This window comes from Bos taurus, chromosome X (assembly GCF_002263795.3).
Source record: "Bos taurus isolate L1 Dominette 01449 registration number 42190680 breed Hereford chromosome X, ARS-UCD2.0, whole genome shotgun sequence".
Taxonomy (NCBI): Eukaryota; Metazoa; Chordata; class Mammalia; order Artiodactyla; family Bovidae; genus Bos; species Bos taurus.
The window spans coordinates 86,640,984-86,710,457 of record NC_037357.1 but is presented as its reverse complement, the minus strand read 5'-3'; the positions used below and the strand labels follow the sequence as shown (position 1 = coordinate 86,710,457).

General features: G+C 45.9%; 5 protein-coding genes and 1 pseudogene across 20 annotated transcripts in view; 1 reads left to right on the top strand and 5 right to left on the bottom strand.

Annotated features, from left to right (window-relative positions):
• The window catches only part of WDR13 (WD repeat domain 13), a 7,051-nt gene extending 3,690 nt beyond the window's left edge, over window positions 1-3,361 (bottom strand). Inside the window, exons 1-6 of one of the 9 annotated variants that reach the window (XM_005228134.3) lie at window positions 3,244-3,361; window positions 2,735-2,814; window positions 1,834-2,040; window positions 973-1,082; window positions 724-854; window positions 1-138 (exon numbers count right to left, since the gene is read on the bottom strand). The exon at window positions 1-138 is cut by the window's left edge and continues 170 nt beyond it. In XM_005228134.3, coding sequence (XP_005228191.1) covers window positions 1-138; window positions 724-854; window positions 973-1,082; window positions 1,834-2,040; window positions 2,735-2,814; window positions 3,244-3,346 — 769 coding nt within the window. In that variant the 5' untranslated portion in view covers window positions 3,347-3,361. Of the gene's footprint in view, window positions 139-723; window positions 855-972; window positions 1,083-1,833; window positions 2,438-2,619; window positions 2,682-2,734; window positions 2,815-3,060; window positions 3,107-3,158 lie in introns of those variants that run through there. The other 8 variants (NM_001075850.3, XM_005228136.4, XM_005228140.3 and 5 more) reach the window with 8 other exon arrangements.
• Window positions 3,362-15,812: 12,451 nt separating this feature from the next.
• RBM3 (RNA binding motif protein 3) lies at window positions 15,813-19,669 on the bottom strand. Of its 4 annotated transcripts, none has more exon segments than NM_001303463.1 (7): window positions 15,813-16,425; window positions 16,899-16,965; window positions 17,600-17,705; window positions 17,809-17,914; window positions 18,555-18,661; window positions 18,897-19,016; window positions 19,578-19,669. In NM_001303463.1, coding segments are annotated over 5 exon segments (483 nt in total). In that variant the 5' UTR covers window positions 19,000-19,016; window positions 19,578-19,669; the 3' UTR covers window positions 15,813-16,425; window positions 16,899-16,904.
• A 12,768-nt stretch (window positions 19,670-32,437) lies between these two features.
• On the bottom strand, window positions 32,438-45,789 carry TBC1D25 (TBC1 domain family member 25). Its single transcript, NM_001205813.1, has 6 exons — window positions 45,543-45,789; window positions 43,581-43,690; window positions 42,330-42,484; window positions 34,612-34,739; window positions 34,280-34,468; window positions 32,438-34,035 (listed from the first exon to the last, which is right to left on the bottom strand). Exons 1-6 carry the CDS (start codon window positions 45,660-45,662, stop codon window positions 32,674-32,676), a joined length of 2,064 nt encoding a protein of 687 aa, NP_001192742.1. The 5' UTR covers window positions 45,663-45,789; the 3' UTR covers window positions 32,438-32,673.
• On the top strand, window positions 35,051-35,392 carry LOC100296277 (ribosomal protein S27-like pseudogene; annotated as a pseudogene).
• A 2,582-nt stretch (window positions 45,790-48,371) lies between the features above and the next one.
• On the bottom strand, window positions 48,372-52,420 carry EBP (EBP cholestenol delta-isomerase). Of its 2 annotated transcripts, none has more exon segments than NM_001034500.1 (5): window positions 48,372-48,851; window positions 49,442-49,572; window positions 49,694-49,730; window positions 51,044-51,355; window positions 52,372-52,420. In NM_001034500.1, coding segments are annotated over 4 exon segments (693 nt in total). In that variant the 5' UTR covers window positions 51,345-51,355; window positions 52,372-52,420; the 3' UTR covers window positions 48,372-48,627.
• Window positions 52,421-53,586: 1,166 nt separating this feature from the next.
• On the bottom strand, window positions 53,587-64,177 carry PORCN (porcupine O-acyltransferase). Of its 4 annotated transcripts, XM_005228158.4 has the most exons (15): window positions 64,043-64,159; window positions 63,225-63,398; window positions 61,860-62,052; window positions 61,467-61,510; window positions 60,886-61,067; window positions 60,675-60,805; window positions 60,542-60,559; window positions 59,304-59,318; window positions 59,081-59,206; window positions 58,820-58,920; window positions 57,697-57,773; window positions 57,541-57,604; window positions 57,330-57,415; window positions 56,050-56,160; window positions 53,587-54,012 (listed from the first exon to the last, which is right to left on the bottom strand). In XM_005228158.4, the coding sequence occupies exons 2-15, from the start codon at window positions 63,358-63,360 to the stop codon at window positions 53,911-53,913; spliced, it is 1,386 nt and encodes a 461-aa protein (XP_005228215.1). In that variant the 5' UTR covers window positions 63,361-63,398; window positions 64,043-64,159; the 3' UTR covers window positions 53,587-53,910. The 4 variants fall into 4 exon arrangements, with proteins under 4 accessions (XP_005228215.1, XP_005228216.1, XP_010820215.1 ...); XM_005228159.5 differs by lacking the exon at window positions 60,542-60,559; XM_010821913.4 differs by lacking the exon at window positions 64,043-64,159 and having other exon boundaries at window positions 61,860-62,572; window positions 63,225-63,309.
• Between the last annotated feature and the right edge of the window lie 5,297 nt (window positions 64,178-69,474).

Sequence of the window (69,474 nt, the reverse complement as noted above, 5' to 3'; positions counted from 1 at the left end):
AGACCCCGCGCGTGTGGCCCCGCAGCACTCGGAGCACAGTGGGCGGGGCAGGTACCAGCTGGCACAGTGAGATGCTGCCATCAAGTGAGCAACAGGCCAGGCGATGCCGGTCATCATTGGCGAAGCGCACCCTGGGGACTGCAAGGCCAAGGAACCATTTGGGAGAGTCAGCATGCTCACCGAGTGCTTTCATTTATGGAAGCTTCTGACCTCTGAGCTGGGGGCCAGGAACCACTGCACCAGGCACAGTGGCCTCAGAAAAGGGCTTTCCTTGGCTGAGAAAGAGAGTTGGAACCTGGAAGGCCCTCTGCCAAAAACTCCCTAAATCTTGGCAGGTACCTTATGGACTGTAAATGACTTCTGTAGTGTGAAATGGCTTCCACATCTCAGTTAGCACTTTCTAATTACCAAGGTCTTGGCAGTTTGCAAAACCCACTCTGCCCTTTGCAAGAGGATTTCTCTGCAGCAGAGACTTTAAGCTCCTTCAAGTGACTCACAACCCCAGAAGCCAAGTGCTCTTTTAAGCTGTTCAGTCCTTTTATGGTAGATAAAGTAACCAAGGCTTTGCAGATCACTTTGCTTTTAGGTTTGCGAAAAATTTGATGTATGGGAACTGCCCCACCAGAGATGGGCCCAAGACTCTGCATTCCAGAAAAGGAGGCACTGGGTTGCTGTCAGTTTGGGCAAATGCATGGTGATGGGACCCGCCATCCACTGGCTCACCTGCCTCATCCACGTGCTGGTCGAAAACATGGTACATGCCCGCAAAGGCATAGTTCTCGCTCAGCGATGTGTCCCCAGCCATGGCTCGACTTGCTTCTGCCGCTGAGGTGGGCACCACGCTGCCTGGGGGCCTAGGCCCCAATAGGAGTGAGGGGTAAGAGAAGGGAGGTACTAGCGGGTGGCCTTTCGTTGTCCCGGGGCCCCTCCCCTCCTCACAAACCTCTTCTTTCAGGTGCCCCTGGTGCATACCTGTCCTCGTAGACAGCACGGTTCATCTGTGCTTGCAGTTGGTAGGAGCCTCGGCTGACGGAGCGGCGGTGCCCACGGGCCCCCAAGGCCCGAGGATCATCTTCAAAGTCCTGGCAACAGAGGGTCAGAGTGGACAGACCTTGCAAACAGCCCTCAAGAACCTATAAGGTCTAGAGTCTTCAAAATATATCCAGAACCATGGGAACTTCCTGGGGGTTCAGTGGTTAAGACCACACTTCCACTGTGAGGGCATGGGTTCAATACCTGGTTGGAGAACTAAGACCCCATATGCCAGAACCAGATTCCTTCTCACCCCTTCCACAGCCACCACTGCTGGCACTACTGTGGTGGCCTCTGTATTAGTTCCCTTGCTCTTGCCCGGCTCAGAAGATATTCAACAAATGTTCTTTGAACAAAGAATGAACACTTTTCCACCAGAAAACCACTTGATTTAGTCTCTTGCCTCATTCAAGTCTCAGCTCAATTGTCACCTCAGAAAGGCCTTCCCTGATCATCTCCATTAGAAACAGCTTTTTTCTGTCCCCCACACCAGTCCCGTTTCATTCCCCAAGTCCGCTTTATTTTCCCATGTTAGCACTCCTCACTACAAGCCATGGTAGTTATTCATTTATCTGGTTTGCTACGTTTATTGACCTATTTATTTCATTTATTGCCTGTTAATCAACCTATTTACCTTATTTGTATTTGTTGATTTATATCATACATTATCTCTTTTTGCCTTCTGCTCATCCTAAGAGCCTAAAACAGTGCCTGGCACATAGCAGGTGCTTGACAAGTCTGTTGAATGAATAAATATGGAGGCAGGTAGTAAACACAGCAGGTGCATGGGGAGGAGCTCACCTCCATGCGGTCAAGGGTAGTGCGGCTGCTGCGGACGATGCTGTTGCTATAGGCACGAGCACTGCCTGGCTCAGAGAGGGGCCCGTAACGCTGGCCCAGCAGCTGCCCACGCAGCCTCAGGTACTGCCGACGCAACGCTGGAGGGTGCCCAGCTTTGGCATTCTCTCGCAGTAGCTGGCTGCGCCGTCGGATATATTGCGTCCGAAACTGTGGAAACGTTGGTGTGCGGTACGCGTTGTACCTGCGATGGCAGGAGGCAAGGCGGGCAGCAGGCACAGGACAGAGGGAGTCAATCAACTCAAGGGATAGGGAAGGAGAATGAGGTGTGTGTAAGGATGGCAAGTGGTCAGAAGTGGTGATGGGGGTCTCTCTCGTGCTGTAATGAGGGTGAGTCCACAAAAGTAATGGGCATGGCAAGAAGGTCCGTGTGGGTACAATGGAGGCAGTCTGCAATTTTGCTGGAAGTGGTATGGGGTGACTGAGTCAATGTAGACAATGGTAGGGGCCAATCTGACATGGTGTGGGAGTTAGTGTGGGGAATGGTGGGGGTCAGTATGGGATGGCGACTGGGTGAGGCTGGGGAAATGATGGTGGTAAAAGAAGTCTGGAGGCAAAAGTGGGAACAGGATGTCACTAGCCTGGGCTCTAGCACCCCCTCCCAAGGTTCTAATACCAGACGCTTTGCGCATGCCCACATGTGACTGCATTCTCCTAGCATGCTCTTTAACGACCCTCTCTGGCCAGTCATTCTCTCAAGCCCCGCACGCTACTACTGCACATGCTCACCTCCGGCAAGCCCACTCAGCCGCAAAAGGCAAGTCCTCTGCCCAGCCTCATTTATTGCCACTGCGCATGCACCACAATAACTTCCGCTCCCACGAACTCCGACCCCACCCCTCACCTCGCGTCTACTGCTAAGACCTGCTGCCACACCGCGGCCATTCCCTGGCCTCCTCTTCCGGCGTGTCCGCCCGCGGGAGCCTGCAGGACAAGGGCCTGGAATGTCAGCGTCTCAAGTGAAGAGATCTAGTTCTGCCCCTTCTGCCAGGCGATCGTTGCCATAGACACAAAGTCCCTCCAGTCCACGATGTCGCGAAATCCCACCCGGCTGTTAGCATGGTCACCACCCCAGTCCTGCCCTTCCCAGGCAGCGCCCGGGTGACTCATAGCGGCGATTCAGATCTGACCCCGCCCTTCCCGATCACCATAGCAACGCCCCTCCCCCACCTAGTAATCCTTGTCGGCACTCCCCAACCATCTTGCCCCCTCCCACCCCACGCATTCCCTTCCCGGGTCCAAGAGCAGGACCCGGGATCAGGGACCACCTCCGGGGCTGCCTCCCGCTCTTGAGGCTCCCGGGGCGGCCCTGAAACCAGTGTCACCCTTCTCTCCTCTCTCTCTCTCTCTCACAGGCTCCAGTAAGATGGCTGCCTGCTGCCAGGAAGAGCCGCCGAGCGCGGAGCAAGTCGATAGGAATCCTCCCCAGGGCGTGGGAGAAACCACGCAGGCGCATTAAGGAAGAGGCACTTTTGGCACAAGGATGGAGGCTCCGCCCTTTTAAGGTCTATTCACCCCCAGTCCCTAATGGCATTTAGGTACACAAGAACAACGTCCAGGGAGGACCGGGACGGGGCAAGTATGCGAATTACCCACTAAAAATCAGAAATATTACTTTTAAAAAAGACTTTATTTTGAAAAGAGCGACATAAGCTGCTTTTCAGCAGTACAAGCTTCACCAAGCAAGATTAGAAGTGCAGAATATAAAATAGTCACACATGCAGAGGCCCCTAGAAAGTTCTCCAATTCTTAGGTGACTGATGGGCCTTCAGACATGCCCAGAGTAAGAAGAGTACTTTCTGTGTGTCTGTGATGGAGTGGCGGGGTGGGCTTAGATACTCCCAGGAAGCTTGGTCTGGGTGTCTCTAGAGATAGGAGACATAATTATGTACTACAGGCTTTGGGGTTTGGATCCCAGGAGGCCACCTGAATCATCCTTATTTCAACTGCAACAGGAAGTTGCATCTGTATTCATCTTAACGTGATCAGGTTGTACAGTGTATGGAGTTGGACTACAATGTTTAGTAGCTTCCTGTTGTTGTTCAGTTGCTCAGTCGTGTCCAACTCTTTGAGACTCTATGGACTGCAGCACTTCAGGCTTCCCTGTCCTTTGCTATCTCCTAAAGCTTGCTCAGGCTCATGTCCATCGAGTCAGTGATGCCATCCAACCATCTTGTCCTCTGTCGTCTGCTTCTCCTCCTGCCTCCAATCTTTCCCAGCATCAGCCTCTTTTCTAATGAGTTGGCTCATCACACCAGGTGGCCAAAGTATTGGAGCTTCAGCTTCAGCATCAGTCCTTCCAATGAATATTCAGGGTTGATTTCCTTTAGGGTTGACTGGTTTGATCTCCTTGCAGTCCAAGGGACTCTCAAGAGTCTTCTGCAACACCACAGTTCAAAAGCATCAATTCTTTGGCGCTTCTTTATGGTCCAACTCTCACATCCACACATGACTACTGGAAAAACCATAGCTTTGACTAGATGGACCTTTGCATACTTTTTGTATGCAAAGTAATGTTTCTGCTATTTAATATGCTGTCTAGGTTTGTCATAGCTTTTCTTCCAAGGAGCAAGCCTATGTAAGGGCTTAACAGATCTTAACTGATACAGTTCTCAAAAATGTTGTTCAGATTATTGTTTGTTATTAAAGTAGTGTTATTTTCACACTATTTATATAATACAATAATCTGAACAGTATTTTTTAAAGCAACCTTAAATGCGGCTGCTGCTGCTGCTAAGTCACTGGCAGCCTACCAGGCTCCTCCGTCCATGGGATTTTCCAGGCAAGAGTACTGGAGTGGGTTGCCAGTGCCTTCTCCAAACGTTAAATGAGACAGAGCCAAAAACGTATTGCCCTTTGTGTTCTAACAACCTCCCTTGTCCATGTAACTAAGCTATGTGTGGTCTTTTCAGGATGTTGAACACCATTTTGTTTCATGATTGCTAAAGAATAAACTATTTTGCTGCACAAACGTGTAACCACTAACATTTATTGGACAACATGCTAGATACTGTTTAAGATGATTTATATGTATTAATCCACTTAATCCTAATAACTGAATGTTTTGGGTCCCTTTACTATCCCTATTTTACAGCCAAGGAAACCCAAAGCCCAAGGGTGACATTTTGTTGCACCAGACCACTATTTGTGGCCAGCATTGGGTTTACAGTTGGCCCTTGAACAAAACAGGTTTGAACTGTGTGGGCCCCCTTATATGTAGATTTTTTTTTCAAGAAATATTACAGTATTACGTCATTTGTGCTTGGTTGAATCAATAGATGCATAACTGTGGATACAGAGGACCAATTATGGGACTTGAGCATCTGTGGATTTTATTATCCATGGCAGGTCCTGGAACCCATCCCCCACAGACACCCCTGATGAACAACTGTAATTGCCAGTTCTTTTTTTTTTTTTTTTTTTGCCATAATGAATGATACAACCAATACCTTTCCTGTTCTCCTTGACCCTCCCTAGACAGCACTCCACACCTTCATCCCACCATTCAGCTTCCATAGAAACACTGTGGGAAGAAATCACAGGAGAGTCAGGGATAGCAAGGAGATCTACTGTCTTCCTGCCAGAATTGTTTTGTTCTTGTTGTTTTTACAATTCATGTTAAAATTTCAAAAATTATTTTAGAACTTCATTCGTGATACTAGATAAAACCACCTAATGACAGGGTTGTTATAAATTAGCTATTTATGTGTAAAACATGTTTATAAGGACACCTGTTGTGAGAACATTTGCTGTCATTCCAGGAAGTAGTACAGTACTTTTCAGAAGGCACTACAACCTGGCCACTGCCACAGTCTCTGACAACTATGTGGTCTTGGGCTTAACCTCTTTGTGACTCAGTCTCCTTATCTGAAAATAAAAACTGCCTCATAGAGTTAGTGAGAGGACTAAATGAGTTAATATTTGTAAAGCTTAGATAAGCATCTGGAATAGAGAATATATCCACTAAATGTTGACTACTGTTAGTTGTTTAACTTTTCCCAATAAACAGATCCATCTGCCAGAGGTAAATCTGATGCAAAAATAATAAGAATTAGAATGACCATGATTACCTCTTGCATTTATCTGCTCTTCATTTTTTCAATTTTTGTTTTTAAACATTTACACACTAATACTAGATAAAAAGGGGCTTCACTGGTGGCTCAGCAGTAAAGAATCTGGCTGCGACACAGGAGGAGTGAGTTCAATCCCTGAGTGGGGACGATCCCCTGGAGGAGGGCATGGCAACCCACTCCAGTATTCTTGCCTGGAAAATTGCATGGACAGAGGAGCCTGGTGGGCTACAATCCATAGGGTTGCAGAGTCAGACACGACTGAAGTGACTGGGCATGCATGCACTAGATTAAAAATTGGTTTTGAGAGGCTTCCCTGGTGGTATAGTGGATAAGAATCTACCTGTCAATGCAGGGGACATGGATTTGATCCCTGGTCTGGGAAGATTCCATGTGCTGCGGAGCAAATAAGCCCATGTGCCACAATTGCTGAGCCCACATGCCCTAGAGCCTGAGCTCCACAAGAGAAGCCACCACAGTCAGAAGCCCACACACTGCAAATAGTAGCCCCCACTTGCCGCAACTAGAGAAAGCCTGTTCAGCAACGAAGACCCAACACAGCCATAAATAAATAAATTTTTAAAATGGGTTTTGAACAACAAGCTGGTGATAGAAGGCACTTTCAGTTTGTTGGGAGCTTGGAGAGAAAGGGGCAGAATTTATGTACATGAATGGCAGGCAGGTCAGTGGGTAAGGAAAGAATGATCTAGGGCTGGGGGTATCAAGTCACCAGGAGCAGCTCCTGGAGGTTGTGAGTGACCTTGGTTACAATCATGGCATTTAAAAAAGCTCAAGTCCAGGGTGGACCACAAGTCCCACCCACTCTAACAGAATCTGGGGCTATTTCAGTGTCAGAGTGACAGTTGAGGGTCCTAGCTGAAAGAATAAACAAAAACAGTTGGACAGAAAAGACAGGTAAGCCAGACCATTTGAAGGTAATACCACATCACAATAGTAACTTAAGTAATGGCAGAAACAAGCAGGGGCCATGTCTTTTTTGGACTCCTTTCTTCATGTGCCTCCTGCCTATTTGGCCCCCAGAGTTTATAACTGCAAAGACGAGCACTGGACCACACTGGTTGTGCCGGCTTCTCATTACACAGGCTGAGATGAAACCTGAAGTTGGGCCTCATCCTCAGGAACTAACAGAAGCATGATTTGAGGGAAAGCCTAGATGGCTGGGGGGTGACAAGAGTGTGCTGAGAATCAAAGCCAGAGAATGAAATAGGAAGACCATGGAGATGACGTGTAACATGTAGACCCCAAGTTCTTATTCTCTTATCTCATCCCTGAGGTTTCTTCCTAAATTGGACAAGTAGGGGTTGGGACACAAGATCATAATTTAAATTTGACCATTTCCTGATGGGAAAATATTTGCCTCTGAAGCCAAAGTTCTCACAATCGCCAAAGTCTTAATGGTGATAACTCCCCAATGCCTGAGTCAGAAACCAGATTCCTATACTTGGGAAAAGTCTCACAGACCACTTGAGCAGCCTCCAGCAAGTTGCAATAGCCAGCTTTCCAACAAATAATTATCAAGCCCCTACTAGGTGCCAGCCACTGGAAAAATAGCAGTAACTCAGATAACTGGGCTCTACTCTCGTGGAGCTGCCATTCTAGCTAGAAAGATAAGTGACAAATAAGATCATTTTTCAAACTGTTTTTTACTATCATTAAAATAGTAGTTTGGTTAGTGCTTCCCTGGTGGCTCAGACAGTAAAGTGTCTGTCTAAAATGCTGGAGACCTGGGTTCAATCCCTGGGTCAGGAAGATCTCCTGGAGAAGGAAATGGCAACCCACTCCAGTATACTTGCCTGGAGAATCCCATGGACAGAGGAGCCTGGTAGGCTACAGTCCATGGGGTCGCAAAGAGTCAGACACAACTGAGCAACTTCACTTTTCACTTTTGGTTAGCATTGCTGAGCGGTGGGGGAAGGAGGAAGGAGTGAGAAATAAATTTAAGCTGGTCACAACACTGTAAATCAACTACACTTCAATAAAATTTTAAAAATAAAATGACCAAAAAAGTTAAGCTGAAACCTGAATGAAAAAGCAGCCAGATACATGAAGCTCTAGACAACAAATGTGTGGATAAAGCCAGTGAGGCCAGACAGTGACTGATTTAGAGGAGAAATCACTTTACGGGGCTAGAACTGGAGTCACTCTGCTCTTAAGATCTCAATTCCCTTTACCCAGTGGTGATTCAGGGCCAGACTGGAGCCTGAGCAAGCCTGGACCCTGGATTTGGTACCTCAATCTCAGGTGATAGAGCTACATGGGCACAGCCATTGATTTGTCCCACTTTTTTTCTGTTAATACACTGACCTACATCTGGTTGCTTTTCAAATATTAAGCTATTCTTGCTTGGTTTTGGTGATAGCCTGCATTTACCAAGCTCTTACAACATCCATCTTACAGAACCGTCACAACAGCCCTAATGAGGTGCAACATTTGGCCCCCCTTTGAAGATGAGGAAAGTGAACCCTTGGATGGGTTTACTGCCCATGGCCACAGATGTAGAAAACATTAGAGCTAGCATTTGGAAGCAGGCAGGAAGTAGAACTGGACTAAGTTTCTTATCCAGGATACCAGAAAGCACTACCCCCCTGGTAACCAGCCAGCAGAGTTGACAACAGCATCCCATCCCTCTCTACTTCTCTGTATGTCCCCCTACCCCCACCCCCATATCGAGTCCCAAATCAGTTTCTACTCCTGTCTCTCTTCTGATCTTCTGCACTGGTAGGTCAGCCATGAAATCTACAACAGCTTCCAACTGCTGTGAGAAGCTGACCTCTTAGGCCTCCTCCCCAACTTCATCCTGTGTTTCTCTCACTCTTATCTGGTTATGCTCCAGTTACACTTGCTTTCTCAATTTAAAATTGTACAAATTGTTCCTGAGATCTAGAACACTCTCTTCTGTGCATGCAAACATTTCTACTCATCCTACGTGAATATTAATGATAGCAAGCACTTTATGCCAGACACTGTTTCAAATATTTTATACAACAACCCTCTGAAGTTGGTACTATTATTATCACATGTCACGGATCAGGAACCTGCCCAAGACAGCATAGCCAGTAGGCGATGGAGTTTGATTTACACCCTGGCCACCTGGCTTCACAATCCTTGCTCTTAACCACTACACTAACACCAATTCCCAAGTTACTTTGTGTGACGCCCTCCAGTGTGGATTCATAACAACTGCTTTCTCTCATCCCATCCCCTTTGTTTGATCTCTCAGCAAGTTCTGTCAGTTCTACCTTCAAAACATATCCAGACTCTAACCTCTCCTCTCCACGTCCACTGCTGCCACCACCATTGCTGGCTTGGACTACTGTGGTGGCCTCCTCACTGCTTCTGCCCTTGCTCTCTTCCCCAAGCCTGTCCTCCCAGTAGTCAGAGGATCCTGTTACAATCCAAGGCAGCCCACGGCCCTGCTCTGCTCAGACCCATGCTCCATCTCTCTCAGAGAAAAAGTCAGGCATCCCTGTGGCCAAGGCGGCCCTATAGGGCCAGGCTCCATCACCTCTCAGAATTCACCTCCTGCCACTTGCCCCCTTGCTCACTCTGTTACAGCTGCATTGACATTCTTGCTGTTCCTCACACCCACCAAGCAAGCTCGCACCTCAGGGCCTTTGTGTGTGCTTGCTTTTTCTTCTGCCTCTAATTCCTCTCTTCCAAATGCCAAGAAAAGGCAAGGCTGAGATATTTGGCTGGTAAGGAAATGTGTCCTCATTCAATTCAGATGTTTGCTACTTACATAGATAACAGAAGCGAGAAGAGCCACAGATGGCCAGCTCATGTCCCTTGTACAGGGTAACACAGAAACAAAAAAGGGGCATGACTGCAACATGAGTGGTAGGACACTGTGGCGCCAAGCAGTTGGTGCATGCTAAGCAGTTCTATAACCTTAAATCAGGGGAGAGAAAGAACAGAAAGCCTCATACCTCTTCAGAACCTTGGAAGAGGAGAAACCGTCTCATGGCAGCCTCCTTGGTAGACAGGGAGGTTAGTGAGAAATGGCCTTGTAGCCTCTTGTGCTCTGTGTTCCGAGGATCACAGGGCATTCTGCCAATACTTAGATGAGCTTGCCTACGTGGCCTATGTGGAGACGTGCTATGCAGTCAGAGTGCCATGCAGAACCATTCCTCTACCATTCTCCAATTTTGTCTCTAGTGTAAGGTCACTTCCTCTGAGTCACCTTCCCTAAAACATCTTGTGTAAGACCCCATCACTCTTCATTCCCTCTGCTTTATTCTCAACACTAGCCACTTTCTAACACTATATCACATACCAATTTATTACTTTATTATCCATAGGCCCTAATATGATTCCTAAGCAAAGAAATTTGTCACAGCTCTTGCTGTGTTCCTACAATTAGTATCTGGCACACATAATAAACACTTGCCAAAATTTACTGACTATACCTAACTACCAGACACTGGTAGGTGTTTCCCATGTCTGGACTCATTCATTGGGGATAATCCCCATCTTACCACTGAGAAGACAGGTTTCTAAGAGGTCCTGGGTTTTGAAAGAAGGCAGGAAGAACCTGTGGTGCTAGGCAAAGGAATGGTCCACCTACCTGGAGAAGCCAGAGGGGTCCTGAGAGCTGGGATTGGGGAAGGGGAGCAGGAAGGGGTTCTAGGACCAGTATCTTGTGTTTTTTGCTTTTGTTTTTTGGCTGTGCTGCATGGCATGCAGGATCTTAGTTCTCCAATGAGGGATCAAATTCGTGCCCCCTGCAGTGGAAGTGCAGAGTCCTAACCACTGGAATGCCAGGGAAATCCCTAGGACCAGTATCTGGAAAATATTAATGTCAGATGTAAAGAAATAGAAGCTAGCATTTCAGGGTTTCTTGAGGCCCTTGGAATAGAGATGACTGTAACTATTCAGAAGGGTTTGGGGAACAGAGCAGGCCAACAGAAAATAGCTGACTAAAAGTCATCCACTTCCCACATCAATGTGAAGGTCTTACAAACCACACCAGTTTTCTTTTGAACTTTTTATTATGGAAAATCTCAAACTCACAGTGCATTGATTTAATGTACTTCCACGTACCTATCACCCAGTTTCCACAATTTTAAACACACTGCATTTTCTAAACTGAAGGTTCCATAAGCATTTGAGTGGTTTGAAGCCAACAGTCTTTGTTAAAATACAACTAGGAAACATCAGGGTATTTTGCACATTTAATTCATTAAAACTTTCTTCCACTTAAATAAGACAAATGGCTGGACTGTATTCCCTCCTCTCCAAAATGTACTTTTTAAATGCAAAGTGTACTTTTTAAATGCAAAGTTTAAAATAGAGACTGCAAGTTCTGTGCTTGAACAACTATTAAGTAGAAAGAATAAAGAAAACTTCCTGAGTTTTACTTTAAGGAAGCTTAAAATTGAATTTAGAACAGCATATTAGAAATCTTTATGCAGAACATGCTACAGACTGTTTTCAATTTATAAGCCTTAACTTTGTGCTTTCATTATATATTATTAAAATCCACATCCCATAGACTCTAGTGTAGTTCTCCATAACCAAAAGCTAGTATTTCTGCAGTATATTGTATGCATATTCACACTGAATGGGAAAAACAAAGATTATGAAAACCTTCAGGTCTTGTCACAAATCTTGAGAAAAAAAGCTTCTGGTTTTTCAGATCTCTGTGCATTTTGATTATAAGGGATCATGGCTCATTAGCCTGGAGAAGTGCAGGAGGTAGAAGAGGAATGCAGATATGCAGGAACTGTGCATGTTTTGTCTCTAAAAGCAGGAGGGAGGAACACTGCCCAGTTATCTACTCAATATGCTTTCTAACATACCTTAAGTATTTACAGCAACTTATTTTAAAAACCTTTTAAAAATTATTTGACTGCGCCAGGTCTTACTTGCAGCATGTGGAATCTTTAGTTGCAGCATGTGAGATATACCCATTTGAATGCAGAGTTCTAAAGAATAGCAAGGAGAGATAAGAAAGACTTCTTCAGTGATCAGTGCAAAGAAATAGAGGAAAACAATAGAATGGGAAAGACTAGAGATCTCTTCAAGAAAATTAGAGATACCAAGGGAACATTTCATGCAAAGATGGGCTCAATAAAGGGCAGAAATGGTATGGACCTAACAGAAGCAGAAGATATTAAGAACAGGTGGCAAGAATACACAGAACTACAAAAAAGATCTTCATTGGTGTAATCTAGAATACAATCTAGTTACATTGGTGTAACTCATCTAGAGCCAGACATCCTGGAATGTGAAGTCAAGTGGGCCTTAGGATGCATCACTATGAACAAAGCTAGTGGAGGTGATGGAATTCCAGTTGAGCTATTTCAAATCCTAAAAGATGATGCTGTGAAAGTGCTGCACTCAGTATGCCAGCAAATTTGGAAAATTCAACAGTGGCCACAGGACTGGAAAATGTCAGTTTTCATTCCAATCCCAAAGAAAGGCAATGCCAAAGAATGTTCAAACTACTGCACACTTGCCCTCATCTCACACGCTGCTGCTGCTGCTAAGTCACTTTAGTCGTGTCCGACTCTGTGCGACCCCATAGACGGCAGCCCACCAGGCTCCGCCATCCCTGGGATTCTCCAGGCAAGAATACTGGAGTGGGTTGCCATTTCCTTCTCCAGTGCATGAAAGTAAAAAGTGAAAGTGAAGTCGCTCAGTCGTGTCCGACTCTTAGCGATCCCATGGACTGCAGCCCACCAGGCTCCTCCATCCATGGGATTTTTCCAGGCTGGAGTGGGGTGCCATTGCCTTCTCCGTCTCACACGCTAGTAATGCTCAAAATTTTCCAAGCCAGGCTTCAACAATATGTGAACCATGAACTTCCAGATGTTCAAGCTGGTTTTAGAAAAGGCAGAGGAAACAGATCAAATTGCCAACATCTGCTGGATCATGGAAAAAGCAAGAGAGTTCCAGAAAAATATCTATTTCTGCTTTATTGACTATGCCAAAGCCTTTGACTGTGTGGATCACAACAAACTGTGAAAATTCTGAAAGAGATGGGAATATCAGACCACCTGACCTGCCTCTTGAGAAATCTGTATGCAGATCAGGAAGCAACAGTTAGAACTGGACATGGAACAACAGACTGGTTCCAAATCAGGAAAGGACTATGTCAAGGCTGTATATTGTCACCCTGCTTATTTACCTTATATGCAGAGCACATCATGAGAAACTCTGGGCTGGATGAAGCACAAGCAAGCACAAGATTGCCAGGAAAAATACCAATAACCTCAGATACGCAGATGACACCATCCTATGGCAGAAATCGAAGAACTAAAGAGCCTCTTGATGAAAGTGAAAGAGGAGAGGGAAAAAGTTGGCGTAAAGCACAACATTCAGAAAACTAAAATCATGGCATCTGGTCTCATTACTTCATGGCTAATAGATGGGGAGACAGTGGCAGGCTTTTATTTTGGGGGGCTCCAAAATCACTGCAGATAGTGACTGCAGCCATGAAATTAAAAGACGCTTACTCCTTGGAAGGAAAGTTATGACCAACCTAGACAGCATATTAAAAAGGAGAGACATTACTTTGCCAACGAAGGTCCATCTAGTCAAAGCTATGGTTTTTCCAGTGGTCATGCATGGATGTGAGACTTGGACTATAAAGAAACTGAGCACCAAAGAATTGATGCTTTTGAACTGTGGTGTTGAAGACTCTTGAGAGTCCCTTGGACTGCAAGGAGATCCAACCAGTCCATCCTAAAGGAGATCAGTCCTGGGTGTTCATTGGAAGGACTGATGCTGAAGCTGACTCCAATACTTTAGCTACATGATGCAAAGAGCTGACTCATTTGAAAAGATCCTCATGCTGGAAAGATTGAGGGCAGAAGGGGACGACAGTGGATGAGATGGTTGGATGGCATTACCGAGTCAATGGACATGAGTTTGAGTAGACTCTGGGAGTTGGTGATGGACAGGGAAGCCTGGTGTTCTGAAGTCCATGGGGTTGCAAAGAGTTGGACAGGAATGAACTGAACTGACTAGGGATGGAACACAGGCCCCAGGAGTCTTAGCCTCTGGACCACCAGGGAAGTCCCTGAAAAAGGTGTTTTGAGTTTCTTACACCCCAAAAACCAGAATGTAGGGAAGGTGTAGGGTTATTAGCACAGACCTACCCTTCTCTAAGTATGTCACCTCCAGTACCACTCAGTGAGGTCGATAGTATTATTCCCACTTTGCAGACATAGAACCTGAGGCACATAAAACTAAGCTAGGAAACAGGGTCAGTGACTTCCATGTGGGGTTAGAGAGGAAAAGGTTTGGGATTTCTTCTGGACTTCAAAATGGGCAGGGGGTGGGATGTCTATGAAAATGTTTCTGTCAAATTTGTGGGGAGGGTAGGCAAGATCCAGGGCTTGAAAATAAATACTTGTAGACCAAGGGTCTGGTCTTCACAGGTTTGGGGACACAGGTTCTCAAAGCACCTTTAAATATGAGTTCAAGTCTCAGTGGGTTCTTGGGAAACATGCACACTAGTGAGATTCTGGTCAGAATGAAGAGGACTAATAAGCATTTAATAAGGGTTTTGAGTCTCCCATCTATAAACTGTATTGATGAGTGATGCAGTGTCAAAGAAAACTGTCTCCTAGGCCCCTTTCCTTAGAGCAAGTAAACCAGAGCTGGGCAAGACTGGATTACTTCAAGTGTGTGCTCAGTTGTGTCTGGTTCTTTGCAACCCTATGGACTATAGCCCGCCAGACTCCTCCGTCCATGATTCTCCAGGCAATACTGGAGTGGGTAGCCATTTCCTCAAGGGGATCTTCCCAACCCAGGGCCACCTGGGAAGTCCAACACTCCTACACAGCACCTCAGGAAAGGTTATTTATAGTTTTTATGTCACTTAGGGGATCATTTTGTTGTAGAAACTTTGTGGTTACCAGACCCTATCTCAGGCCACATTGGGAAGACACTGTACTTCCTGAGACATAAGGTGCAGAAGTGTTCCCCACCCTAGGCAATAACAGTGGGCCTCCTGCCAGATTCCACTGCCTTAACTCCCTGGAGCCCAGCACAGAATGCCTAGTACTCAACTGGTAAGGAGTGGCTGTAAGGCCCCTTTATCTGGTCCAGACAGGTCTCAGAAGTTCCCAAGTCTCCATCCACCCAACAAAGCAAATCCATGGCTGAGAGAAATGGTCCTAGGCACTGTCCCAGCTAGCTGGGAGGCAGAAGAGACAGGTCATCAGTACTGCAACTTTCACAGTACAGTGACCCATGTGGTATCAGCTTGGATTGCTGTTTATCAACACCACTGAAATACGTGGAAAGCAGCACAGCCTGGGTTTGAACCCTGGAATCCGAATCCAGAGGCTGTGCTCCTAGAATCCTGTTTTCAAATCAGGCTTGTCCTATCTCACACCAAGATGAGTTTATTATACCTGTGTCCACCCCTATTATTTCAGGAGCAGTTGGCACCACTATTTATGACAGGATTTAGTCTCCCATTCCCCCCCGCCCCAGATGCTTACATTCTCAGTACAATCTCCTAAGGAAGGCACCTAAGATGCTCGGAGGAGACATGAAGATCAAAACTCCAGCAGCCTTCCCAAAGCTGACACTGAGATCATCACAATGGGACCAAGAGACCACGTCAGGAAACCCAATTCCAGCCACAAGGGAATTTCGCTGAGATTCCCCACCCTTCCCACAGGCCTGATGTATGTATACCCAAAGCAATCCCAAACCCAACCAAACTTTGAACTCAAGGTCTCTACCCTTCTGGCAGTCCCTGCCCACCTAACTGTATCCTTTTCTCAAAATCTCCCTCTTGGCCTTCCCCTATTTTTAACTTGTAGTAAGCCTCTATACCTTAATTTGAGCAAGAAAAAAGCACTTCAATATCAATTTGTTTTCAGTTTTCATCTTTTTAATCAACTCAGTGAAGGACATCCTAAACACTACATGAAACAACAGAATTTTTTTCTTCCAGTTTAAAAAAAATGACATACACAAGTATTTCTTAGAAAGTTCTATATAATCAAGGCAGAAATCTTGAGTAAAAAACACCTATAAGTTATCATGCTCTTTATTCTTACAGTTGGAAACTGCTTCCTAATCAGGATTCAACATTGTGTACAGGTTTTTAAAATGTTTCTAGATACATATTAGTAAAAGAATCTGGCCAAACATTTCTTGGCAGAAAACCCTAAGAGCTGGAACTAAAAAAAAAAAAAAAAAAAAAACCTGGTAAAAAAGGAAGAAATACTCAGACTCTACAAATATCTTCAGACTTTGTCTTTAAATGGGAGAAGAATTTTAAAACAAACAAAACAAACATGGAGCTTTCTGAAAGATCTTTAATAAGGTACCTTGGGAACTCAACTCAAAAAAAAAAAAAGAAAAGAAAACCAGGTTGGTTTAACTATTACAGATGTTTCAGTGCAGCTCCAAAAGTCTTTATAAATACAGTCATTTGGAGAGGTGGTCCTGGTCCTGGATCAGATTATTCCTTGTGTTTCTGAGAACAGTAAGAAGGGGGAGAATTGTGATGTTGGGAATACACTGCTACTGCTAAGTCACTTCAGTCGTGTCCGACTCTGTGCGACCCCATGGACTGCAGCCTACCAGGCTCCTCCGTCCATGGGATTTTCCAGGCAAGAGTACTGGAGTGGGTTGCCATTGCCTTCTCCGGGGAATAAGCTAACATGCTTAATTCCCAGGGTTGACGAGGATGCTGAAAGGCTGGAAACCCCTCCATCTCTTACATGCTCAACAGGAGATGATTATAGACAAGACAGGTGGCCCCCCAACCCCTACTTCCATCAAAGCAGACTAGCCTTAACAGGCACCTGAAAGCAAGAGAGGCCTAGGAATGGTTGTCAGGTGGGCCTGTTGAGGTATGCACATATAGGAGGAAAGGTGAGAGCGACAGGATAACAGAGGTCTCTTAAATGGCAACACAGAAGTCTCACTTACATTAGGTGCACATACCTCATCTCAGTTGTCATAATTGTCCCTGTAATTTCCCCCTGAGTAGCGGTCATAACCACCCTGGCTTCTGGGGAAAAAACATATGTAGTAGTATCACAGCAACGTATTATATATTCTGCAGTATTACTAAACACCATGATAAGTTAAACATGAATATCAAGTAAAACTCAGTCATATGGTATATAATATAGCATATTAAATATTACCACCATACATAATCAAGACAGTACAATAAACAAATATCGCCATCTATTGCACATTGCAATTACATGACCTAACAAATTATTTACCAACGTTATACTTAACCCAAAATATTGCTTCATACTTGCTTTATAACTTCATTACAATTTGCAAACACTATTAGCACCACAGCAAGGTATGTATGAATACTCAGGCAACTGAGCTTTTTAAATTTTTGAGAAAGAAACTGAGTTTTTAAAAAATTTTTTAAAAGTTTATTCATTCATTTCCCTGCACTGGGTCTTAGTTGCTACACACGGCATTTTCAATCTTTGAGGTGGCACGTGGCATCTTTTTTAGTTGTGGCATGTAGGGTCTACTGCCCTGACCAGGGATTGATCCCAGGCCCCCTGCATTGGGAGTACAGAGTCTTAGCCACTGGACCACCAGATAAATCCCTAAGATGAGTTCTTAGTGAGAGGGAAGAAGCACCAGCGTACCCTAACCTGTTGGTTACCCACCTGCCACCATAGTCTCTGGACCTTCCATATCCATATCCGTATCCAAATCCATATGCTCCAGGTCGATTGTCATACCTGCCACTTCCATAGCCCTGGTCCCCACCACCTACAATAGGGAAGAAATATTTTGAATGGCAATTGTCTAGACCTAGACTGCTAACAGGCAACTCTCCTCCATACCCCATGATCAAACTTACCAATAAACTTACCTCTAGGGTAGCCACGACCACGTTCATAGCCCCCAAAGGCACCCCCTCGTGATCCCCGGGCTGACTTGCCAGCGTGGTCTACACGGATCTGACGACCATCCAGAGACTAGGTGTGGGGAGACACAAGGGTGGATGGGTTGGTGGTCAAACAGGGCAGGGGTGAAATAGGAGTGGGCTGGGCAAGTGGGCAAAAGAGCCCAGAAATTCCTGCTGGGCACCAGGTTCTGGGTGCCATATTCCAGAACAAGCTCCTTTGACCCAAATGGTTTTATCTGGAGCTACAGAATCCCACAAAATTACCTGAATCCACCATGTTTCCCCTGCTACTACTTACATCTTGACCGAACTCAGGTTGAATTCTCCTCCCCACTCCTCTAAGCTGCCCGACTATTAGGGCTAGACAGACACCTCTCTTGGTCTGAGGCTTCAGAGTCCATCCCAGAAGACTCACGAGGTCCTCTCCGGGCCAGGCCCGCAGGTCTGCAGACTCTACTACCTAAGCCCAGAGCAGGTCAACCATCCACAGGTGGCTTCTCGGCCTCATGCAGGACCAGTCGTCGCCTCCCAGGCAGCCCGGCTCTGTCTGCCGCTGCCCTCCACCCCCTAGAACAGAAGGCAGTCACGCTCCTGTGAGTGGGCACTGCGGGGCTTGGTGGCCGCGCTGCCCCAAGCAGACACAGAGGGAAAAACAGAATGGTCCAAGTGACAGATGGACGCAGGGCCCCTATGCAGGTAGGAGACCTCACCTCTCCATTCATGGCTCTCATGGCATTTGAGGCATGCTCCGGATTGGTGAAGGTGATGAAGCCAAAACCCCGGGATCGCTGAGTCTCCCGGTCCTTGACGACCACCACTGGGAAAGACAGGGGAAAGAGCTAAGAGGACAAGTAGTAAACGGTGTTAAGAATGGACCCTCCTTCCACTAAAACTCAATGGAAACTTATTGGGTTCTCAGTCTTAGGCCTAGGAACAAAGGCAGGAAAAGGGTAAGGCCTGGGGTTCTAACCTTTCTCTCCTGTTTCCTGAAATGCATGGGACCCAGACTTTCTTCCACAATCCCCCCATCACGCACCTGGCCCATTTCTCACCCTCAGAAATAGGTCCAAAGCTGCTGAAGTGGTCTTCCAGAGCCCGCTCATCAGTGTTGAAGTTGAGCCCTCCCACGAAGAGCTTCCCTTCTTCAGAAGACATGGCAGTAAATTCAAGTCCTGTATTGAGGATATGGAGAATAGGAGAAACTGTGGAGATGGGAGAAAGAAGAGGCTGGAGAAGTGAGAAAGGATGAAGGAAGAGAGAACAGAGAGGAGACAAAACAAGCAAAACAACAACAACAACAACAAAAACCGGGGTAACCAAGCACAGACAAAGACGAAAAAGACAGAAACCTCTGGAGTCGGTGCCCACACAATATCCACTACCCAACGCCCGTCATTTTGTACACCTGCGCATGCCCAGAACAACCTTGAACAAGATGGCGGCGGTCACATGCAAAAAGAGCCCCCTCCCCCCATCCGCCTCCGCCGTCGCACGATCACGGCTGCCACCCACGCCGCCAGCCCTTCCCGGCGTTTCCTGCACTCAAATATAGCGCGCCAGCCTCACACCAACCAAAAAGTGTCACCTCCAAGCACGGAACCCACCCGATCCAGTGAAGCCCAAGCCTATGTGTCAGAGGCCGTTACTTCTCATTCGCGCACCTCGCTCTCAACCGGCGCATCAAACGTCAGTGAGACGAGTAACAGCCGCTCCGCAAAATATATGCTACTTACCTGCAAACTAACAATAACTCAGAAGAGAGCCACCACGAACGAGCCGAGACTGGGGAGGTTGCCGCGCGGCAACACGCTAATAAAGGGCACGGAGTGGACACGTCACGGAACTTCCGCCACGCGTGCCGCCGTGCGCGCTCATTGGCTAAGGTCAGTGAGGCGGAGCGGGAGGAAGGGATAACTGCTTGAAGGGAGCGGGGAGCTGAGCACGATTCCGGAAAAGGACTGGAGGTTTGTGATGTTGATGCAACCTAACATCAGCATCTCGGAGAAGGCAATGGCACCCCATTCCTGTACTCTTGCCTGGAAAATCCCATGGACGGAGAAGCCTGGTGGGCTGCTGTCTATGGGGTCGCACAGAGTCGGACACGACTGAACGACTTCACTTTCACTTTTCCCTTTCATGCATTGGAGAAGGAAATGGCAACCCACTCCAGTGTTCTTGCCTGGAGAATCCCAGGGACGGGGAAGCCTGGTGGGCTGCCTTCTATGGGGTCGCACAGAGTCGGACAAGACTGAAGCGACTTAGCAGCAGCAGCAACATCAGCATCTGCCCAGCCATCTTCATCCCTTACACGCTCACACCCGTTTCCGTCTCTGACATCACCCTTACCACCCTTGATTTCATTTCCCTCATTGATTCGGACGTCTTTCTCTAGGTTCCTTGAGGACATAATTACTGTCCTCTGATACCCTTTCACCTTCTAGTCCTCCGAGCTCATACCCCCTCAAGGGCCCAATGTTTTATCTCCCCACTGACCCTGACGTCATCACCATTCACAGTCCTTAACATCAGACATTCCTTCGTTTCTTAGCCCCTGACCCGGATCCCTTCATTTCCTCCTCTGTGCCCAACATCTAGCCACCTGTTATGCAACTCTTCTCCCTGGCATCGTTTCTTCTCATTTGTAACCTCAGCCCTTATCCTTACCTGACAGCTACCTGAAGCCAGTTTCTCGAATTCCCCACCAACAAACCACCTGAGGTGCCTTCTATAAAAGAGAATGCTTCAGTCTTCAAAAGGAGTAAATCCCAATCCAACAGAATGATTTCTGCTGTCACTCAGAGTTGCTGAACCCTTGATCCACGCAGAGGACACAATAAGTAAAGGACAGATTGTCTGAGTCCACTGCCCACAATTGTTCTTGTCCGCCTTCTGAGTGCCTGAGCTACCTTTACAATGAATGGATTTGACAGACTTTTTGTTTCTGAGCTCCCCATCAAGGAAGAATGGGTTAGTTGCCCTCAGAGACTTGAAATATGTCATCCATAGAATGGACTCGTCCAGCCTGTTAAGGATCAGCACCCCAAATACAGACTAGATCTGTTAACTTTTGGGATACAGTATGGTGAAAAAGTGAAAGTGTTACTAGTCTCTCAGTTGTGTCTGACTCTTTGCAATCTGATGGACTAGCCTGCCAGGATCCTCTGTCCATGGGATTCTCCAGTCAAGAATACTGGAGTGGGTTGTCATTACCTTCTCCAGGGGATCTTCTCAACCTATGCGTTGAACCCAGGTCTCTTGCACTGTAGGCAGATTCTTTACTGTCTGAGGCACCAGGGAAGCCCCCTTACAGAGGACAGTTAGAATAGATTTACCCTAATTCCTAAGAGCCCTGGGATTTTTCAGAGTGCTCAATGAGCATTGTCTTCTTTCTTAAAGTTACCAGTTGCATTAGCCCCTAAAAGAGAGCCAGCTTGTCCTTAGAAACTTTCAAGTCAGTCATTGAATTCTCTAGCTATGAAAGTACTAGGTGGCATCTTCTTTCGATATAAAGCTGTTGCATCTACAGTGGAAATCTGTTGTTTGGTGTAGCCACCTTTATTATTTTAACTAGATCTGGATAAGTTGCTGCCACTTCTACATTAGCACTTGTTACTTCAACTTGCGCTTTTATGTTTGTTAACACTCATGATCCAACCTCTGCTAGATTCAGACTTTTCTTCTGCAGCTTCCTTCACCTCTCTCAGGCTTAACAGGACTGAAGAGAGTCACGGCCTTGCTCTGGTTTAAGCTTTGGCTTAAGGGAATGTCGTGGGTGGTTTGATCCTCTATCCAAACCACTAAAACCTTCTCCATATCAGCAGTCAGGCTGTTTCTCTTTCTTATCATTTATGTGTTCACTGGAGCATCACTTTTAATTTCTTTCAAGAACTGTCCCTTTGCATTCACAACTTCAGTAACTGGTTACAAGAGATCTGGATTTCAGCCTGCCTCAACTCCTGATGTGCCTTCCTCACTAAGTGTAATCATTTCTAGATTTTTATTTGAAGTGAGAGACTCTTCCTGTCACTTGAACATTTTGAGGCAATTGTAAGTTTATCAAGTGGCATAATTTCAATATTATTATGTCTCAGGGAAAGAGAGGCCTGAGGAGAGGGAGAGGGACAGAAAATAGGGCAGTTTGAACATACATTTGTCATTTAAGCTTGACATCCTAGAGTCACGGATTATTGGTAACATCAAAGATCACTGATCATAGATCATCATAACAAATACAATAATAATGAAAAAGTTTGAAATATTGCAAAAATTACTGTAATGTAACACAGAGATAGGCAGTGAGCAAATGCTATTGCAAAAATGGTGCCAACAGACTTGCTGAATGCTGAGTTGCCCACAAACCTTCAATTTGTTAAAAAGAAAAAACAAAACCCATGATACAGAAGGAGACTCATAGACAGAGAAAACAAACTTAATAGCTACCAAAGTAGGAGGGGTTATTTGGGAGTATGGGATTAACAGATGCACATTACCACACATAAAATAGATAAACAACAACGACCTACTATATAGCACAAGGAACTATATTCAATATTTTGTAATAAACTATAATGGAAATGAATAAAGAAAAAACTCACAATATCTGTAAAGCACAATTAAAATGAGGGATGCCTGTACTAAGAGTTAGGGGAAGTCAGAAGTGGTTTGCAACACTTCCCTGGTAAGTTGGCTGGTAAAGAATCCACCTGCAAAGCAGGAGATGCTGGTTCAATTCCTTGGTTGAGAAGATCCCCTGGAGAAGGGATAAGCTACCCACTTCACTATTTTGGGGCTTCCCTGGTGGTTCAGACAGTAAAGAATCTGCCTGCAATGCATGAGACCTGGATTCCATCCCTGGGTTGGGAAGACACCCTGGAGGAGGGCATGTCAACCCACTCCAGTATTCTTCCCTGGAGAGTCCCGATGGACCCAAGAACCTGGTGGGCCCCAGTCCATGGGGTTGCAAAGAGTCAGACACGACTGAATGACTAGGCACAACAAACTATAGTGGAAAAGAATTGAAAAAAGAAAAAGACTCATGATATCTGTAAAGCACAATAAAGCAAAGCACAATTAAAATTAGAGGTGCCTGTATTAAGAGTTGGGGAGAGCAGAGGTGGTTCACAACACTTCCTCAGACAATAGTTTCAGAGATGAGCATCCATACACAGGGCAGGAGGAGAAAAACTCATGACCAGTATGGGCAGAAACCAGGTACATAGTTACAGCTTTCACTGATTGGTTGAGCAAGGAGCAGGAGGGGATGTGAAGCTTGTTGCAAAAGAATGGGAAGAGCTGAAATGTCTTATGGCTCAGCCCATCTAAAGTCTATCATGCCTACCTCAGATCCATTAAGAAACCACAGCCAAAGGACTCAGGGGTTTTCTGCAGTAGATCCTGCCTACTATAATTCCTGTTTCTTGGGGAGATTTCACCAAGACAAACTTCCGTAGGAAATCACAGATGAGGCAATGACTGGCATCCGGGTTCTACTGTCTCATAGTAGATAATGCTGATGAAGATGACCTATTGCCAAGGCAGAAACTGACCCCCAAAATTATAGATATATTTTTGAGATCAGCCCCACTGCCCTGCCATTCCATTTTCCAGGGTATCTTCCTGATCCAGGGATCAAGCCCGGGTCTCCCACATTGTAAGCAGACTCTTTCCTGTCTGAGCCACTAGGGAAGCCCCTGCATCCACAAAATGGACTTGTCTGACTTTTGCCATATCCAGACTTCCTACGCCTAGGATAGACATGAAGAGATTTCACATTGTCCACATATGTACTAGTTTTAGCCCTCTGAGAATCTGAGCCTCCATGCAAAAGAGAGGTACTTATTTACCTCTCAAAGTGTCTGAGCTCTGATCACATTCTACAGTTTGTGACACATCATCATAGTTGTTCTATGCAGTCTCTTGTTTTACTTATTCTTTTATTCCTGCACCCGACTATCATTCTTTCATTCCCATGGTTAACTATGTTATTGAGTTTTATGTGTATCTCTTGGTATGATTTCATATAAAATTGGTATTTTGTGTATATTTTTGATTAAAGTAAATGGTAGTGTTATTTTTTAAAACTTTCTTTTTCAACCAGCATTATGTTTTTAAGATCCATCTGTGATAATTCCCTGGCAGTCCATTGGTTAAGACTCTACGCTTTCATTCATGGGGCCCAGGTTTGATCCCTGGTCGGGGAACTAAGATCACACAAGTTGCACCACACAGTCAAAAACAAACAGAAACGAATGGAAGTTTTGTTGGGAATACACTGTAGTAATAGATTTGGGGCAAAATAATATATTAGCTGTGGAGGTTTTAAGATATGGTCATAAACTCTATGATAGTGCCCCCATCAGAAGTTGGAGCCTAGTTCCCTTGCCCTTGAGGGTGGGCTGGACTTAGTGAGTCACTTGTACTGCACAGAATGAGCATGTCACTTCCAAGACTAGGTCATAAAAGGCACTTAGGCTTCCTGCTCTCACACAGACTGCTTTCTCTGTGGGATGGTATCTGGTAGATCAGGCAGCAGCCCTATGGAGGAACTGAGGCCTCCTGCTAACAGCTATGTGAGCGGGCCTTCTTGGAAGTGGAGTCAAGCCTTCAGATAACTGCAGCCGCCTTCCACATCCTGACTGCAGCCTCATGAGAAATTCAAGGCCATAACACGGCTAAGCCACTCCCAGAATTCTTGCCCACTGAAACTTAGATAATGTCTATTGTTTTAAGTTTGGGAGTAATTTGACATCAATACATAGTTGACACATCATAAAATCTTCCCAGCAAAGAGCATGAAATGTCTTTATTGTGCCCAGCTTTGCATGAAATGTTCCCTTGTTCTTGAAGAGATTTCTAGTCTTTCCCATTCTATTCTCCAGGCAAGAATACTGGAGTGGGTAGCCATTCCCTTCTCCAGGGGATCTTTCTGACCCAGGAATCAAACCCAGGTCTCCTGCATTGCAGGCGGATTCTTTACTATCTGAGCCACCAGGGAAGCTGCCTGGATAAGCCCTAGTTATGACTTTTTAAAAAAACATACACTGTTGAACTCAGGTAGCTAATATTTTACTACAATTTTTACATCTATATTCATAAATGAAATAGGTCTGTAACTTTATTGTGTTGTATCTTCTTTATCTGGTTTTAGAATGAAGACTATACTAGCCTCAAAAAATGAGCTGAACAGCTTTTGCTTTTTTCCTATTTTCTGGAACAATTTGTATATTTGGGAATTAACAGTTCCTTGAAAGTTTGATAAACTGTATCTGTAAAACCATCTGGGTCTGTGCTTGAAGCATTTGTTACAGTGAGATAGAGTGTCTGTATCATTTCAATCTGTCTTAAAACTTGTTACAACTTTTCAATTTCTTTTTGCATCAATTTGAGCACATTTTAATTTTTCCAGAAACTTAAGCCTTTCATCTAGGTTTTACATACCATACTTAGCCTTTTTGTGTCCAGTTTCCCTTTTTTCTGTATTTTGCATTCTTTTAAAGCAGTCTTGGCAGAAGCCTATCAATATTTTCAAAGAACCAGTTTTTAATTCTGCTATTCTTTATCATTACTTTCAGAGAAGGCAATGGCAGCCCACTCCAGTACTCTTGCCTGGAAAATCCCATGGACGGAGGAGCCTGGTGGGCTGCAGTCCATGGGGTCGCTGAGGGTTGGACACGATTGAGCGACTTCACTTTCACTTTTCCCTTTCATGCATTGGAGAAGGAAATGGCAACCCACTCCAGTGTTCTTGCCTGGAGAATCCCAGGGACAGGGGAGCCTGGTGGGCTGCCATCTATGGGGTCGCACAGAGTCGGACACGACTGAAGTGACTTAGCAGCAGCAGCAGCATCACTACTTTAAAAACTATCTTTGGCATTTATTTCCTTCCTTACAATATTTCCTTCATGAGTCATGGAGTCATGGGTTTGTTCCTCTGCTCTTTCTCCATCTTTTTTATTTGAATGCTTAGATGATTTATTTTTCAACCTTTATTCTCTCCTGATGAATGTACTTAAAGCTGTATGTTTTCTTTTAATAACTGATTTTGCTGTGTCCCAGAAATTTTGCATGTAGTGTTTTTATTATTAAGTTCTAAATATTTCTAAAGTTCCCTTATGATTTCTTCTTTCACCCAGGGGTTATTTAGTAGTTTCCAAAAATGGGAGTCTTTTTTTTTTTTTTTGGCCAGGCCATGTGGGATCTCAGTTCCCCTACCAGGGACTGAACCTGGTCCATGGTAGTGAAAGCCCAGAATCTTAACAACTACCAGAGAACTCCTAGAGCCTTTTTTGTGTGTGTGCAAAAAATAGCTTTTCATTATTGCTAATTTTAGGGCTTCCTAGATAGCACTAGTGGTAAAGAAGCCGCTTGCCAATGCAGGGGACACAGGAGACTGAGGTTGGATCCCTGGGTCAGGAGGATCTTCTGGAGGAGGGCATGGCAACCCATTCCAGTATTCTTGCTTGGAGAATCCTATGGAAAGAGGAGCCTGGCAGGCTATGGTCCATAGGATTGCACAGAGTCAGACATGACTGAAGCACCTTAGTACACTGCTAATTTTATTGCATTGTGTTCAGAGAACGTGTTTAATATTGATACTTTTGAATTCATTGAGGATTTCATTGTGCCCTCACAGGGTCCATTTTTGTAATTAATTGTAAGCATAAAAGGAGTCTTCTCCATTTGTTAAGTGAAGGATTATATAGGAATGTGTGTCATATACTTGAAATTATATGCCAAGCTTAAAAATGTATTGTTCAAGGAGAAGGCAATGGCAACCGACTCCAGTACTCTTGCCTGGAAAATCCCATGGATGGAGGAGCCTGGTAGGCTGCAGTCCATGAGGGTCACGAAGAGTCGGACACGACTGAGTGACTTCACTTTCACTTTTCACTTTCATGCATTGGAGAAGGCAACGGCAACCCACTCCAGCTACTCTTGCCTGGAAAATCCCATGGATGGAGGAGCCTGGTGGGCTGCTGTCTGTGGGGTCGCACAGAGTCAGACACGACTGAAGCGACTTAGCAGCAGCAGCAACATAAAATGAGTATTTCAGAAGATAGAACTTCTGTCATAGAGATGGTCAGAAGACCATAACTATATTTATTCTTTCAGGTTCTAGGAGGTATGGGGGTCTTCAGGGAGTGCAGGCTGTCACATTGTTGGCGGGGGCCTGGGGCAGCCAGCACAGAGAGAGGCAGGAAGCCTGGCCCCTGGTCCTGGGGGCCTATGTGCTTCAGGTTTGGAGTCTGGGCTCCACCCAGTGGCAGCCTGGAAACAGTAGCTTCCTCCAGTCACTGGCTCTGTGAGCCATAGCAGCCGGCATGGATGTGGCCGTCTGTGGACATCTCACTGGTAAAGATATGTTCTTTGCTTGGCCACACAGTGCTTTCATCTGAGAACTGAGTGTGTTTAAGTAGGCCTGAGGAAGCTAGGGTCAGCCAGGCTTTTTCAGAGTGCGCCAGGCACACAGACTGCATCCACAGCTTGGTGGACACTTCTCTGCTGTCCAGATGACTTAAAGATAGTGTTTGGAAAAAGTCCTTGGCTGGCTTTAATTGCTACTAGGCACTGTAATGACGATGACATAGGTAAGGGAAAGAGGGCTAAAGCTGGCCCAAGTGTTCCAGGCTAATGAATAGGAGAAGTTGCCTGTCGAAGTGTGGCTTGTGGTTATTTTGCATTTGCATTGGATCTTGTAACCAGGATGAATAGTCTATCCCGAAATCCGTTAGTGATTTGCCAGCCCTCCAACCCTAAAACAATTCTCTTCCACTTTTTGCATTAAGAAACACAGCATATCCTTGGGCAGCAGACTAGAGTGTATAACCTGATCTCCTCAACTTCATCTTGCTTTCTGAGTCCTATATTAAGCATTGAATTTTTTTTAAGGATAATTTACTTAGAAAGGCAAGGAGGAAACAAACTTTGAAGGGAGAGATGAGACATTTATTGTTGCAAAGCCGAGAGACAGGTTCTTAAAGTCTGCATGAAAGTATTCTGGGAGCAGTATTTAATATGCTAAAGGATATGAGTTCTTTAATGAAGAAGTTTGATTTTTCATCTGCTAGTTACAAGCTGTAAAATGAAGCTTTGTCTCCCTGGCAGGCAAATTTTGGTTTGGTTTAGTGGAAGTTCAAGCCAGTGGCCATTTTCCCTAAGGCGGGGTGATGAGTTTAGGAATACCCAGCTCTGGGAGGAGCCAGTGGACTAATCCTGAACCCTTGAACTATTATCTGCTTCAGCAGTTTTGGAAAGTAGCCTGTTAGGATGGTAGCCGATGAATGTGGCCTGTTATTCTATTGGGGAGTTGGTTGGGACTCTGGAGATGGTATCGACACTGGCGTGCTCTGACTGTGTGGCCAGAGATGGCACAGCATTCAGTCTGCGCACCCAGTTCTGTGGTATCCTCTAAACAAGAGAGAGAACGCAGCCCTGGTTTCTAGAAGAAGATTGTCGTTCCACGTAGCGCAATGTGTCACCAGGAGTTTTTTCATTCCAAGCCTTTGGGCTTCATAACATTGGAATTGTTTTTTCATAATTCCCAACATTCCATAAATATTTGTCAAGGACAAAGAAAAGGAATGTGTTTCTTTATTCTTCTCACATAAATAACTTTGTACACATGACTTCCTGCTTTCATATGAAGAAGAAACTAGCTCCCTTGTGTGGCAGCTCCAAAATTAAAAGATTGTTGCACATATAAGGGGTTGAATATATTTTATAAAACTAATGCATTTGTATTTCTGTGCTGTTCTAAAGATTACCTTTTTACTTATATTAATTAAAGATATAGAAAGTATATATTTAAATCATGTAAATGTGACTCATTAGGGAGTTTCCTCAATCTTAATAGTCATCAGCTTCTCACACTCATATAGTATGCTGCTCAAATTTTTTTGTGTGCAATATGAACATTTGAACATTTCAGTCAGGTACTGAGCCAGAAAAGGTAATTGAAGTTTTTAGAAAACTTAACGTTGCTTAGAAAATATTTTGTTTTCTTGAAGTAGTAATAATTTGTAGCTGGAAAGATAAGATCAAGACTTATTTCAGGCCACTTGGTCACTGGTTCCTAAATTTAGGAAGCACTTGATTAACAAGTTGGTGAAAGCATTTAGTGGATACAGGAATAGTTTAAATACTTGAGATTAAAGGCTTTCCTCCGATCCCTTTCTAAGAAGTTTTAGCTTAGAAATCTTAGAAAGTTTTCTAAGGAAGTATACCTGTGGTACGTTTCGATCAGAAAGGTAGTTTCTCTTTGCTCTATTTGTTTTATAATTTGTACTAGTTATTTGTTTCTGTTGTCATTTTTTTAATGTTAAAATTATAAATCATGTCTAATCATACTGAATTATAAAACTTCTACTGTATCTTTAAGGAAAAATGAGAATTATCCTGTTTGTCCTGCAAAAAAAAAAGTATTGTTCAGGTCTCCTTACGAGAATGTGTTTATGGTAGACATATATATTCTTTGCCAATAAGTATATATCCTTCTTTGTCTTTCATGATCTGAAATTTTGTTAGCTTTAGGATGTCTATCCCAGCTTTCTTTGAGCTTTTATTACTCTACTTTTTCTTCATACTTTCATTCTCATCAACATCCCTAAACTTTGTGTGTGTATACTGTTGAAACTTTTAAAAAATCCATTGAGGGTCCCTGTGTTCTAAATATTTTTTGTATTGTTAAAAGATAGTTCATTTCATCTTCTCCATTTATAGTTATTTTTCTATTTCTTTTTTTCTATCATACCCATACCTAATATTTTGAGTCCTTTTTATATTTCTTGTTCCTGTTTTCTATTTTTTTCTTACTTTAGTTATTTAAAAGTCTTCATCTGTATGTCCCAGTACTTCTGCTTCAGATATTGTGTATCACCCCATGTGGTAGCCAGTCTTCTGACATAGCCCCCAATGATCTCTGCCTCCTGTTACTTACATCCTGTGTGGTTCTCCTCCATGTTGTACTAGGGTTGGCCTATGTGACCAAGAAAATACAAGTTGTATGCCATTTCAGAGCTTAAGTTATAATAGACATTGCAGTTCTGTCACGGTCACAATCTCTTGCCTGTCTTCTGGGACCACATGTCCTGAGAAGCCTGATTGGAGAGGCTCATGTGGGGAAACCTCCCACTAACAGCTCTGTGTAGGCCATATTAGAAGTGGGTCCTTCAGCCAAGTCATCCCTTCAGCTAACTGCAATCCTGGCTGAACGTGACCGAAACCTCAGAAGAGACCCTGAGCCAAAACTACATGGCTAAGCTGTTCCCAGATTCCTGACCCTCGGAAACTGAGAAAATAAATATTTGTTGTTTTAAGCTAAGTTTGGCAGTGATTTGTTATACAGCAATAGGTAACTAAGGTGCATGTATGCTCAGTCACATTCGACTCTTTGTGACCCTATGGACTGTAGTCTACTAGGCTCTCCCATAGAATTTTCCAGGCAAGAATACTGGACTGGGTTGCCATTTCCTTCTCCAGGTGATCTTCCTGACCCAGGAATCAAACCCTCGTCTCCTGCATTGGCAGGCAGGTTCTTTACCACTGTGCCACCTGGGAAGCCCATAGATAACTAATATGTCCAGTTTATTTTTCACTGGATGTAGTTATACTGCTCTGGTGTATACATTACCCTGACGTGGCAGCTGTTCTGGCTGGTAACTGTACTGAGGGAATGCTGAAAGCCAGACTTGACTCTGGTTAATCACTTGGAGTCCAAGGGATAAAAGGATGTGCAGGGAGATGGGCCAGATGGTGGACAGTCCCAGCACCATGCAAGCAGAGCTCTCACTTGCATCTATGATCACATTACCTGACAATTCTGCTGGTAGAGTTTCATCTTTAAACCCTAAGAGGGGGGGTCATTTCCCAAGTGGTACCACCAGCCTTTGTGTCTGGAGGGGGACAGTGGAGGAGTAATCACTGCTCTGGCTGCTCATTTCCTCTTCTCAGCAGGGTTCTTGACACCCTGATACTAGCCCTCCCCCCAGACACCTGGACCAGTGGTTTGGATGATTTCTGCAGTGAGGGGGCAGACAAGGCAACGTGGGGGAGAGGTAACAGCCAGAACTTAAATCTCCAACCTCTCCTGTATTTGCTGCCTCCAGCCATCCACCACTCAAAACTCAGGCCAGTTAACAACCACCTTCCAACTCCCCATGGGTCTTCACCACTGTGATGCAGTTTCTAGAACTCATATTTCCCTCTGTAGTTTCTCCAGAGAAGTTTCTGGGCAAGGGGATCAGTGGCTTGTGCTGTCTGCCACCTTGGCAGGAAATCAGGAGTCCCAAATAACTTTGGAAACTATTAAGAGATTTCTGTCCTTTAGGGTATCTGAGCCTCATGTTCACAGAAAGGACTTCTCTGGTCTTCAGAGGTCCCAAGCTGCCATATACAGAATTGACTTGGTTGACCTTTCAAATAGCTAAGCTCACTGATCATGGAATACACCCAGAGGGTGTCAGCCAGTTACTGACAAAGGCGGCCAGATTCCCCCATATCTTGGATGGCCCCTCGGGCCAGGGTGCCTGAGCCCCTTATTTTCACTTGTTAGACCTACAGTCTTGGAGATCCTAGGCACAGAATGGTCTTGACCCTGCACCTCCAGTGACTGAGCTCTCATCTGAGAAGGGTGGTTAGCTTACTCTCCAATACTGGGGGGGTGGGGGGGTGATAGGAGCCTTTTAAGTTATCCCTAGCTTTATATGTCATTGTTGGGAGACAGATAAGAGAATGGCTGCCCTGATGCCCACCTGCCTGCATTGCCTAGCACAGCAACTTCTGGCCAGAATCCAGCACAGTGAGGCTACAACTTGAAGGACCCGTTATTTCACTCACCACCTGCCATGTCCTCAGTGCAGGGACGGCACTCAGCCTCTGAGAAGGTAGGTGGAAAAAAAGGCCCTTTTTTGGATCATTATCCTCCACATATGTAGGTGACTTCTTTTAGGGCCTCAGCTTTATTAGAGCTTGATATTTTTGTCCACAGTAATGGGATAGAGAAGACAAATATATGGTTTCCATTGCTGAAATGGTTAAGGTATCCATGAGCTGGAAACCCAGTTTAGTGCTTAGAGCCCTAGGCATGGCAAGGCTGTCCCCAAAGCATGTGGCAAGAATAGGAACCTTAGACCCCTGCCAGGACCACTAGCATTCATGCATAAGACTTACAGGGAAGGGTCTGGATCTTAGAAATGGTGACATGTGCAATGCTAGAGGTAGCTCATCCAATGATTCTAAGTAGCCCATACTTCCCAGTCTTTGTAAGGAATCTTGCCCTTTCTGAGTCAGGAACTCTCCCACCCATCCCTCATTCAGGGGACTGTCCTAAAAACATGTATTTACAGACATCATCCAGACGCTCACAGGCAGACAGATGTACCACAAAATAGCTTCAGGCCTCCTCAAGTGGTGTTTGACCTGGGCTCACCTTCTAGAATTGATTTATCAGTATCCATTCTCCTGTCACCAGGGAAGTGGGAGCCACCCTTCACTTGAAATGGGCAGTGTTTCAGCTCCAGCAGGTAAAGAGGCCCTGGGGATTCCATTTATAACAAAAACCAGGGAGAAGGCAGAGAAATACACAGACCACAGTGACTTTCACGTGTGCAAAGTACAGTTGTTAAAAACAAAACAAGAAAACAGAGAAAGGAGGCCAGGGCCTCCATGGGGCACTGTCAAAGCAAAGCCCCATACTCTCGGACCTGGGGAGACAGGGCACTATGCTCCCACAGGTCTAGGGCTGGCAGGCAGGGATGTGGGGTCTCACGTGTAGGCCCTCTTGGCAAAGAATGGAGATCTGATGGGGCTGATGGAGGGCTGAAGGGAGTCTGATCAAGATGGGGCTGTGGCCTCAGCTCCCTCCTCTGAGTCCCACATCTCTGACTGCAGGTAATCAGCGAAGAGAGCCTTGGCCCGGCGTAGGACGCGCCCCAGGTGGTGTTTTCGCACGAGGCGGTCAAAGTGCATGGCCAGCTCGTTGTAATCCAGCCCATTGCGCATGATGTGGTCACGGTGCTCCAGCAGGATGGCGAGGCACAGGAAGAGCATGAATGGGTTCCCTCGGCCAAACTCCTGGGGTGGGGGCAGGCCCAGTGGGGGTGGGGGTGGCAAGGACTTCCCAGAGTCTTGTGGGGAGCCCACCTCTGGCATCAAGGGGGATCCAGCAGCCACGTCACCAGCAGGAGAGGCATCCTGGGTGGATGGTGGAGATGAGGAGGATGGTGAATCAGGGTGGGAAGAGGGAGAAAGCAGTGGGTCTGAGGAGTTCAGCAAGGGCTCAGAGAGAGACTTGGAACCGATGAGGGCGGCTGGGTAGGGCAGCTGGATCAGGGAGTCCCTCCTGGGGCCCGTTCTATCCCTGAGTTGCTGGAGGTCATCCAGACTGGCTTGCCTTAGAAGACGCCCCCCGCCACCAGGGCCCTGGCTGCTGGTGGTCAAGTGGTCAACAGCATCTTCAAAGGCACCACCTCCTCCACCGGCAGGCCTAAGCATGTGTCTCTGCCGCATGGGCCGTCCCCGGTGGCTCCCGAAGCCCATGTCCACCACTAGGCTGGGGGGGCCCACGAGCTCTACCTCGTGCTCAGGAGGGTCAGGGGGTAGTGAGCTCCAGGTGACCTCCAGCATGCGCAGAGCGTCGTCAAAGGCAAACTCGCGCTTGAGCTCAAGCAGCAGCCAGCGGTAACAGAAAAAGAGGTCGTCAGCACCGGCTTCCTGCAGGTACTGGTAGAAGTCAGGGTCCGCGTGTCGCAGCAGCAGCTTGAGGTGAGCGAACTTGGTGGCCATGGCACGACCATCAGGGTGGAAATTCGCAGCCAGGCGCTTCATGATGCCACAAAAACAGACGAAGGCGTGGCCCTCGTGGTCCATGACAGCAAGGATGGGCGAGGCCAGGTCACTCATGCCCTGGCAGTAGGACACCTGCGGGTGGGTAACGGCATAGGTGGTGAGCAGGTCGTGCAGAGCCCGCAAGTGTGGGCCGTCCTCGGGCCCTGCATAGTAGGGGTGGGCCCGGTCAGTGCGCAGCACATCCTTGAGGACTGTGCTGCGGATGAACTCCAGGTCCTCGGGGCTTGCTCGCTGGGCCCACTCACTCTTGAGCTGCTCATACTCCCGGCTCTTGCGTTTCATGTAGTCCATCCGCTCTCGGCCTGTCAGCCCGTCTGGGTACACGTTCAGCAGGTACCGCCACACCACCTGGCCAGGGATGAAAGGGATGAGGCAGCGGGTCTACAGATGAGCTGCCATGCCCTTGTGTGTACCTATCACCACCCAGCCACCCTGGGCCCCTGTTCTCCTTTGGAAAAGCCTGCCTTCCTACTGCTGCATGCACTGGAGCACTTCCATAGCATCCCCTGAGAGTGCGGCCCAGAGCATGCATCTCTTGAGCTATTCATGTGTGCGGGAGTGCTGGACCTAATGAGTGATGGAGAAGGCTCACTTTTCGCAGGGAGGGCTCGACACCACCATGATAGATCCGCAGACGCAATTCCTCGGGGCGGGAGAGCTGGCCCTCGTGGTTCAGGTAGGTATGAAACTCCGCATCGCTCAGGGGCGGCTTGAAGGGCTTGACATCTTCCCCATATGACCAGCTCAGCACCTGCTGGACCTTAGACAAGGTGCGGCCCACCTGTGAAAGAAGGAGGGGTGGGGGAGGCCACTGTTCAGCTGGGTAGGCCAGGGGCAGGTGCCAACTGGCAGGCTCGGAATTGGGGGTGCCAGGGAGGCACTGCCCTCCAATAACAGCTGGGCCCTGGGGCTCCCTGAAAGCACCTGAGAGATGATGGACTGTGTGAAGGGCAGGGCAGCTGTTGTCAGTGATGACCGCTTCTCAGCCAGTAGCACATCGGAGCCAATGACATCCTTGGGGCTGATTATGTCCCAGTCTTCCAGCAGCGGGCCTGGGCACACAGAATGACATGGTATGAGAACCCCAGAGCTCAGGACCAGGTTCCTCTCCCTCTGAAGCCAGGCCACCCAAGAGGCAATAAGCCACTCCACTCTCCCTTCCTCTGTCATCCTAATCACACAAAAAATAAAACCATGAATAATCTGGTGGAAACAGTCTCACAGAATGGCTGGTAGACTCTAATAGTAACATTTTAATAACATAAAGCAATGTTTATTGAGAGCTTTGTGTCAGGCACCGTGCCAGGGCTTAACATCAATATAAACAATAAGAACGCTAGACAGCCCTTTCCAGCGGTGACGACTTCCTCATGAGAACATGCCTCTTGCAAAGGATCTTCTTCATTCCTCTCCAGAAGAGGAGAAGAGGAAATGCAAAAAGAAGTGCCTGGTGCAGAGCCCCAATTCCTATTTCATGGATGTAAAATGCCCAGGATGCTATAAAATCACCACTGTCTTTAGCCATGCACAAACAGTAGTCTTGTGTGTTGGCTGCTCTACTGTCCTCTGCCAGCCTACAGGAGGAAAAGAAAGGCTTACAGAAGGATGCTCTTTCAGACGGAAGCAGCACTAAAAGTACCCTGTATCAAGATGAATGGGAAACCATCCCAATAAACATGTTTTGGATACAAAAAAAACAAAAAAACAAAACAGAATGCTAGACAACACTTCCATAGGGCTGAGTGACAGGAAGTGTTGTGAGCTCTTTGCAAATGTTAACTCATTTACTATTCATACAGGTAAAAAAATCTGCATGCCAGTGCAAGAGATGCAAGAAAAGCGGGTTGGACCCCTGGGTGGGGAAGATTCCCTGCAGAAGGAAATGGCAACCCACTCCAGTATTCTTCCTGGAGAATTCCATGGACAGAGGAGCCGGGTAGACTACAGTCCATGGGATTGCAGAGATGGACACATCTGAAGCAACTGTGTATGAAGTACATACACACATGCACTCTCTAAATTGAGCACTATTATTATCACCAATCTTTCTAAGAGGAAACAGGCACAGCCAGAATTAGTATTAATAGTTGCCTAAGGTCCCATAGCGAGTGGGTCAAAGAACTGAAATTTGAAAGTCAGGCCCAAAGCTCAAGAATCCAAACCCTGAATCTTACCTTCCCACTAGTCCTCCTTCCACAATTGGTATAGAATACCATTATTCTCATCTTACAGACCATGACAGAAAGGTTGGAAAAATTAGTAAGTGGACAAGGACATGGTAGGGCTGGGATCTTTATCTTATTCACCTTACTCCAGGGCCCAGGTAAATTTTAGCAAAAGTATCTGTGGAGCAGGTACGTCATGCACGTTACACAGAAGAGATAATGATATGCTTAATTTTATCCAATTCTGGTCCTTGGTCTCTCCCTTCTCTCTCTTCTTTACTCCCCCTTGCATCCTTTCTGCCCACCTCAAATGTCATGTGGCTTGAAGCAGCAATGGCCAATTGAGTAAGTTTGAGAGACTCAAGAGATGTCCACCCTGGCACCACAGAACTGCTAAGCTGACAACAGCAAAGACCAGTGGCTTTCCAACTCTATTACATGAAACAAATCAACTGGGATTTGTTCAAGCCACTGTCATTTGCAGGCAAATGCCATCCCTAAGCAACATTCCCATGAAGTCCACTATACTTTCTCACACAGAGCTGAGGGGGAAGCAAACCCTGGGCCACAAGTCACTGCCTCTCCCTGGATGTCCCACTGGGCACTGCAAACCTAATGGGTCCACAAGGGGAGCCCGAGATCCATTTGAGACATGACCTGCTCCCCAAGTCTGAACAGTGTCTCTATCTCTTCAATTGCTTAAGCCCCAAACCTGACAGACCTCTCTCAACTCCCATGGCTTCTGCATGCAGAACATACTTCAATTCCACTTCTTCTCTCAGCTCATACCATGCCTCTCATCCAACTAGTCCCTGCTTCCCCTTTGCCCCTCCTTCTATACTCTCTCCCAACAGATGCCAGAATGGTCTTTCTAAAACATGAAAACACTTAAAATGAAGATCACACTACTCACCAGGTAAAATGAAGAAGGTCACACCAATGGTCTGAAAGACCAAGAGAAAAACCCTTTTCAAGGCACAGAGCTAAAGCTTAATGATGAGAGGAAAGCAGAGAGACCTGGAGGGTGAGTCCAGGAAACCTGAGAGGCAAAAAGTAGGAAATGTAGGAGGAGAAAAGAGATCAAGCAGAGACAGAATTACCAAGATATGAAGGAAAGTGTCCCTGAGATGAAGAAGTGGGTTGGCAAGTCTCAGATAGGATCAATCAATGAATAGCATAGACCATGGGCCTCTCTCAACTCTTACTAATCAGCTAGCAAAATGCCCACATTCTAAGAATGAAGACAAATTCTTGCCAGCTTCCAAAGATAAAGAACAGGCTGCTTACAACTGGAAGAAGGTCAGACTGCCAAAGGGCTTCTGTTCCACAACTCCGAAAGCAAGATAGTGACTTTCAGTATCCACGGAGCACTGACATGCCAGGCCTGAGATCCAAGGGCCCCCATCCAGCCACATCAGTACATATCCACCACAACCAAAGAAAGAACTTTCTGATTATTAGCATATATGTAACCCATGCACTAAAGAGGAATTAAAGAGCCTCTAGATAAAGGTAAAAGAGGAGAGTGAAAAAGCTGGCTTAAAATTCAACATTCAGAAAACTAAGATCATGGCATCTGGTCCCATCACCTCATGACAAATAGATGGGGAAACAATGGAAACAGTGACAGACTTTATTTTCTTGGGGTCCAAAATCACTACAGATGGTGACTGCAGCCACAAAATTAAAAGATGCTTGCTCCTTGGAAGAAAAGTCATGATAAACCTAGACAGTATATTAAAAAGCAGAGACATCACTTTGTTGACAAAGGTCTGCTGTATAATCAAAGGTATGGTTTTCCCAGTAGTCATATACAGATGTGAGAGTTGGACCATAAAGAAGTCTGAGTGCCAAAGAATTGCTGCTTTTGAACTCTGGTGCTGGAGAAGACTCGCGAGTCCCTCGGACAACAAGGAGATCAAACCAGTCAATCCTAGGGAAATCAACCCTGAATATTCAGTGGAAGGACTGACACTGAAGCTGAAGCTCTAATACTTTGGCTACCTGATGCAAAGAGCTGACTCACTTAAGAGCCTGACTGAGAGCAGGAGGAGAAGGGGGCGACAGAGGATGAGATGGCTGGATTGCATCATTGACTCAATGGACTGAGTTTGAGCAAACTCTGGGAGATAGTGAAGGTCAGGGAAGCCTGGCATGCTGCAGTCCATGGGGTCGCAAAGAGTCGGACACAACTGAGCAACTGAACAACAACAACCATGCACCTTACTGGAGGGGAACAAAGAAGTTCTCTAAGAAACGACTACTGAGTGACTACGAGAGCTCAAGGTGGGTGGAGGAAGGCCAAAGGGAAGGTACATGGTGACAAGCCACAAGTTTTTAATATTAGTATATAGTTAGACATAAAATGACAAAGAGACTGTCATTGGGAGTGTAATATTGTTACATCAGAATTCCTGAAACGTAAGTGACTAACTCTAAAGAAAAGATCATGACAGCCTGGAATTGAAAAAGAAAAACACAATACTGCCTAAGCAAAGCCCAAAAGTTAAGGGTTAGGGACCAGAAGAATGAGAATGAAAAGTGTTCCAAAGCTTCCATTTCAGGGGCTAGGGTGAGTGGGGGTGGGGGAGACTGGAGGGGAAAAGTGGTCAGAAGATTTCACTGTCAGTTGTGTAAAAAAGCATAAATCCAGCTATGGAGTTTTTGTGAGAGACACAGTAAAACTAGGTGACAAAGAAAGGTTAAAAATTGAAGAAATCTGAAGGCATACCTGGCAAACAGAGAGAGCAAGAGCAGCTATGTGAATGTAAGAAAAAGCACTGCTCAAGACCGAAATATGACAAGAAAGAGAGACATTCTATGTTGATTTTTTAAAAAGAAAGAACCCATTAACAAAATGGGCAAAGGATTTCCACAAGCACAAACTCATCTAGTGGCAAAACTGGATCTGAACTGATACGAGACTATATCTAGTCTTTATGTAACCCACTAAGTATGAATATACACACATTTCCCTGAAGAAACACTCAAGTTTCATGTAGGGTGCTGTCTCAGGCCCTGCTTGCACTATTACACAATATGTGCTACATGTACTACACCTCCTTATGATAAAATTGTCAAATCTCCCAAATGCTAAATTATATATTCTGCCAACCAGAAATGTAATAGGTTTTTTTCTGAAACTGGGTAAAATTATTTTAACATTTGTATGAAAGAATTCACATTTAAGAATAGTTAACAAAAAGAACCCCCCCCCTGAAAAAAATTGTGGGAGGAATGCAATGTTTGTCTTGGTAGAATTCAATATAGAAAGCCCAGAAATAAATCCAAGTACATATATTCTGGTCTGGGAAGATTTCACATGTCACAGGGCAACTAAGCCTGTGGCCACAACTACTGAGTCTGGGCACCACAACGGAAGATCCTCTATGATGCAACCAAGACCTGATGCAGCCAAATAAATAAAAATAAATTAAAAAAAAAGCTAGGTCCACTAATCACAATGTTGACTGAGTAGAGATTTATATGTAAAAGAGAAAATAATAAGTGTGTTAGAAGAAAATATAGGAGAATATTTGTATAAAATAGAAGAATATTTGTATAAGTATGTGGACGGGGAAGATGTTCTAAAGAGGAGAAATTCAGAAATCATACAGAAAAAGACAGATATATGTACAAGACTGCATACAAACATTAGTTTTTGATAGGACCAAAAGAGCACCACAAACAAGGCCACAAAACAAAAAGATAAGCTTGGAAAAAAATATCTGCAATACATATGACAGAAAGGGAATTCATATCACGAATGCACAGATTGATTCTGTCTAGGCTTGGCAATCTTCCAACTGAAGAGGTGACAGAAACTGAGTTCTTCCCAGAAAGAGGGACTGGGCCATCTAAGTGATCACAACATGCCTGTTGCTTTTGCATTCATGAACACAATCCCAAGAATTCATTACGAATATTTATAACAGTTCCATCAATCGCACACTCACCTATTAATGTGTAGTATGATTTATGTTAAACACATACCATTTGTGTACATATACAAATACAAATATACTTACATCTCTCCATATGTGGACTAATTTGTGTGTATATGTGTGTGTGAATAAAGGACCTGTAAGATTACACATCAAACTGATCAAAGTAGTTCCTGCAGGGCAAAAAGACAGGTCTGTATTGCATGCTAAGTTGCTTCAGTCATGTCTTTGTGACCTGATGGACCAGAGCCCGCCAGGCTCCTCTGTCCATGGAATTCTCCAGGGAAGAATACTGGACTGGGTTGCCATGCTCTCCTCCAGGGGATCTTCCCAACCCAGGGATCGAACTCATGTCTCTTATGTCTCCTGCACTGGCAGGGGTTCTTTTCCACTAGTGCCACCTGTGAAGCCTAAGGTAGGGGATCAAGATTAGGCACGGTGATTCAAGAGACAGACTTCATCATTATTTCTAATATGGATAATGTATTTACTGGATAATTAAAGATTAGTTTCATTAGGGAATTCCCTGGCAGTTCAGTGGTTAGGACTCCGAGATTTCACTGCTGAGGCCTGGGTTCAATCCCTGGGAACTAAGATCCAGCAAACTTGTGTGGTATGGGGGAAAAAAAAAACAACTCCAATCAAACTCCCATCAATATCTTAATGAAATGATAAGCTAATTCCATTAAATGAAAAGAACAGTAAGTGCACAAGAATATTCAGGAATAATTTTAAAAAGGAAAACATATATCATAAAACTATGTGATTAAAACAACATGGAACTGGCTTAGGATTTAACAAAGAGATCAATGTAAGAGAATCAGGAATTCGGAAACAAACTCGTGTATTTGCAGGAGTTTTGGAAATAAGACAATGGTAGAAATAGAATGGAAATACTGGAAAGTTGATTCTCTTTATAAAGGTAACTTTTAAATGTCCTTTTGCCAAACTACTGGGTGTCTGTCTGTGTATTTTGCATTCCTCTCAGTTTGTGTGTAGCTGGGGTTTTCTTCACATGTTTATTAGCAGAGCAGATTTTATTTCTTTACTGAAATAGTGCTACTGTGTCTATTTTATAGGTAAGGAAATGGAGGCTGGGGGAATTAGCTAAGTGACTGACAGAGTAAGTAGCACACAGGGCTGCTTGTGCAGAGGTTCCTGTGTCTCTGGCTACCAGCCTTTTCCCATTTGTTTCTCTCCCTGTCTCAGTCACTGTCTTTCTCTCTGATTCTTGTTTCTCTCTCTGATTCTTTTTCTCTAATGTCTTTTTTTAAATAAGCACCACATTTTATAGTCGAATGTTTAAGAGCAAAGACTCTTGAAGCCAGTTCAGCCACCACCTGTGTTCAAATCACACTCCTCCACTGACTGTCTCTGTGACACAGACAGGTCCTGTCCCCTCTCTGAGACTCAGTTTCCTCATCTGTAACATGGAGATAACGGTCATCCCTACTCTGTAGGATTGTTTTGACAATCCAGTGAATAAATATTATGTGTGTAGAATGGCCTCAAGTGCTCAACACATGTTAGCTATTTATGTTATTATGACATCAATAAAATGCCTATTCAGGCATCTCAAATAGGCACTGTGAATTTCCTGAGACTGGAAACCATGTCTTCCACTCCACAACTTTTTACTTGAAAAAAATTTCAAATCTATGACAAAGTTAAAATGATGAATACATTGACCATCCATACATCTTTCATCTACTCCCCTAACTGTTCATATTTTTTGCCACATTTGCTTCATCTCATTCTCTCCATATATATACATACATTTATTATTTTGCCAAGTTATTTGCAGATATTATAACACCTTACCCCTTAATACTTGTGTTTTCCCCAAGAACAAGGATATTTTCCTTCAATAACCATGATACCGTAACCATACTCTGGAAATTTAACACTGACACTATTATTATCTAATGTATGCTTCATAATCAAATTTTCAGGACCATGTCTTAATTTATCTGTGGGCTCCCTGGGAACAGTACAGGCAAAACTAGGGGAACAGTACAGGCAAAACTAAGAACTAGGAGAAGACTGAAAGTGGCTGAGAGATCAAAGGAACAAATCAATGAAAGTGAGTACAGGATGAATGAATGAATAAATACAATTACCATGACTATAATCAGCATTATTATATTTACAATATTATTATAACTGTAACATATAATACTATAGCTCTATTATTATACTGCATTCTGTAATTATCACTAGATTATATGCTATAATAAATATGACAATTATTGTCATTAGAGCTAATACTTTTTGAGCATTCACAATGCAGCCATGCACCTTTTCAGGCACTTTTACATGAATTTCCCTGTTTAATCCTCATGATGGCCCTAAGATACCATTATCTCTACTTTATAGCTAAAGAAATGGAGGGCCAGTGGCCAAGCCAGGATTTGGACCTAGGATTCCTTGCTCCTTAGCCCACTGTGAAGGAGTGTGTTGTGAGGAGTAGAGTCATCCTATGGGGAAAAGGGGGTATCACAGGGCAGTGCCCCCAGAGCACCGGGGTACTCACTGTCCTCAGTGGGCCGGATATCTACACGCAGGTGCAGGTAAGGTTTGGAGGCAGTGGCAAAGGCTGTGCTGAGGTCCCAGTCAGACAAGAGTGAGAGGTAAGCTTCCTGCCCCATCCGATCTCGGCCCAGGTAGCTGATACCAAAGTTCTTCTTCCTGGACAGAGGAAACACCGCAGCTTTCAGGGCCCCTGTGCCTGGGAAGCCTCAGGGACCATTTCCAAAAGAAGCCTGGGAAGTTTGTTTCACAAACACAGAAACAGATGCACATCTGCTTGTATCTGGAGAACACACTGCAAACTGGTACTGGGGTCTCCTCTAGGGAGGGTAACTGAGTAGTTGAGGGATTGAAGTGGGAAGAAGCAGCCTTGTGCATAAAAAATAAAGCAAGCTGTATGGTTGTTATTTTTCACAACAGAAAATGTTTATGTAAAAAAGTCAAATTACAATTAAGAACTTGTTCTTTAGATACACCAGTGCAACTCTATGCAAAGCATATTGTGTGATAACTACTGTCACCATGAACGTGTTTAGTCACTCAGTTGTGTTCAGCTCTTTGTGACTCCATGGACTGTAGCCTGCCAGGCTCCTCTGTCCATAGAATTTTCCAGGCAAGAATACTGGAGTGGGTTGCCATTTCCTTCTCCAGGGGAATCTTTCCAACCCAGGAATCAAACCCTCATCTCCTGTGTCCCCTGCATTGCAGGTGGATTCTTTACCCGCTGAGCCATTGCCAGAACTGACAGTCACCATGGAAACCCCCCCAAATACACATCATTTCTGTATCCTTTGAGTCCATTACCATGTGCATATATTCCTCCAAAATAACAATGACACCAAAATAACCATCACATTTGCCCCCAGGAGACACTATTTTTCATCTATCAGGTTGGCAAATTTTCTAATGTTTTTTAGTAACCAGTGTTTGTGAGGAAAACAGAAACTTTATGGGCTGCTGCTGAGACGGTAAATTGGTAACACCTGCCCAGAGAACATTTTGGAAACATCTGTTGAAACTTAAAAAAGTATACACCCTTTAATTCAGCAATATCACTGCTAGGAATTCATCCTATGACTAGATTTTCCCAAAAAATTCCAAGATATGTATGTGGCTATTTGTTTATTATGGGACTATTTATATTAATAATAACAAAACAAACAACCCTCCCTACCAAACGACAACAATAAAAGTGCCAAACAACTGCTGTCAAGGTGGGTGGCCCACTGGTTTTGCCCCACACCCCATTACTCACCCATTCAAGTCAAAGGCTCGGATGAGGATGTGTTGCAACACATCGAGCGAAGTGATTTGGGGGTCCACAGCAAAAGAGCGAAACTCAAGTGGCAAGAAGCTCTCACATTTCTGTGGAGAGAAGACATGGGGTAGGCCATCAGGGGTCACATCACCACAATGACATGGATGATATGGCAGAAGGTAAGGGTAGAGATGTGGCAGGGGCCAGATCAAGGCGGGAGTTCTGGGCCATGGTGAGAACCAGGGTTTGTGCTCTGAGTGAGAGGGGAGGCTTGGGAGAGTTCTGAGTAGAGGAGGGATGTGGTCTGATTCAGGATTTAACAGGACCCTTCTGGCTGCTCTATGAACAGTCCGTGGGGGACAAAGGAGAAAGCAGTGGTCCAGTGAGGAGGAGGCTACTGCAATAGTCCAGGCACCCAATCCTTCTTCTACATTCCCTCAAGGCTGGTTGCCAAGATCACCATGTTCAATCTTTGGTTAATCAGTTGCTCAGTTGTGTCCGACTCTTTGTGACCCCATGGACTGCAGCACACCAGGCTTTCCTGTCCTTCACTATCTCCTGGAGTTTGCTCAAACTCACGTCCATTGAGTGTGTGATGCCATCCAACCACCTCATCCTCGGACGCCCCCTTCTTCTCCTGCCCTCAATCTCCCCCAGCATCAGGGTCTTTTCCAGTGAGCCTTGAGAACCCCATGAACAGTATGAAAAGGCGAAAAGACATGTCCAGCTTGGCCTTTATTAAACCAGTCCTCCACGCTGCAACCAATCTAGCATGTCTATCTACAACACTCTCTTGCTTAAATCTCTTCAAAAGGAACCCCAGGATTCCCAACAGGAGCTTTTTTGAACTTTACACTCTGGTACTACCAAACTCCCAGAAGTTACTCCGAACACATTTTGGCTCCAGGCCTGTGCTTGTGGAGATCCCCCAGTCTGGAAGGTCCTTCCACTCTTTAACTGGCTCACTCACAGCTTAAGCATCTTCTCTTCTTTGAACACCCAAACCTCTACCTTTGAGCTTCCTCTATTACACTGCAGTGATGTTTACTTCTCTCAGGAATCTAACCTCTTCTCGTCACCACCAGTGCCACCACCCTAGTCTGAGCCACCATCACTGCTTGCTGGAACTACTGCAAAAGCTTTCTTACTCAAGAATAGAATACATGCCAAAGGCCCTTCACAATCTGCCCCTCTCTTACCTGTCCTATCCACCCCCTACCACTCTTCCCCTCACTCTCTGGGCTCCAGCAATATGGAAACCTAAGGGAACATGTCAAACTCATCCCCACCTCCCAGCTTTTCTCTCAGTCTAAAACGCTCTCCTTGTTGTTCTCTCGGTCTAAAACACTCTTCCCCCCTGATATGCACATTGGTTACTCCTTTTTATTTGGGTCTCTGTTCCTTCAATACCTTTCTGGGTATTTCCCAGCACGACCTTGGCTAAAGTAACTCCCTAGTTCGGAATCTTTTTCGTTATCTCCCCATGACATTCACCACTGTCTGAAGCATATCCTTTATTTAGCTGTTTGTCTCCCCGACGAGTGTGTCTGCTCATCCAGGATGGGGATTTGCACAAAAGTGCACTCTCAACACAATGTTAAACTGATGTCAGCGCCTCCTTTTCAGACAGCAACAACCTCCCTCATTTCTCAGGGCTCCACTCCATTAAGGCCCCTCCTCTAACCCTATAGCCCCTCCTCTCTACCCACAGTCTCCTCCTATCCATTCCAGAGGGCCCTACCCTTCTATTTGTAATCCCCACGCCCCACCCTCTGCCCCCGCATTCCCAGGTCCAGCCTTCCCCCAGCCCCCAACCCAAGCCACCAATATTCTGCCCTCTAGCCTCTCCCCTCACGTAACACCCCAATTCTCAAGTCCCGCCCTCCATCCTAGGACAGCCACCACCTTCCCCTCTCCCGGGAGCTCTGGGCGGGCTGAATGACGGGCCACCAGCCTCACCTTGACTCGGACCCGCACCACCTCTCGCTCCTCCTCCTCAGCTGCCGCCGCCTGGGCTCCCCCACCAGGCGAGGGCGCTCCGGAGCCAGCCAAGTCCGAGGACCCAGAGGCCGTCGCCATCCTGCTGCCACCCACCTCAGGGTGACAGCTAACCGTTGCCCCCTACCCTTGTGCGCACGCCAGAATGCGGGCGCCCGCGGCCCCACCTTGTGCCCTGGCGCAGGCGCAGAGGGCGCCACGCGACCCTACCCACCCCCCGTTTGGCACAGGGAGGAGGTCACCTCTGCGCTTGCGCAGAGTGTGCAGTTGCCAAGAGCCCCGCCCCCAAAAGCCGGGCAGTTTGCCTCAATTTAGCCAGTATGCAGGCGCCTACTGAGGCCCCGCCTCCCTCGTCCTTGATTTGCTCACTTTGCTTCCGGATTCGTCTAGGTGAGTGTTAACGCGGCGACCTATTGGGGCGAGAAAAGTGGGCGGGGAAAGGACGCTGCTGCGCGATAACGTCAAGGCCCCACGTCCTGCTTCAAGTCGCCTCGCATCTCTGCTTAGAGATGACGTCATCTATTTAAAATCATTTCAAATGAATCTGCTGAATGGAAGAATAATCCTTTTTCCACAATCTTTTAAAAAATAGCTTACACGTTATGAAAATTCACGGACCTGTACATTTAGATGTTTGCAGTTTCTGCCTGCATGTTATACTTCAATAAATAATTTACCCATAAAATCCATTTGTATGCTCTGTGGACAAGTTTGCCTCTGTTTTTATTGAATCTTTACAACACGTTGAAGTCAGTCTTGTTATTAAACAGTGTGTGCCTACCAAATATCAGCTGAATACTGGACATATTTTAGACTCCTTTGAGAAAGTTTATGTGCCACAAAATGCAAAAAGCCATTCTCACTTTACTGTACAACGTCTCTATGGTTTGGACAAAATACATACTGCCCTTAAAAATGTAATTTCTAACCAAGGAGTCCTGTAAGGTACCTGGACTTCAGCTATTGTTGCAGTATTGTACAGATGTTACCCTTAATGTTACCTTTTTAGAGAAGTCTCCTTTTCTAACACACTTCTTGTGGCACTGCCAGATTTTCTGATGGAAACAAGGAGTTTGAAAGTCACTTTTCATTAAAATTATCATAGAGTGGAATGAGCAAAACATTAGCCTAGAACTTGGAATTTATCCTGAGGGCCCTGGAGCACAGGCTTATGATGTGTTCAGATGCCCCTGTCTTGGTTGTGGAGAAACCTCTGGAAGGAAATATACTGGAAGCAAGGAGAGCAAAAAGGAGGTCCTTGCCACAGTGTGGGGGAGAATTTTCTCTTTCATTTGTTCATTCTTCCATTTGTTCATTCTTCCATTCAACAAAGTGTATACCATATAGTTTAAATATACTAATTCATCTAATCTGCATAAAAATCCTGAGGTAGGTACTATCATTATCAGCATTTTACATATGAAAGCACTGAAAGAATGTCATGGGAAAACATGCTCAAGGGCAAAGGGATAGTAAATGGCACAGAGAGAAGAGAGTGCAATGGACAGAAGGTGGGGCTGTGCCTGCTATGCTTGAGGGAGAGCAAGGGCACCATCATGCCTTAAGAAAATAATGAAGTAAGTGATGGATCTGAGGTGAGAAATTAATGCAGGGTTTTGGGTTAACAGTGAGGCATTTCTCAAAAAGTGACACTGTAGGCTCAAGCAGTAAACTGAAGTCCTGCTCTGCACAGGTCACCTGGAGCCCATCTATAGGTATCTGCAGTTTAATTATTCATGGTCATCTCCACAAAATTTCTCAAGTACCCATTTGTTTTATGACTGAAGGTCTATGAGGTTAAAGACAGAGACTGCTGGATGAGCAATAGGGGTCTGTAGGGTTAGGGGTATCTGTGGGTACATGATAAGTGGTCTGTGGGGTGAGTGAAGGGATGTCTGTGGGATGAGTGATAGGATATGGTGTAAGTGATGGAAGATCTGTGGGGCAATTGGGGATCTATAGGGTGAGTAATGGGGAATGTAAGGTAAATAGATTCTTCAAAGTAATTATGGGGAGTTTACAGGGTGAGTGATTGAGGGATCTATGGTGAGTGATGAGACTTATTGGATAAATGATAGGGCATTTGGTAGGAGAGTGATAAGGTCTGTGCAATACATGATGGGGGATCTATGAGTGAGTCATAGAGTTGTAAGTGATGGAAGGTCTCTTGGGGCAAGTGATGGGGTCTGTGGGGTGAGTGATGGAGGTCTGTGAGGTGAATGATTCTCTCCATCAATGGAGCAAATGAAAGGCTGTTTGTGGGGAGAGTGATGGGTATCTTAGGATTTAATGATGGAGTATGTGGGGTGAGTGATGGGAGTGTAGTGGAGTGACTTTTGTGGGGGTCTCTGGTGTGAGTCATGGGAATCTTTAAGGTAGTGATGGGGTTCTTTGGAGTAATAGGGGATACATGGGGTTAGTAATGGGGTATTTGTGGGATACCTGATCAGGAGATAAGAGGCTGAGTAAACTGAAGAACTTGGATTTGGAAAATTCTCAGCCTGACCATATTTCAAAACAAGAAAGGGTATATTTTGGAGAGAATGCCAAGGGTGTGGATGGACAATCATGCCTTAAAAGACTTTACAGATGTGATTCATGGATCTAATTAACCATCAGGGGAATCTGTGGGGTCAGTGATGGAAATTTGTGAGGTCATAGGTTTGAGGTCTATGGGATAATGATGCTGGTCTATGGCTGAGAGAATGGTGGTCTGTGGAACGAGTGCTGGAAGGATCTATAGGGTCAGTCATGGGGCATCTCTGGGGTTAATAATTAAAAATCTCTCAGTATAGGGTCAAGATCTTTATTTCCTGATTTAAAAAATTGTCCCCATCACAGACTTCCTAGGTTCTCTTGTACCTTTGTCCTATTGGCTCCTGACAGTGGCTCCGCATGGCTCCTTTCTTCCCACTGCCCACCCATCAACCTGAGCTTGACAGGATCAATTCAATTTGTCCTTCCGACCTGTGGGAGCAAGGATTGGGATCTTCTGGTAGGTGGAGAGTTCCTCAATAGCCGGTGTTTAAGCCTAGTTCATCACTCTTTAGTTCTGCTTGCTCTTGGCTTTGGGTGCTTTGGCATCCAGTATGCTCTGGGCATGAGCAAGTTGCTTTATAGAATCCAGTATGAGGAGTCCGGGTACCACCAGCCACAGGGAGTTCAAGAAAACAAAGTAAAACCAGAAGTAGAGTGGGTGGCCCAGCTCCCCGTGCTGGAATCCATCACGGTACTCTGTCAGGAAATAGAGCACATCTCCATATACCTGACCTGTGGGAGGTAGAAGGAGAAGGAAACTCTGTAAGGAGGAGGAACAATTCCAAGCCATTTTCCAAGTTATTAGAGCTCAGGATTCCCAAATTCAGAGACATAAAAGTTCTGAAATCACATGACTGAAGATTTGAGAAATCAGAAATGTGAGAATTCCAGAAATCAGAAGCTGAGACTTTCTGAACTCAAGAGAGTTCATGTCTCCAGAATTTAAGCTCAAAATCTTTTCATTCAAGACAGCTCAGGATTCCAAGACTAAAGAGAACTCACATTTCCAGAAAGCTAACAACATAAGAACATAAGAGGACTGAATCTCAGATGAAGGAAGCTCAGAATCTTGATCCAGCCACCTCATGTAACTGTAACCCTCATGAGAGACTTTGTGATGGAGTGGGAGAAGAAATGAACTCTCCTGGATTGAGAACACAGGCCTGGAGGGGCATGGCTGTTCCAAAACCTCAGGGAGTTTGTCATTCAGTCTGACTCAGCCCTGGATGGGCACAATTGAGAAGTCCCACCCGCAGGAATGCCCCCATGTCTGTAGATCCCCCATCAAGCCCTCAAGCACCCACTGTGGGCCTTCTCCTCACCCATAGAGACCACAAGCTGTAGGACAAAGCGGAGGGGTTGGTGGCGGAGAAAAGCAATCACCACCCACAGGCTGAGTGGTCCCCACAGGTAAGCCGTGACGGTCTCCATGCATATCATGAAGTTATCATTCCTGCAAGAGAAAGGATGGAAGGGGCACTGGCATCACTGTGCTCTACCTACAAGGCACCCCTTAATGCTCCCTGACTTACCTCCCCCCAAAACAATGCAGGTCTCCCTTGACAAACACTTACAGGATGTATCGGCTGTCTCCCTTGGCATACTCTTTCCCTGAGGAAGACAAGAAACTTATATGAAGAATATCAGCAGGAAAAGGAAGTCAGACTTGTGAGAGCCGAGGGCTCATGTAAGAAAGCAGGCTTTATAACCTCCCCATGCCTCAGTTTCCTCATCTGTGAAATGGGGCAGCTGTTTTTATATGTATACAAGATAATGTGTGCAAACCTGACACAGAACATTAAGTGTTGCTATGATTGTCTTGTATTCAATAAATGTTTGTGGAATAAAATCAGGCAGGTGTAAATGAGGGAGTGAGGAAAGTATCCAATGAGAGAAAGAGAGAGAGCTCGAAGGTGAACAGATGAGTAAATGAAAGAGTAAGCAGAGATCACTAAGGAAAAGATAGATCACCCAATATAAAAATATACAGGAGACTGAAATAGGTTTTTCACAAAAGAGGATTCTAGATGGTGAATAAAAACATTAAAACCATAATGAGATATCACTCACATCCACTCGAAGGACTAAAATTTAATAAACACCTGATCATATCAAGTGTTGATGAGGATGTGGAAAAACTAACTCTAATATACTGCTTGTGGGAATATAAAATGGTGCAGCCATTCTTGAAAAGTTTGGCATTTTTTCATAATATTAAACACACATCTACCACAGGACCCAGACATTCTACTCCTCCACATTTACCCAAGAGAAATGAAAGCAGACCTCCACAGAGACTTGAAGAAGAATGTTCTAGCAGATTTATTCATGAGGCCAAAAAGGAATACTGTTTGTAACAGTAAAAGATTTGGGGAAATACCTATTAATACTGGAAAAGTCAAATAATTCTGTAACATTTATGCTTTCAAAACTCCTTATAAACTTATGATGAATGTCCTCATCAAAAAAAAAGCAAAGTTCAGAAGCAAAGTTCATTTAAAAAAAAGCATGCTACCATTTATACAAAAGGAAAAATTAAAATGATGATGATGATGATGATAAACTGTTATATAGCATGTATTGTCTGCCAAACATTGTTCAAGTGTCTTACATGTATTTGGGTATGACTATTATCCCTCTTCTACAGTTGAGCAAACTGAGGCTTATGTGTGTAATTTATGTGTAAACCCTGAAAAGAAACATAAGCAATTATTTGGGGAAACTTGGTGGATAGAAGGTAAATTTTTACTGCATACCTCTAAATGGCTTCATTTTGGACCCATGTGAATATATATGCAAAAAGTTTAAATTTTTAAAATTTATTTTAAACAAATGGAATAAGAGTTGGTGGGTGGGTAAACATCTAAACCAATCCTTGTCCAGGAAATTCCCTTGCACAGCATATTGAAGAACCCAGGACTCACAGAGTTGAGATAAGATGGCTTGGTCTCCGAGAAGGTCCGCGTGGTAGAGGCTGAACCAGCCCTCAATCACCAAGTGAATGAACCCACATACTGCAAACCAGCACAGGGACAGTCTCCGCCAAGTCCCCAGTGGGACGACCGCAGCACGCCCTGACAACAGCCATGTGGCCACAACTAAGACTCCAGAGACGGAGAATAGGCCAGCCAGGATATGCCAGGTGGGGTAGTCATTAGGCACAAAGTTGTCTAGTCTCAGATGCCGAGGCCAGTAGGGGTGCATGGGGCTGGTGTTGGTGGTCATGTCTTTGTAGGCTGATGGTGGTGTGTGGATATGTAGAAAAGAGAATAAAAAAAAAAAACTGAACAAATACAAAGGCATAGAATGAGATCATAAAATCAAATCCAAATAGTTTATTATGACAAGAAACGTAAGTGGACTCAATTAACCGATTAAGACTGACTCAATTAAAATAATCTAATTATATACTATTTTAAAAACATGAATATAAGGCCACAGAAAAATCAAAAGCTTGTTCCTGCCCTCTGGGAGCCATATGATATGGTAGACACAGGAACCAGAACAGGTCCCAGCTTTCATTGGTCTCACTGGGAAGATAGAATCAGGCCTAGTCTCTGCTCTCATTGGTCACAGTCTGGTGGCCAGACACGACAATCAGACCAGGTCCCAGCCCTCATTGGTCATGCTCTGGCAGGGAGACACAGTAACCAGGTCTGATACCCGCCCTCAGGGGTTACAGTCCGCTGGGGGAGACACAGGAGCCAGACCCGGTGCCATGCCTCACTGGTCTGCTAGGGGAGGACACGACAAGATTTGCAGGGGTCACTGTCTTGCATCCTGCAACAGAAAGCTATTACCCTCCCCATAGTCCTGGAAACCGCAGGACAGACAAAAAAGATGACTAATCAGAACTACACCTTCAGGTTCAGTGTATGGGATTATCCGACCCCTCCCGAAATTGCTCACACTGCAGCCAACCCTCAGGAAAGAGGAAAGTGGAGGGCAGGGGTCCTGCGCCGGGAGCTAAATAGGAAAATGAGGGGCAAATACAGAGACCACCAATCAGAACCAGAACTTTCTGGTTCAGCTGCCTGATGAGAAGCAGATCTTTTGCAGTCCCGACAACCGCGCAGTAGCCGACCGCCCGGCGCAGGCGCGTAGGGGTGGTGAGGGTGGCAAAGCGGCGGGGGAAGTGGGGGCGGGGGAAGTGGGGGCGGGGGAAAGGTCTCGCGCAGGCGCGCCAAGGTCTGGCCATTTAGCAATTGAGAGCTAAGGGATGGAGAGGCATTTCAGGCGGAGGGCAACTCACTCAACAGCGCGTTTGCAGCGGCCTCTCCCACAGGCTCCCGGGTCTCACTAAGATCGCTCGCTGGCTCCGAAATATCACTACTTCAAAATCCAACCTCTCACAGGTTCCGCCTTATGGAACTGGCCAATGGAGGAGCTGGAAAGGAGGCCCGTGCCGCTCTCAACCAATAGTTATTGTCTGTGTGCCGCCGACCCCGCCCTCGCGCGTGGTACCATTTTTGGTTGGTGGGCATTTTCAGCCAGAAGCCAATCTGTGGCAAGTCTTGGCTTGTTTCCCTTGTTTCCATCCCATCGGAAATCGGGTGTTTATCTGCTGTTGAATCAGCATTGCGTTGCACTTATTTGTAAAAGCAGAGCAACCAAAACTTTTCCCAGATCAACCTTCAATCCTAACCCCCCAAAATGGGCAAGGAAACGTAAAACAAATAAGTCCTGGTGGCTCAGCAGTAAAGCATCCACCTGCAATGCAGGAGACGTGGGTTCGATCCCTGGGTCGGGAAGATCCCCTGGAAAAGGGAATGGCAATCCACTCCAGTATTCTTGCCTGGGAAATCCCACGGACAGAGGAACCCGCGGGCTATAGTCCATGGGGTTGCAGAGAGTTGGATACAGCTAACAGGCAGATCAAATCTTACTGCTGCCTCCACCTCTCCCTCAGGCCATCTCCATCCGGACTTCAAGTCAGAACAACCAATCAAAACCCAAGCCCCTCAGCCTTGCTGGCCAATTGACATGGAGGCCCTCAAACCCTCTGTGCCAACTCTTAAGAGTGAATCAAAACTCCATAACTCTAACCCAGTGGGCACCCAGACTACTCAGTCAGTCTCCAGACCCAACCCAGGCCTTCTATCCAATTAGAATCCACACCCCTCAGTCCTAAGGACAAATAGGCATCAACTCTTCATAAGTCTTGCTTTTCCTCCACTGTCCCAGTCAGGGCAACCAGTTAGAATGGGAATTCCTCAGTTTTTCAGCCAATTGAAACAATTAGTATCAGGCCTCCCCCATATCCAGGTATCCAATCTGTCCTGGTCCCACTCACATCTAGCAGTACTATCCTCAGGCTCATCATTCAATCATGAAAGATAATAAATGAACTACAAACCAATCACAACCTCCCTCTTCATGGTTTCTAGCTTCCAAACCTTTATCCATGCTGTATCCCCTTCCTAATTCATTTCTATTCCCCACTGAGCAGTGAAGAAAGAGGCTTTTGTATATTTTCTACTTTTATTTGATAATAACAAACTGTATAAAAAGGGACAAGGAAGGCGGGGAGGCCCTGGATCTCCCCCTCTCTGCTTCCCCAAGCATCCCCCACCCCTAGGTCCCAGGAGAGACCACTCCCTTCCCGCCTTGTGGTGGGGTGGGGATTGACAGGCATGGAAACGGTGTGTGTGTGTGTGTTTGTGTATGGGTGTTGAGAGGGGTCAAGGATGGAGAGAGGGTCAAGAATTAGAGGGCCTTCCCTCATCACCCATCAGAGCTGGCACCCTGAGGAGGGGTCTTGAGGGAGCTTGTGATGGTCCACAGATGTGTCTCAGCCTATGAGACGGTAGAAGATCCAGCATCCAAAAGTGACCCAGTGACTGGCCCAGCTGAGCTCTGACCATTTGTGGACAGTGTATGCCATGCCGTAGCCCTGTGGGAAAGAGGTGATGGTTGGTCCCACTCAGCAAGAATAAAGATCTCAGGAAAACCCATCCTTTGCTCAAGGATGTTTCTGTGACTCCACTGCAACCCTGAGTGAGGCCCCAGAGAAGAGATTGAGTACATATGAAAGGTAAGCAGACTTAGTCTTTTTTCTTTTGTGTTTTCTCCTATTTTAAAAATTTAAATACGAGACAAGGCGATCCCACTCTCTGACCTGTACTCTCCCTTATATATAGAGTTCCTAGAAATTGAGTTTTTTAAAAGACAGACATTAGCAGAGGAGGTGAGTAGGCCATTTTCAGAAAAGGAAAAAAAATGAAATCGCTCTTAAACATATCAAAAGATACTCAGCCTCATGCATCATCCTTCCACTCAAACTGACAAACATATCTGTGAAGTGTGAGAGGCACTCTGTTATTGTTGTGACAAGCACGATCACACACTGCTGGTGGGAGGGTGAAAAGGTAACTTCTCCATTGCTATCAAGACTAGATCCTACAGTTCTGTCTGCTCCTCTGTGAATCCACATGGATGTGACGTTATTACTTGCTGTAGCATTACTTACAATAGAAAATGAGTGGAAAATCACCTGGGTGTTCACTGATAAGGGACAAACTATATTATATCACAATGGAAAAAATGAATGAGGATACTCTGTGTCTTTTTAAAAAAAATTATTTATTTGGCTGTGCCAGGTGTTGTGGTATGTGGGATCTAGTTCCCTGAATGGGGATCAAACCCAGGCCCATTGCATTGGGAGCTCAGGGTCTTAGCCACTGGACCAAGGAAGTCCCTTCTCTGTGTCTTAATGTGGGAAGTTTTCAGGAATTATGTGAAAAGAGCAACATGCAGCACAGTGTCATTCATGTGTTACCTTTAGGGTAAAAACCAGGGGGAGGGAATTAAAAATATTTTTTTATATCTGCTTATTATGCTTATATTTTAGAAGAATAGTTCAATACAATGAACAAAAATGGGTACCCATAAGAGGATGGAGGTAAGACGGTAGGAATAAGACTTTCCCCTGAATATCTTGTACACTGTTTGGTGTCTGAACCATGCGATATGCATTAACTATTTTTTTTTTAGCTGTGCCTTGAGGATTGCAGGACCTTAGTACCCTGACCAGGGATTGAACCTGGGCCTCAGCAGTGAAAGCGCCATGTGCTAACCACTGGACTGCCAGGGAATTTCCTGCATTAACTATTTTTTAAAGTTTTAATAAAAAACCAACAATTTTATTTAAAAAGAAGCAAAACCCAGATTTTACACATTCAACCTGAATGAAAAATCAAAAATTGTTTTTTAATGACAAAATATAAAACATAAAGTTTTATTTTCAATTAAAAATTGAACTAAGGGAATTCCTGGTAGTCCAGTGGTTAGGACTAGGTCCTTTCACTGTGGTGGCCCAGGGTTCAATTCCTGGTCAGGGAACTAAGATCCCGCAAGATGCCTGGTGTGGCAAAAAAAAAAAAAAAAAGAAGCAAAACCTGGATCCTGTTAGTGCCATATAAATAAACATTACTTTCAAATTGTTTTTCATTTAAAGAGGAGTAAAATCTGGAATGTGCACACTCTACCTGAATAAAAACAGTATATACATTTTAACATACACTTTTAAAGTAGAATCCAGGATTTGCACAATCAATATAAGTAAAACTATTTTTAACAAATTAAATAAATAAAACTTGCGAGTTCTACCTAAGTAACAATATGATGAAATAATTAACTTTTAAAAAAGGAAAACTCAGATTTTATATTCTATCTATAGAAAATAAATTTTATAAGTAAAATAAACATATTTTGCACACTTTATCCAAGTAAAAGACCCAACAGTATCAATCAACCAGAGGGACAATGGGAGAGAAGGACAAAGGAGCAGTGGTTACCCAAGCTGGAGACATTGGACACAAGGTCCTCATGCCTTGTCTTCCACACCTTTGTTCTTATGGTTCTGATGAGCAGGTAGCACATCCCTGGGTGACCCCCAGCCCAGGGTCCCCCCCTCCCCAGGCCACCTTACCTGTTCCTCTGTGGTGTCGTCCACATCAACATCAAACAGGGAGCCCAGGTAGGCTAGGTGGAAGATGGCCAGGGCCCCAAAGAACAGGTTTAAGGCTCGTACCCCCAGGCCCTGTGGAAGACAGATGGATAAGCCTGGCAGCTGGACCTAATCACTGTCCTCCAATCCCACCTGGGCAGCTGCTCCCTGGGAAACACTCTGCTGCTGCTGCTGCTGCTACGTTGCTTCAGTCATGTCTGACTCTTTGCAACCCCATGGACTGCAGCCTACCAGGCTCCTCCGTCCATGGGATTTCCCAGGCAAGAGTACTAGAGTGGGTTGCCATTGCCTTCTCCGAGGGAAACACTCTAGGCACAGGAATAAGGATGTCCAGGGCACCCCCTGCCAGAGTAGGAAAGAGATGGTTCTGAACCTCCTGGAGCTCAAGGGGTATCCAAGGATGAGGATACTGTTAGCTTGAGAATGTCCAAATTGGGGGAGATTCGAGCATTCAGGCAGAGGAGGAAGAATGATGGGTGGGGCTTTGAGTTGGGGGTTTATGGTGATAAACATTGGCTGGCTGGTTAGAGGCAAATCTGACATTCTCCATACTTCTTGTTGCCAAAAGAATGAGGAAAAAAAGACACAAACCAAAGCAAATCGCTACTATGACCTACAGGGCCCGCCTCTCCCTCTCTGACTTGCTCTGCTCAAGCCATCCTGGCCTCCTCACTATTCCTCAAATATTTCAGGCTCTCTCCCATCTCGGGGCCTTTACTCTGGTTGTTCCCTTTGCCCAAAATGCTCCCCTTCCTTACCTCCTTCAGTTAAAGAACTCAAAAGTCACTTCCCCACTTAAACTTGAAACCACTCATCCCTGATATTTCCCTCGCCCCTTCCCTTATGTATTTTCTCCTTGGCACTAATCACAACCTAACAAGCTACTACACTTAACTGACTTATTTTTTATTTACTGTCTCCCCTGTTAACATGTTTGTCCCAGAGGGCTGAAATTTTGGTTTATTTTGTTCATCACTGTGTCTCCAGCACCTAGAACAGTGCCAGGTACCAGGAGGTGCTCAACAAATGTTCATTGGGAAAATAAACGCTAGGTGGGTATACAGCAGTTGCTTGATACATTCTTATTAGAGAGATGGATGCCAGTGAATAGAGGTGAGGTTATGAACATGGTTCAGGACTGGAAGAGAAAGCTGGGCACCATGAGATAGATATAAGATGGAAAGAGAAATAATTTTTGAAGGGGGGAGTTGACCACAAGGCTGCCTAGGCTGAATCCTCACCAAGCGATGCTGGTGTGAACAGTCTGGTGGGCACCGTTTTGATAAGACGCAGGCACTGAGAATCCGAGCCAGGCGCTTTCGGAGAACTAGGGCAGATGCAGGGAAGGGGAAGGTAAGACTGTCAGGTTAGCCTCAGGTGACAGTGGTTCCAGCCCGCCACCAACCAACACCAGCCACCCACCCCATCTGTTGGGTTGGGTTCTGCACTCACCATGCTCCACGTAAGTGATAAATGCCAGGGACAGCAGTACTGCAGCCAGGTGGAAGCTGAAGCCCTGGGGTGGGGTTGGAGGCAGTGAGGTGAGTGAGCAGGAGGCCCCACCACCCCCACCCAGCTACCATCCTGATCCCACTCTGCTCTGCTCACGTGCAAGAGGGCGCTGGCTGCATAGGTGACCAGCACGGCTGAGAAGGTCCCCAGGTGGAGAGCATTCTTGAAAACATCTACGGGGTTGGGGAGAGGTGGGGCAAGAGTCTCCTAAGCTTTCCCCCTGCCCTTCCTGGGGGGCCATTAGGGCAGGGTGAGGATACCCACAACCTCTCAGGGCCCCCAGGATGAAGTCTCTCTATAATGGCCTCCAATTTCACATTATCTAAAACTTAGCTCCTGATTATCCCTCCCAACCTTTCCAAGTGTGGCCAATGTCAACTAAACCCTTCCAATGTCAACTAAACCCTTCCAATTCATCAGGACCAAAAGCCTCACTATCACCTTTGATCTGCTCCTCCCCTGACTCTCATAACCAAACTCTTAGCATATTCTGTCAGTTCCAGCTTTGGAGTTTATCCAGAATTTCACTTCTCCATTTCCACTGCTGCCCTCCTCAACACCCCGTCTTTCCTCACAATAGCCAGAGGATCCTGTTACAACAGGCCAAGGCAGCCCGTGGCCCTCCTCTGCTCATACCCCTGCTCTGTCTCTTTCAGAGAAAAAGCCAAAGTCCTCCCTGTGGGCAGAGACACCCTATAGGACCAGGCTCTGTCACCTCTTAGACCTCACCTCCTGCCACTCATCCCCTTGCTCCCTCTGCTCCAGCCCTACTGGTCTCCTCACTGTGCCTCAAATGTGCCAGGTATACACCTGCGTCAGGGCCTGTGCACTGCTGTTCCTGCCATCTGTTACATTTCTCCCATACATATTTGCATTGATTCTTTCTCACCTCTAGGTGTTTGCTCAGACTAGCTCCTCAGGGAGACTTGCTCTGGTTGATTTATTTAAAATTGCATCCACTCCCACCCACACACCCCTAACACTCCCAGATCATCTTCACCTTCTCTCTATTTTTCTTACCACAGCACATATCACCACCTGAACTACTGTGTCTTTTTTAAAATTATACTGCTCCCCCCAACAAAAATGTCAACTCCACAAGGACAGAAGTTGTTTGGGAGGTTTTTTTGGTCCCTACTATCTTCAACTTGTTGTATGAATGTGAAAAGGGGTGTGGGTTGACTGCCAACCCTCTTGGAGTTATGACTTTGTGACTCACAGTTATTTAGCCAATAAGACATGGGCAGGTTCCAGCTTGTGACAACTTCCACCATGGACCGGGGCAGCTCCACATTCAGTGGCTTAGAGACTGTCAGGTCCCTGTGGGCAAAAGAGACATGCAAACTTATTTGGGATTTAACCCACCTGAGAGTCACACTTTTGTTCTTAGTTGTTCCCTCCCCTGGGAGCATCCCCCCTCCTCCCTGATGCTCCTCTAGGCAGCACCCTGTGGGAGATGGAGCCCCCCAGCCCTCCCCACCATTCCAGGTGATCCTTCTCCTCGGTGAAGCCGGCCCCCGCCAACGTGGCCGTGGCTTCGGACAGAAAGCCCACAAAGTAGTTGCTGAAGTGGAAGGAGACAGCACTCTCGTAGGCTCGCAGCCACCTGGGGGAAAAGGAGCCAGAGAGAGAGGCATCATGCCCAGGTCCAGGCGTGACACCCCCCAATTGCCAGCATCCCTGGCCCCACTCCGTAGACTCACCTTACCATGGTGCCCCTAGGGGTCAGGAAGGCAGCAGAGAAGAAAGGAAAGAGAGTCAGAGAGGCCCTGGAAGCTGGTCTGAGTTGTTCATCGACAAGACAGACAGAAACATGGCAGCAAAAGAGGTGACAGTCATGCTATAATAGTCACACACATCCATCCTTCCATGCTCTGTTGGTTAGTTTCAGGTGGCTCAAATTGATGTGTGAGCTGCTCTATGATATGACATGGTCCCACGGCTTCACCTGGCCAGACATCCAGACCCAGCCACTGTTAGAGGCTGATCTCACAGCTACATGGGCAGACACACATACTATCAGACTCCCAGCTCTCTGACCAGATTCAGTGACCATAAGACACATAGAAGTCCTTTAGTTAGGCTCAGAGATCATCAAGCACCCAGTTATGTACACGTACACAATTCTACACTTGAGACAGTCATCCTGTCAGTTGTACAATCAGACATGGTCAAAGACAGGAAACATCTTCCACTGGAAAAAGCGTAGGTTCTGGATTCAGGCCTGGGATTAATGTCTGGCTGTAGTTGGGTGACAGTGGGCAAGTCATCCCACCTTTCAGAGCCTCATTCAGCATCAGACACAATCAGCAGCCAGTAAGGAGAGGAGAAGTTCATGTAATCAAAGAGCTGGATGAAATCCTAGTCACACCAGGGGTGGATGGTCAGTCCTGCCCCTCCGTTGAACAATACTGAAGAGCCAGAGAAGGCAGATCCATAGGCAGAATCATCACAGACACACACACAACATGCCACAGATCCATTCCCAGCCACAGTTAGAGACAAGCCAGGTTTAGCCTATCTAGTGACAGCTACATGCTCCCATCACAGACAACCGCATAGCCAGCCAGCCAGCCAGAACTCCAGTCCCACACAAGGAGTCCCTGGCTGACAGGCAGAAACCCACACACACCTCTAGCCAGTGTCACAGACAGGTCAGCATCGCCAACCGACACATATCTGTTACTCTCTATTGCACTCATATAACTTGCTTCTAATGGTGGAATAGCAGAACAGATGGACAGACAGGTACAGTATGTAATGGAGTATCTACTGAGTTATAGGGCCAATCATGGTCAAACCAAAGCCTCAGACAAACACTCAGTCTCTGTCTAGTCACTGGGTAGATGATCAGTCTCAGACTCACAGAACCAATCAGTTACAGACTATGCCCCCACACCCAAGTCAGCCCCACTTGCCCTCAGCACCTGCCCTCATTTACCTGACTTTGCGTTTCTTGCTGTAGTAACAGAAGACAGATAGAAGCATTAAGAGACAAGCTTAGAGCTGGGGAGACCCCAGGTCCCTCCCCAACCCCCTCACTGCCGGGCAGAGGCCTCGAAGGCTGTGCTCACTTGCGAAGGAGGCGGTCACCATCAAGGGGAATGAAGTACGGGAAGAGGTAGGGCCCCACACAGGTGGACAGCACAAGGCACAGCAGGGCCAGCGCCAGGCTCCGGGCCACCTTCTGCAGCCATCGGCGGCTCTATGGGGATCAAGGCTCCATGAACACTGCCTCATGGTGGCTCCCACGGTCCCTGCCCACCTGTCTACCCAGGGCCTCACCAGCGGGTGACCTTGGACGGCCTGTAGGTAGCTGTGGAAGGATATCCAGGGCCCGAACACGATGGTGCCCACGAAGTAGAGGTAGCCCATGAACTCCACAGGTGAGGGCACTGCGCCCACCTCGCCCCTGTCCAGGTCGAAGCCCAGAGACACCGCCTTCATGGCCACGATCATCTGGGCCCCTACATGTGGTGCCCATGGTCAAGTGGATGAGAAGAGAGCAGGTAGCCATGGGGGGATGTGGGGATCACCAGGTTGAAAGGCGGTAGGAAAGAAGAGTGCAAGGGTGGAGAGTGGGCACAGGGTCAGACAGGCAGTTGAGCAGGTGGGCCCAGGACTGGCAGATGTTCTGACTCTATGGAGAGTCAGGCACGGACATGAGATGGGACAGACAGATGGGGTGGGGGAAGAGGCATGGTAGAGAGAAACACAGACGTGAGGGGAGTCTGAGGGCTGCGTGTCCAGTGAGCTAGGCAGATGAGGGAGAAGCATGGGGAAGGAAAGAGACAGGGTGGGGGGATTTAGGAGAGGTGGAGTGGGGCTGGAGGGCTGGGGCGGGGGACAGAGCCAGGGCTGCCTACCTCGCATCTTGTGCCATGTCACGGTATCCACCATGTGCATCTCACTGAGGAAAAAGGTGGTGATCTTGGCCCTATGACTCCCCTGGCCTCAGACACCGCAAAGGGGGGAAAACCAAGGTGCAGAGACAGCGTATTTTCCCTGCCCTGCACAACCTCATGGAGGAAGAGTTCTCCAGGGCTCCCTCCTCCAGGGGGAGCTCAAGTGCCACCTGTCCAGGGTAGCCCTCTGGAAAGAACAAGCCTCCCAGATTTCCACCACCTCCAGAAACATCCTATGCCCTCCCTGTCCTGGACAGTCTCATGAGGGGTGCCCTGGGGACCCACCCACCCCCACCCACCCACCCCCACCCACTCTTCTGCTGATGGTACAGGGATGAAGACTCACGCCCATACCCCATAAGCAGGTAGATGAGGATGGTGACGGAGAGGAAGACACCCCGATGGGAAGAATGTCGGCAGAGGAACAGGACGAGGTAGCACAGGAGGCTGAGCAGCACGACCCAAACCATGTGCAGCTGGAAGAAGTGGTAGAGGCTGAAGAAGCCACCTGCCACGGTGCTTGCATGCTTCAGGTAGGATGGCAACCCTTTGGGTGAAAGAAAGAGAGAACATGATAGGGAACTAGAGGAGGGTTGGTAGAAGGACAACCTGGGCAGAGTTCACAGCTCAGGCAAAGGCTTAGAGGTTGGAATGTGGTGGGATTGCAGGTGACACAAAGCAGGTTTTGGGGAGCTGGGGAGGCGGCTTGGGTTTAAAGAAAAGAGACATCTATAAAGGTCATTTTGGGAACCCTGGAGGAAATCTGAATAACTTATATTGGATAACACTATAGCATTGAGATTAAATTTCCTGAGGGGTGATGCTTTAGGCTATGGTTGTGGGGGGAAGATGTCCTTATTCTTGGGGGACACATGCAAGAGGATTTGGGGTGAAGTGTCAGCAGGTTATTCAAGTGATTCAGGAAGATGATCGAGCGATTGATAGAGCGAGCTAATGTGGCAGGATGTTGACAGTTGGAGAATCAGGTGATGCGTATATGAGTGTTCATTGTACTATTCTTTCAACTTAGCTTTGCAGTAACTTTGAAATTTTTCAAAATGATAAACCTGGGGAAAAATAAAACATCCATTTAAGATAAAAGAACAAGAAAAAAGAACGTGTAGAACTTCTGAGTCTCAGATTTCCAAAATTCTCAGCATCCTATAGGAACCTTGGGGACTTGGAATCTTATCTTTTAGATAAAGGCATGCCCCGGTTTGTGGAAACATTTCAGAATCTTAGAATCCAGAAATCTTATTATGATTCTAGAAATCCAGAATGCCAGCACTTTGGAAGCATAGAATGTGAGAATTTCAACATGTCAGAATCCCCAAACCCTGTGACATGGTACTTTGGGATACATGGTACTTTCCATAGCCCTGTGACATGTGCATTTCAGAATTTTATAACCTTGGGATGTAGGCATTTCAAGACCCCAAGATTTAAGAACCTCAGCTTTCAAGAGTCCCAGAACCCAGGGATACTGAAAGGCATGGTTTGGCATGGCAGGATGAGACTTGGTGTGATGTAGCATGGGGTGGCCAGGTTAGTAGGATGTGGGGTGGTAGAGTGGGGCTTAGCCTGGTGTGATGTGGTAGGCTGGACACATAGGAGCCTGGTTTGGCAAGATATGGCAGAATAAAGTGGGCCTTGGTATGGATAAATGTTGCAGGTGTGATATGGCTTGGCATGGTGGCCCATGGTGGGGCAGGCACTTACCAAGCCTCCAGAGGAGGCGGCAGGCGAGGCAGATGGCAAGGAGCAACCAGATCTGGTCAAGGCCCTGCTGGGCAGTAGGCAGGAGACAGCCCTGCAGCAGCTGCTGGAAAAATTCCTGGCGGCTGAAGGTGGCCATTGCGGACCCCCAACGAATGGATGGACAGATGGATAGACCTGCCAAAGGAGAGACACAGAGGAGGCTAGCTGGGATGTCCATGGGGCAGAGATGATGCTCAAGGGACGGATTTGAGCACTCAGATTTCAGTTTAGGGTATGGCGGGGGGAGGGTGCGAGTGTCAGGTACATCAGACTGAGCCGCCAACTGTGTGTGTATGTGTGTGTGTGGGGGGGGGGGTGTCCCGGGTGCCCATACATAGCCTGTGACCTGAGGTGAATGAAGGATCTGTGTTCTTGTACGCTGGGAACAGTCCGGGTCCGATGGTGATTGAATGGTGTACATTCTAGGCCTGTATATCAAATTGAAGGGCTCCCTGGTTTGAAAGGTAGAGTCACACTGTGTGGAGGGCAGAGCGGGAGATCCTGTGACACTCGGGGACCGTGTGCATCTCTCCTTGAACGGAGGTGGGGGGTGTCCTGTATCCCCCGCGCGCCCCATCCCACCCCCACCCGGCCGCCAACAAAGCCCTTCCCAGCCCCGGGGGCTGCAGGGAGGTGGAGATGGCGGTAAGGGACACGGCAGAAGGGGGAGTTGGAAAGGTGATGGAGAAGGGGCCCTAGCATACGCACTGCAGACCCGCAAGAGGAGGCCGACTCAGGATGCAAGCTGGAGAGCCGAGCGTGCACCACCGGGGACCTACCTGGCAGTAAGGAAGCTGCGGTCCAAGGGGCTGGGGACGTGCCGCCGCCGCGTCGTCGCTGCCTCCTCCCGGCAGCCTCCCCCGCAGGCCGCAAGGCCGGGACCAGCTGCAGCTCTCAGGGCGGCGCGGTGAGCGGGCCCTTTAAATCCCGGGCCGGTCCGGTCGGCCAATAAGAGAACGGGAGCGGGGCGGGGACGAAGGAGGAGGGGAGCGGGAGGATTGAGGGAAGGAGCTGGAGGTTGAGTGGAGCCGGGCGCGGAGGACGTAGGAGAGCGGAACGTTGGCTCCTGCAACTTTCCGACCTTTTAGTGTGCCAGTCCCTAAAGGGTCGCGTCGGGAGGTCTTCTGACCATCCAAGAAGAAACCGTCCAATCACCAAATTCCTAAACCGTGGAAGCCAAGATGGGAAAGATGGGGGAGGGAGGAGAGAAAGCCCGTTCCTCCACTCATCCGCCTCGCCCCTGAAACTGCCCACCCGCGCACGTCTTCGTGACACTGTTATGCCCCCGTTTCACAGATGGGAAAATAAACCGAGCTCTCTCCTTACCCATCCTTTGAGGGAACTATGGGAATTTCCAACCCTCCCCACCATCAGAGACCGGCCAGAAACACAAGTACTGACTGTGTCACCTGGGAGCACGAATTAGGCGCCTAGGCTTTCCCCTAGGGACTCCCAGTGAGCACTTAGCTTGTCACTGAGAACTGATTTGCAGGTTGACTTCCCCACCAGACTCACTCCTGCATTGAGGGTGACCCCAGCAACTACTGAGTGTTTCCTATGAACCAGGAGGCTAGTACAGAGCACCGATTTCCCGGTGGCTCAGCGGTAAAGAATCCGCCTGCAATGCAGGAGACATAGGAGACGCGGGTTCGATCCCTGGGTGGGGAAGATCTCCTGGAGAAGGAAATGGCAACCCACTCCAGTATTCTTGCCTGAAAAATCCCATGGACAGACGAGCCTGGTGGACTTCAGTCCATGGGCTCCTAAAGAGTCAGACATGACTTGGTGACTAACTTAACAGTGTCCCCAACAATGGTTTGAATTTGGGCTCTATCTGCACCAACTCTGAGGATTTATGAAGCATAAATCTGATTAAGGGCCTTTTTCCAAAGGAGCATTTATTGGGCACGAATTGCAAATTTAGCTATCAAGTGGAAGGAAGAAGAAAGCTAAAGTCAAGCTGGACCCCACCCTGGCCTGAGGAGCTAAATCAAACAGGTTCTAATCAGATTAATGCCTGCCTGTATGGAGCTGGGCAAGCCATGCCCATTCCCCAGGCTTCAATGTCCCTTTCTGTTAAACAAAATAGTGGGATTAGCAGTTATTTACTTGGAAATACCGATGGCAATTGGAAAAAAAAAGTATGTCTCCTCTCTTTAAAAAATGTTAACATAACGTTAAATAGAGTTTAAACACATAACATATATTACAAGTAAAAAGTATTTAACAGTTGATCCTTGAACAGCACAGGTTTGAACTGTGTGGTCCACTGATAGGTGGGTGTTTTAAATCCTGGGGTGTGGAGGAACCATGGGTATGGAGGGCCAACTATGAATTATACACAGATTAAACTCCTCCCACTTGTTCAGTGGTCAACTGTAATGAATAATTACACAGGCCAGGTGCAGAATTATTAATTCCTTTCCTTAACAGCAGAATACAGGCCATAAATTTTGTGAATTGGACTTCATTCTAATTTTTTCCTCAGTTTTCAAACATACTCAAGTCAACAGTGACCCACAGCACAAGCAAGAACTATTTCCTTGTTTGCAAGACCTGGCATTTAAAACTGGAAGATCCTCACTATGCGTATCCTGAGCATCACAGACTTGATTGTTTCCATCTAGTCTTTTGATGTATGTGACAAAGAACCAGTCTCTAGATTCTAGGAGATATAAAGGGCATCTACAAATCAATAAGAAAAGGACAAACAACGCACTAGAAAATGGACAGTAGACATGAATAGGTAATTCAGAGAAGACACCTGAAATGGCCAATATGTATAATATATGAATAGATAACTGAATCTTTTTAGCTATCAAGGAACTGTAAAATTAAAACAACAGGTATGATTTCATATCTGCTAGATGTGATGTTTTATATTTTTACCACTGGAACTTAGTAGAGAGTGGACACTCATTAAATATTTCTCAGACTTTGTAAACTGTATAGTCATTATGGGTTATGGGTTCTAGGACATTTTTAATGGTCTCCCTGTAATTAAAGAGATGAAAATTAAACAAAGAGATCTCATTCTTTGCTTATTGTTGTTGTTCAGTCACCCAGTCGTGTCTGACTCTTTGTGACCCCACGGACTGCAGCATGCCAGGCCTTTCTGTCCCTCACCATCTCCCGAAGTTTGCCCAAGTTCATGTCCATTGCATCCTTGATGCCATCCAGCCATCTCATCCTCTGATGCCCTCTTCTCCTTCTGCCCCAGCAGCATGGACTTTTCCAATGAGTTAGATGTTCGCATCAGATGACCAAAATACTGGAGTTTCAACGTCAGCATCAGTCCTTCCAATGAGTATGCAGGGTTGATTTCCCTTAAGATTGACTGGTTTGATCTCCTTGCTGTCCAAGGGGCTCTTAGGAGTCTTCTCCAGAACCGCAGTTCAAAAGTATCAATTCTTCAGTGCTGAGCCTTCTTGATGGTCCAACGCTCACATCCGTATTTGACTACTAGAAAAACCATAGCTTTGACTATAAAGGTCCGTAAGTGGGTAATTTTTCTTTTAATTAATTGTCCTCTCAAGCCAGTCACCTCTTTTGGTGGGATCCAAAGGCATCAATTTTTCAGTGCTCTGCCTTCTTTGCAGTCTAGTTCTCATAACCTTAGCTTATTAGATTGGCAAAAACAAAAAAATTGCCAAGCTTCAGAATAATACCATTTTTTTCCTCTCTCTCCTTCTCTTTTTCTGTCTGTATCTATCTATAATTTTTTCTAAAGTATTTGATCATAGTTGCAGATGTGATGCCCCTTCAATTAAATTCAGTATGAATTTTCTAAAACAAAGACGTTTTCTTACGTTCTTACCAGCAGAGTATGAGGGTTTCGATTTCTCCACATCTTCTCAAGCACTGTGTTATCTGACTCTTTTGGGTCTAGCCATCCTAGTGGGTGTGCTGATACTGTTGTTTTATAGGAAAAGGAAATCCTGGGTCACGAGCTGCCTTCCTTTATCAGGTCTTTTGGATTTCTTCCAATCTGGAACAACATCTTGCTCTTCCATTAACTGACACGATCTTGATGTTTTTGAAGAGCATAGGTCAGTGCTTTGGAAGAATGTCCTTAAATTTGGGTTTATCTGCTGTTATTTCAAGATTAAATTTGGATTATGCATTTTTGGCAGGAATTCCACAGCAGTGACGCTGTGTTCTCCTCAGTGTCTCCAGAATCACAAAGTATTTGTTAATTCATTTAATTAATACCAACTCAGACATGTTGGTATTAATTTTGATCATTCAATTAAGATGCTGTCTTCCAGGTTTCTCCAACGAAATGTACTCTTTCTCCTTTGTAATTAACATTAAGAAGTATCTTGTAGGGATATACTTTGAGATTATGTATCTCTCCTATTTTTCCTCAGAACTTCCACTCACCAATTTAGCATCCATTGGTGATTCTTGCCTGAAGCAATTAGTATTATGATGGTGGCACTACAGATGGTGACTGCAGCCATGAAATTAAAAGACGCTTACTCCTTGGAAGGAAAGTTATGACCAACCTAGATAGCATATTCAAAAGCAGAGACATTACTTTGCCAACAAAGGTTCGTCTAGTCAAGGCTATGGTTTTTCCTGTGGTCATGTATGGATGTGATAGTTGGACTGTGAAGAAGGCTGAGCGCCGAAGAATTGGTGCTTTTGAACTGTGGTGTTGGAGAAGACTCTTGAGAGTCCCTTGGACTGCAAGGAGATCCAACCAGTCCATTCTGAAGGAGATCAGCCCTGGGATTTCTTTGGAAGGAATGATGCTAAAGCTGAAGCTCCAGTACTTTGGCCACCTCATGCAAAGAGTTGACTCATTGGAAAAGACTCTGATGCTGGGGGGGGATTGGGGGCAAGAGGAGAAGGGGACGACAGAGGATGAGATGGCTGGATGGCATCACGGACTCAATGGATGTGAGTCTGAGTGAACTCCGGGAGTTGGTGATGGACAGGGAGGCCTGGTGTGCTGCGATTCATGGGGTCACAAAGAGTCAGACACGACTGAGTGACTAATTTGATCTGATCTGATATGATGATTTTCTTTTATTAATACATGTATAGCCAGTCCCAAAGAAAGGCAATGCCAAAGAATGTTCAAACTACTGCACAATTGTGCTCATTTCACATACTAGCAAGGTAATGCTCAAAATCCTTCAGGCTAGGTTTCAATAGTACATGAACCGAGAACTTCCAGATGTACAAGCTGGATTTAGAAAAGGCAGAGGGACCAGAGATCAAATTGCCAGCATTCATTGGATCATAGCAAAAGCAAAGGAATTCCAGAAAAACATCTACTTCTGCTTCATTGACTATGCTAAAGCCTTTGATTGTGTAGATCACAACAAACTGTGGAAAATTCTTAATGAGATGGGAATACCAGACCACCTTACCTGTCTACTGAGAAACCTGTGTGCAGGTCAAGAAGCAGCAGTTAGAACCAGACACGGAAGAGTAGACTGGTTCAAAATTGGGAAAGGAGTACGTCAAAGCTGTATATTTTCACTCTGCTTATTTAACTTATATGCAGAGTACATCATGCAAAATGCCAGGCTAAATGAATCACAAGCTGGAATCAAGATTGCTGGGAGAAATATCAACAACCTCAGATATGCAGATGATACCACTCTAATGGCAGAAAGTGAAGAGGAACTAAAGAGCCTGTTGATGAAGGTGAAAGAGGAGAGTGAAAAAGCTGGCTTGAAACTCAGCATTAAAAAAAAAAAAAAAAAAACTAAGATCATGTCATCCGATCCCATCTCTTCATGGCAAATAGATGGGGAAAAAGTAGAAACAGTGGCAGATTTTGTTTTCTTGGGCTCCAAAATCACTGCAGATGGTGACTGCAGCCATGAAATTAAAAGACACTTGCCCCTTGAAAGATGGGTCAATGACAAACCTAGACAGTGTATTAAAAAGCAGAGACATCATTTTGCTGACAAAGGTCCATATAGTCAAAGCTATGGTTTTTTCCAGTAGTCATGTATGCATGTGAGAATTGGACCATAAAGAAGGCTGAGAGCTGAAGAATTGAGGCTTTTGAACTGTGGTGCTTGAGAAGACTTTTTTTTTCTTTGCATTTTGTTTGTTTTCAATTAATTTATTTTAATTGGAGGATAATTACTTTACAATATTGTGATGGTTTTTGCCATACATCAACATGAATCAGCCACAAGTATACCTGTCCCCCCATTCTGAAACCCCCTCCCACCTCCCTCCCCAC

Bases quoted from the DNA above. Each gene is read 5' to 3' on its own strand.
- RBM3 (XM_059883330.1), bottom strand. From the start codon at position 18,999: ATGTCTTCTGAAGAAGGGAAGCTCTTCGTGGGAGGGCTCAACTTCAAC. The intron at 18,662-18,896 runs GTGAGAAATGGG...TGTCTTTCCCAG, and splicing joins CTTTGGACCTATTTCTGAGG to TGGTGGTCGTCAAGGACCGG. The intron at 16,966-17,599 runs GTGGGTAACCAA...TTTTTTCCCCAG, and splicing joins TCCAGAGACTATGGTGGCAG to AAGCCAGGGTGGTTATGACC.
- TBC1D25 (NM_001205813.1), bottom strand. From the start codon at position 45,662: ATGGCGACGGCCTCTGGGTCCTCGGACTTGGCTGGCTCCGGAGCGCCC. The intron at 43,691-45,542 runs GTGAGGCTGGTG...TTCTCTCCACAG, and splicing joins TGGTGCGGGTCCGAGTCAAG to AAATGTGAGAGCTTCTTGCC. The intron at 42,485-43,580 runs GTGAGTAATGGG...TCCTCTGTCCAG, and splicing joins CGAGCCTTTGACTTGAATGG to GAAGAAGAACTTTGGTATCA.
- EBP (XM_010821901.4), bottom strand. From the start codon at position 51,344: ATGACCACCAACACCAGCCCCATGCACCCCTACTGGCCTCGGCATCTG. The intron at 49,573-49,693 runs GTAAGTGTTTGT...TTTCTCTTGCAG, and splicing joins GGAGACAGCCGATACATCCT to GAATGATAACTTCATGATAT. The intron at 48,852-49,441 runs GTGAGGAGAAGG...TACCTCCCACAG, and splicing joins ACAGCTTGTGGTCTCTATGG to GTCAGGTATATGGAGATGTG.
- PORCN (XM_005228158.4), bottom strand. From the start codon at position 63,360: ATGGCCACCTTCAGCCGCCAGGAATTTTTCCAGCAGCTGCTGCAGGGC. The intron at 62,053-63,224 runs GTAAGTGCCTGC...TTTCACCCAAAG, and splicing joins CCGCCTCCTCTGGAGGCTTG to GGTTGCCATCCTACCTGAAG. The intron at 57,774-58,819 runs GTGAGTCACAAA...CCAACCCCGTAG, and splicing joins GTCTTATTGGCTAAATAACT to ATGTTTTCAAGAATGCTCTC.